This window comes from Urocampus carinirostris, chromosome 3 (genome assembly GCF_059441175.1).
Source record: "Urocampus carinirostris isolate Australia breed hairy pipefish chromosome 3, RoL_Ucar_1.0, whole genome shotgun sequence".
Taxonomy (NCBI): Eukaryota; Metazoa; Chordata; class Actinopteri; order Syngnathiformes; family Syngnathidae; genus Urocampus; species Urocampus carinirostris.
In genome coordinates, this window is record NC_142351.1 from 3714613 (window position 1) to 3777112 (window position 62500).

The 62500-nt window shown below is 43.2% G+C and overlaps 1 protein-coding gene across 2 annotated transcripts; it reads right to left on the minus strand.

The window, feature by feature from the left end:
- Positions 1-9652: 9652 nt before the first annotated feature.
- On the minus strand, positions 9653-52414 carry LOC148368371 (sodium- and chloride-dependent GABA transporter 2-like). Of its 2 annotated transcripts, XM_088330398.1 has the most exons (15): positions 52334-52414; positions 45860-46102; positions 43867-44001; positions 38046-38186; positions 37875-37965; positions 35438-35570; positions 30802-30936; positions 29448-29551; positions 24360-24484; positions 20454-20566; positions 19130-19267; positions 17415-17517; positions 11193-11293; positions 10952-11122; positions 9653-10863 (listed from the first exon to the last, which is right to left on the minus strand). In XM_088330398.1, exons 2-15 carry the CDS (start codon positions 46080-46082, stop codon positions 10729-10731), a joined length of 1848 nt encoding a protein of 615 aa, XP_088186524.1. In that variant the 5' UTR covers positions 46083-46102; positions 52334-52414; the 3' UTR covers positions 9653-10728. The 2 variants fall into 2 exon arrangements, with proteins under 2 accessions (XP_088186524.1, XP_088186525.1); XM_088330399.1 differs by lacking the exons at positions 37875-37965; positions 38046-38186; positions 52334-52414 and having other exon boundaries at positions 45860-46091.
- Between the last annotated feature and the right edge of the window lie 10086 nt (positions 52415-62500).

Sequence of the window (62500 nt, forward strand, 5' to 3'; positions counted from 1 at the left end):
TACATGAGGGCAAGGAAAACCTCAAAACCTCAAGTCAAGTCTTGTTTATTTGTGACGCCCTTAATCACAAAGAGTCTCAAAGGGCTGCATAGACCACAAATTATTGCAAACCACAGACTATTATGACACCATCCCCTGATCTAAAACCTACATGAGGGCAAGGAAAAACTCAAAAACCTCAACATGTTTATGTATGTGGCCCTTAATCACAAAGAGTCTCAAAGGGCTGCACAGACCACAACTTATTGCAAACCACAGACTATTATGACAATATCCCCTGATCTAAAACCTACATGAGGGCAAGGAAAAACTCAAAAACCTCAACATGTTTATTTGTGACGCCCTTAATCACAAAGAGTCCCAAAGGGATGCAGAGATCAAAGACTATTGCAAACCATAGACTATTATGGCACCATACCCTGAAGAAAGAAATCCAAAGAGAAATAGAAAGACAGAATGAGAGAAAAGAGAAAAGAAAGCGCAAAGGGTATGAAGAGAGAAAGAGAAAAGAGAGAAAAGGGAAAAAGGAAGCAAAAGAGGTTAAAAGACACAGAGAGCGAAAGAGACAAAGAGCAACAAAGGAAGAGAAAAAAAGAGACACAGAGAGTGAAAGAGACAGAGACAGAGTGGGAGAAAAGGGGTGGAAAAGAAAGAGAAGAGAGAGAGAGAGAGAGAGAGAGAGAGAGAGAGAGAGAGAGAGAGATAAACAAACACAGTGTCTTTGTTCAAGGCACCTGGCTTCTGCAACATCAAGTTGTTATATTTCAACCTGCAGCTTGTTTTTCTCCTGCGCTTCTCCGAGTGATGTCTCGCGGGCCGGATTCAATCCCTTAGCAGGCCTGAATTGGCCCGCGGGACCCTGTTTGACACTTGCGTTCTAGATTAAGTCCAGGGCCTCAAATTATCACCCTGGGGCCGCAATCGGCCCTCGGGCCTCAAGGTTGAGACCCCTGATCTAAACGTATTCGACTGATTAAACCAATACGGTGACTGACTCTCTCTCTGTCTCTCTCTCTCTCTCTCTCTTTCTTTCTCTCTCTCTCTCTCTCTCTTTCTCTCTCTCTCTCTTTCTTTCTCTCTCTCTCTTTCTCTCTTTCTCTCTCTCTCTCTCTTTCTCTCTCTCTCTCTCTCTCAGTTTTGATCACTTCAGATTTTTCAGTTCATATATTCTTGGTGGTTTGCTGTCCCGCCACAGTTGTAATGCCTTCTCAAGATCCAATCCATTATCATCCTCCTCATAGCGTCACCAGGTATATAATTGAGTCCATTTTGGCAGAAAAGTCCTTTTTCTGCGAGGAGTATTCTTTTGTTTATCTTTCGTCGAATCGTTGGCTTCAACACGCGTGTTTTCCTTGCCTCCGCGATCTTCCGAAGAATTTCTCCGCCGTTTTTTCGTGCCGGAATGATTGCCGTTGTAAACACTTTCTGTATTATGTTTCGACTTATTACCGACACTGAAGAAATGACCAATTTTTTGTTGATTTGTACCTAATACCAACTGTTTTTTACGGAGGCATACTTCTCTTTCACTCGACAACCACCAAAACAATGACGTCATTTTGAAGCAACAAGATCTCGTTTGGCAGCACGGCGGTACAGTGGTTAGCGCGTGTGCGGCACAGTTCTGAGGTCGTGGGAGCATCCTGCGTGGGTTCAAATCCAGCTACCGGCCTTCCTGTGCGGAGTTTGTATGTTCTCCCCGTGCTTGCGTGGGTTTCCTCCATACATCCCAAAAACATGCATTTCGGGTGAATTGGCCGGTTCGCATTGTCCCTAGGTGTGAATGAGCGAGTGAGTTGTCTGTCCCCGTGTGCCCTGTGATTGGCTGGCAACCAGTTCAGGGTGTCCCCTGCCCACTGCCTGGAGATGGCTGGGATGGGCTCCAGCACCCCGGCGACCCTACTGAGGATAAGCGGTACAGCTAATGGATGGATGGATGGAGATCTCGTTTGCCGAGATCGGCGCGAGACCAAAACAACAATGGCGGATCTGCCTGACGTAAAGTTTGGGGTGCGGTAAATCTTTGTTAAATAAAAAAAAAAGTAATCGGGTAATAATGAAAAAAAGTCCCAGGGACGCACGTTGACTTGAGACTATGCGTCCCCAGAAAAAATGACAATGAGCCGCAGCTGGCCCCACACGGGCGGGGCATATTGGGCACCATGGCAACCGTGACAACAAAATCATATGCAAACACGCAATAGCATACGCGAAAACACAAAACTGGACGTAAATACGCACAAAAACCTACATAAACACACACAAAAACATACATGGGACGCGGGCAAACCAGAACACTGGAACTATATATATATAGATGTCATGCAAAAACACGTCCTATTTACTCACGTTTTAGAATTTGGGAATCCCTTTAAGTTTTATTGCGTCCACCTGTGCTTGTCAACACCCCTCCTTTGTCACGTCTGGTCAGTTTCTTTGTATATTCATTTCCGTATTCCGTTCGGGCTTTACGGCTTAATTGTCCAGGTCACGTTTCCGTTCATGCGGTAGTTTGCATTTTTCTTACAGGTGTTTGTCTTCCCAGTCTTTTGTTTGAGTTCTATCGTAAACAACTTTTTGGGTCAATTTGTTGAGAGTGTTCCCTTTCACAAGAGACCAAGAAGAGCATTCGGGGACATGAAGGGTTTAACCGTTTAGGATAGTAACAATACTCGGATACTTTCCGATGTAAGACCCTTTCAATGTCTGCCGTCTTGCATATTAATAGAATAGAATAAGATAGAATATAACCTTATAGTCATTGTTACAACATGGGTTGAATATATTGTGACAACGGAATTGGACGTGGCACTCCAGGTCCACATTTTACAGTGAGGATAAAGAAAACAAAGAGATAAAGGAACAAAGAAGACAAGGTTGGGCAAACTACAGCCGGCGGGGCTGATACGGCCGTCCAGGTTTCTTAATCCGGACCGCTAAAGGAATGTTTTTGTCACGGTTGCCTTTTATTTAAGCTCAGTGCTCTCACTCTTCCTTTGTCAGTCCGTCAACAAACCTCTGCCCCGCAAGAAGTGGGTTTCGACTCGGTCCGGTATCCCGTTTGTGTATCCTGTCCGGTATCAATCTCGTCTGTTTCCATCCTGTTTTGATTTCGGTCTCCGGTGTTTGGTGTCTGGTATCATGCCCGTCATTCTCGTCCTGTCTGATATCTGTCTCCAGTCTCCTATATTTGTTATCAATCCTTTCAATCCTGTTCTGTCCGGGATCGACATCATCTGGTATTTCCTGTTGGTATTTCCTGTTCTGTAGTGTTCCGGTATATTGCATACTGTTTGATTTCGATATCCTGTTTCGATATCAATCCTGTTTGTCCTGTTGTTTAATTTCGGTTTCCAGTTTCGTTCCCGTCTAGTTTTTCCTGTTTAATTTCGATATCCTGTTTTGATATCAATCTTGTCGTCCCGTTGTTTGATTTCAGTTTCCAGTTTCGTTCCCGTCTAGTTTGTCCTGTTTTATTTTGATATCCTGTTTTGATATCAACCCTGTCCATCCTGTTGTTCAATTTCGGTTTCCAGTTTCGTTCCCGTCTAGTTTGTCCTGTTTGATTTTGATATCCTGTTTTGATATCAATCCAGTCTGTCCCGTTGTTTAATTTCGGTTTCCAGTGTCGTTCCCGTCTAGTTTGTCTTGTTTAATTTCGATATCCTGTTTTGATATTTATCCTGTCTGTCCTGTCTGTCCTGTTGTCTAATATCAGTTTCCAGTTTCGTTCCCGTCTAGTTTGTCCTGTTCACTTTCAATATCCTGTTTTGATATCTTTCCTGTCTGTCCTGTTGTTGAATATCGGTTTCCAGTTTCGTTCTTGTCTAGTTTGTCCTGATATTAATCCTGTCGGTCCCCTTGTTTAATTTCGGTTTCCAGTTTCGTTCCCGTCTAGTTTGTCCTGTTTATTTTCCTTATCCTGTTTTGATATCAAGCCTGTCTGTCCAGTTGTTTAATTTCGGTTTCCAGTGTCGTTCCCGTCTAGTTTGTCCTGTTTGATTTTGATATCCTGTTTTGATATCAATCCAGTCTGTCCCGTTGTTTAATTTCGGTTTCCAGTGTCGTTCCCGTCTAGTTTGTCTTGTTTAATTTCGATATCCTGTTTTGATATTTATCCTGTCTGTCCTGTTGTCTAATATCAGTTTCCAGTTTTTTTCCCGTCTAGTTTGTCCTGTTCACTTTAAATATCCTGTTTTGATATCTCTCCTGTCTGTCCTGTTGTTGAATATCGGTTTCCAGTTTCGTTCTTGTCTAGTTTGTCCTGATATTAATCCTGTCGGTCCCCTTGTTTAATTTCGGTTTCCAGTTTCCTTCCCGTCTAGTTTGCCCTGTTTAATTTCAACATCATTTTTGATAACAATCCTGTCTGTCCCGTTGTTTAATTTTGGTTTCCAGTTTCGTTCCCATCTAGTTTGTCCTGTTCACTTTCTATATCCTGTTTTGATATCAATCCTGTCTGTCCCGTTGTTTAATTTCGGTTTCCAGTTTCGTTCTCGTCTAGTTTGTCCTATTTTTTTTCTATATCCTGTTTCGGTATCAATCCTGTCTGTCCCGTCCTGTTCGGTATCGACCCCATCCGTCCGATATCTACTCGAACCGTTGGTATCGATCTCGTCTGCTTTCGGCTTCTTGTCATTCCACGCCAAACCGCTGCCTAACGTGCATGACTCCCCATTTCCCGTAAAATATAAGGCTTGTGTGAGACACCTTACGCGATTGGGTCCTGATCCTGTTCCGGTTCATGACAGTTTTAAAGGGATATATTCGCTGCAGGTAATTAGCTTTGTGTATAGTGTTTGATCAGGTGGGCGAGCGGGCCTGCGCGATTGGCTAGAATCCCCTCCTTCGAATATCTCACATGTTCGTTAATCCCTATCATCCGAGATGGAAACCTATGCCAAAGCAACCGTACTTAACGCGATTCCGTCCCTATCGCCTCGCACGTGCACCCCCCGCTTGGAACATCGACCGAAACGAGAACAGAGGACCTCCACGTGCCCGACCACGTGCCTGGCGCTCGCTGGGAACGAGAAAAGAGAGAATCCAATAGGGCTCATCGACGAGCCCATCCTTTTACGTAACCGCCGAGCCGCGGTCGGAACCGTTTATCCACCCGACCTTCCCCGGAACGGGGCTTTCCGATATACTGCTCTCCGGATCGCCGACTCTAATTATGGATTTGCTTAAGTAAGTAAATGTAGATGTAAATGGTTTGCATTTCTATAGCGCTTTTCAAGTCAAGGAAGACCTCCCAAAGCGCTTCACAATGTGCTTCACACTTACCCATTCACACACACACTCATACCAATAGGGAGTCAGCCTCCAAATGTTTTGAGGATAATCAAGATGCTAAATGGTAAATAGTCTGCATTTCTATAGCGCTTTTCAAGTCAATGAAGAACTCCCAAAGCGCTTTACAATGTGCTTCACACTTACCCATTCACACACACACTCACACACCAATAGCGGCCGTCAGTCATGCAAGGTGCCTACCTGCTTATCGGGGGCATTAGGGATTCAGTGTCTTGCCCAAGGACACTTCGACATACAACACAGAGGAGCCGGGAATCGAACCTGCAACATCTTGAGTCTTGCCGACCACAAAGTGCTAACCGTTACATGCTAACGAGTCATGCTAACGGCTAAATGCTAACAGCTGGATGCTAACGAGTCATGCTAACGGCCACATCCCAACATGTCATGCTAACAGATACATGAAACGAGTTATGCTAACCGCTACATGCAAACGAGTTATGCTAACGGCTACATGCTAACGGCTACATGCTAACAGCTACATGCTGACGGCTACATGCTAATAGCTAGATGCAATCGAGTCTTGCTAACCGCTAAGTGCTAACAGTTACATGCTAACGGCTGCATGCTAACGAGTCATGCTAATGGCTCCATGTCATGCTAATGGATACGTGAAACGAGTTTTGCTAACCGCTATATGCAAACGAGTTATGCTAACGACTACATGCTAACGGCTACATGCTAACAGCTACATCCTAACGGTTACATGCAGTGTCTTGCCCAAGGACACTACGACACACAACACAGAGGAGCCGGGAATCGAACCTGCAACCTCTTGGTCCCATGCAAACGAGTCTTGCCAACAACTAAGTGCTAACCGATACATGCTAACGAGTCATGCTAACCGCTAAATGCTAACAGCTGGATGCTAACGAGTCATGCTAACGGCCACATCCGAAAATGTCATGCTAACGGATACTTGAAATGAGTTATGCTAACCGCTATATGCAAACGAGTTATGCTAACGGCTACATGCTAACTGCTACATACTAACGGCTACATGCAAAGGTGTCGTGCTATTGAGTTATAAGTGTGAATGTAAATGTAAATGGTCTGCATTTTTATAGCGCTTTTCAAGTCAATGAAAACCTCCCGAAGCGGTTTACAATGTGCTTCACACTTACCCATTCACACACACACTCACACACCAATCGCGGCCATGCACCCATGCAAGGCACTGACCTTCTTATTGGGGGCATTATTTGTAAGCATGAAGCAGTTAGCATTTAGCCTTTAGCATGAAGCGTTAACATGTAGCCGTTAGCATAATTTTCCAGGAAGTAGCTGTCAGCATAATTTGTTAATTTTGAACTGTTAGCAAGTAGCTATTAGCATATTTTTTAAGAAAGTAGCAGTTAGCATGTAGCCGTTAGCAGCCATGCAGCCATGCAAGGCGCCAACCTGCTTATCGGGGGCATTAGGGATTCAGTGTCTTGCCCAAAGACACTTCGACATATAACACGAAGGCGGGAATCAAACCTGCGACTTCTTGATCCCAAGACGTTATACTGACGGCTACATGCTAATAGCTACATGCAAACGAGTCTTGCCGACCACAAAGTGCTAACCGTTACATGCTAACGAGTCATGCTAACGGCTAAATGCTAACAGCTGGATGCTAACGAGTCATGCTAACGGCCACATCCCAACATGTCATGCTAACAGATACATGAAACGAGTTATGCTAACCGCTACATGCAAACGAGTTATGCTAACGGCTACATGCTAACGGCTACATGCTAACAGCTACATGCTAACGGCTACATGCTAACGGCTACATCCTAACAACTACATGCAAATGTGTTGTGCTAACGAGTTATAAATGTGAATGTAAATCGTCTGCATTTTTATGGCGCTTTTCAAGTCCAATGAAGACCTCCCAAAGCGCTTTACAATGTGCTTCACACTTACCCACTCACACACACTAACACACCGATAGCAGCGTCAGCCACACAAGGCAACAAAGTCATGACAATCCTCGCGAGACGAAGTTTCAAATCAGTTTTAATTCCAAACTACCGTCCTCCCACTCAGCATCCACCTGCTACTCCACTTGACCAGCTCAAGTCATGTCACAAATGTAAATTTTATAGTTCTTATACATGAATATTTATTTACATTGTTATTTAATCTCATATATGACACATAAGAAGTATTTACTTCATACTGTTTTGATGTTCGTCATTTTCATAGTCGATTGAGGATTCGAGTGAGGTCGGGCTAAATAGGGTTTTTCACAAAAACCTTCCAGTGTTTGATATTTGTCCACTAGATGTCGCTGTCATGTGTAGTGCAACCAAAAAGGGAGACCACAAAAGGTAAAAACACCATTTTTACTCAGCCTTTCTCAAAGAAAGACAAAAAGAAGGGAGAAAGGTTTTCTTTTAAAAGAAGGGATAAAAATAGGGAATTACTGATGTGACTCAGATATGCCCGTGGGTTCTGATTGGCTCCCTGTCACTATTTGAACCCAGTCCTGTCAATCCCCTGTTGTCAGTCCGTCTGCGAACCTCTGTTTATACAAGGCAAGCCTTTTTCGACCCTGACTCCCACCTGTCCCGTTTTTGCTTCCGTTCGTCTCCGGCTACGACCTGTTTTGCTCCTGACCATGTCTGTTCTCCCGTCCCGGCTTACGACCTCTTTTGGTCCCCGACGACGTCTACTCTCCTGTCCCGGCTATCGACCCGTTTTTCCGTCCTTGACACCGCCATCGCTCGTTACGGAAGATCCACTTCTGTGTTCGGATCCCAGTTCGAATCCGAGAGCGACTTCCCTCCCGCGTCCAGCGAACACCGGATCGTGGGCGGAGCCTTTCTTCTTTCTTTCATTAAAACTTGTTACGCTATTGGGTCCTGTTTCTGTTCTGGTCTTGACAAAGGAAAAGAGGAGAAAAAAGAAAATGGGAATGAAAAGAAAAGTAGGGAAAAAGAAAACAAAAGAATGAAAATGGAGAAAAAGAAAGAAAAATGAAGGAAGGGAAAGAATTAAAGAGAAAAAAATAATACTCTTTCTTTTCTTTTCCTATTTCTCTTGAGTTCCACTTTTTGTATTATCTGTTTTTTTTCTTTTATTTTATTGTTTTTCTTTTTTTTACTGCTGTTTTCCTTTTTTCTTTTTGTCTTGTTTCTATTTTTCTCCTCTTTTCCTTGAGTTTTAGTTTTTGTCTCCTTTCTTTTTTCTGTTTTCCTGTTTTCTTTTGTCCATTTTTTAATTTTCTTTTTTAATTTCTTTTTTCTTTTCTTTTATTATCCTTTTTTCTTTTCTTTCACTTTTGTTTTCCTTTTTCCCTTGAGTTTAACTTTATGTTTACCTTTTCAGTTTTTAATTTCTCTTTTTTTAATTTTGATTTTCCTTTTCCTTCAGTTTTACTTCCTGTCTAATTTCTTTATTTTCAGTTATATCTTTTCTTTTTTGTCCTTTTAAATGTATTTCTTTTTTTACATCTCTTTTCTTCAAAAGTAGTTCACTGCATTTTGCCCACTTTGAGTCTCCCTATTTTGTTTTCTTCCGTTGTGCTTTCTGCACTCGTTTTTGGTGGCACAACAGAATACAGCGACATCTAGTGGCAAATTAAAACACGCTGTCCACTTTCATATTAAGGCGGGTCCTTGAGCTATGATCTTGCCAGCAGCGAGTTTGAGACCCTTGATTTAGAGGTAAGATCCGGGCCTAAAATATTCAGCTCAACCCGACCCTGCCCGAGGATAAAAAAGCCTGACCTGGCCTGAGCCAGAAAAAATTAACTTGGGGACCGTGCCTATAATGAACAAATTTACAAATTTTATCAAGAGGAGAATGATTTTTGCTGAATAATAATCAGATAAAATACATGAACAACCATATAATTTTTTTTATACTGATATACCTCCCCTGCAAAACTTAAATAAATTGACTAATTACAAAATAATTTGGTGCATAATTTTTTCACAATGCCGATAATATTGTCAGGAACAGAACGGAAACAGGACCTAGTTGCGTTACGTTTCTCACAAGTTTTATTAAAGGAAAGAGGAAGGGCTGCGCCCACGATCCGGTGTTCGCTAGGCGCGGGAAGTCGCTCTGAACACGGAAGTGGATCTTCCGTGGCGAGCAATGGCGGTGTCGGGAACGGAAAAGCGGGTCAGTAGTAGTAGGAGAGCAAAAACGTGGTCTGGGTCGGAAGCAAGTCGTAAACCAGGAAAGGAGAGTAGACGTGGTCGGGGAGAAAAAGAGGTCGAAAGCCGGGACGGGGAAGTAGACGTGGTCGGGATAAAAAACGGGTCAGAACTGGGGGACACACAGAAGCAAAAAAACAGGGGGATTCAGGGTTGAAAAAGGCTTGCCTAGTTTTAACTGAGGTTCGCAGACGGACTGACAACAGGGGACAGATAGGAGTGGGCTTAAATAGGGACAGGGAGCCAATCAGAGTCCAAGGCAGTTGCCGCCAAAGGAGCAGGCACAGGTGATTAACATCGGCAATCATGACAAATTTATCATTAAAAAAAAATCTGAAGAGCCGTTTAAAGGCTCTTCTCAGTGAGTCGAGCCAAAAGAGCCGGTTTTCTAAATCGAGCTGTCCTCTTGGATGCGACGAGTAGGGTGCGGGTGACGTTTCACATGACAACCACCGGAGCAGGCATGTTGGCGTCATTTTCAATGACCTTTAAAAAAAATTTTATTGCGTGGTCTATGGAATCAGACTGCCAAGAAACAAACATTTTCCTAAACTCGAAAACACATTAAAATTCAAGCATTTTCAAGGAATTTAAGACCCGTACAACCCCGAAAGTTCCGAACCAGCTCCATCACGAACCAGGGCTAAGACCCTCAGTCTTGAATGATGTTCCCCGTGAATATAAGTTATTCATATGCTATAGAATAGAATTGTGTTTTAAGCCTAGATGGATTCCGTGGCGCCCGTACAGCTTAAGATTCCGTGGCGCCCGTACAACTTAAATAGGACCTAAAAGACGCACGCCTTGGTTTACTGATGAAAGCGGGTCAAACAGGCAAGTAGTTGGTTTGGAATATCAACCACCTGTTTAGGATTATCAAGTGACAGATCACTAAATCGGAAAAAATACCTGGACAGCCACCATGTCGCGCATCTATAGATTTCAGACCTTTAATCCGTGATGTATTAACAGTGTCTTTAGAAACTTGTTCCCGTATGCGTTGAATCTTCTTATTAAGGAAGACCATAAAATCATGGGCTGAATGGGTAGAACTATCTGGGATAATCTGTTGCCTCGCTAGCGATGCTACATTGTCAAAAAGGATTTTGGGGTTATTCTTTTGTGCCGCAATCACCTTTGAAAAATCTATAGATTTCAGATCTGTAATAAGTGATGTATTAACATTGTCTTTAGAAATTTAGAATTTAAGACTTGTACAACCCTGAAAGTTCCAAACCAGCTCCATCACAAACCAGGGCTAAGACCCTCGGTCTCGAATGATGTCCCCCGTGAATTCCTTCAGCTTCTCGGTGAGGGGAAATGCTGGGCTGTAGGACGTCGAGATGTTGGCCTGTGGAGGCTTTACGGTGGGTTTGCATAGGCGCCGAAAACGCTAGACAAGGGTGAGACCAAAGCCCAGATGTCAAAAAGGCATCCATTTGGATTTGAGGAGCACGGGCTCCCGAAGAACCTGGTTCAACCTGCATGAAGGTTCCAGGTGTAACGGCCAGTGCATAGATGGCCCAGATCGGGAGCAGAGAAATCGAGGAGAAGGTCAGGAGCCAACCGAGCGCCGTCGCCCAAACCGGGGCTACCAGACCTTTCCCTAAGCTCAGAGGAGACCAACAGACCAAGGAGAACACGAAGGTAGCCTAGAAGTCATGTGAAGGTGGTCTTCACCAAAAAGTCTCATGGAATCGAGCATGCCTGAAGCTCACTTACGGTGCAGACGGCCGGCGTCAGGTATTTCCAGCACACCTTGAAGAGAAGAAGGGGTTGGTGGCCTGTCATGTCCTTGATGTTCGAACAAAAGGTATCAGCACCTTTTGTGCAAAAAAAAAAGAGAAAACATTTTTAGCAATCAAAATGGATGAGGATACAGGGTTCGTACGCCCGTGCTTGCTCATTTGGCGCCAACCGCCGCGGGTTCTGATTGGCTCCCTGTCACTGTTTGAACCCAGTCCTGTAAATCCCCTGTTGTCAGTCCGTCTGCGAACCTCAGTGTATACTAGGCAAGCCTTTTTCAACCCTGACTCCCACCTGTCCCGTTTTTGCTCCCTACTGTCTCCGGCTATGATAAGTTATGATCCTGACCATGTTTGCTCTCCCGTCCTGGCTTACGCCCCATTTTTAATCCCGACTACGTCTACTCTCCCGTCCCGGCTTACAACTCGTTTCTGACCCCGACCACGCTTTGCTCTCCCAGACCCAGCTACCGACCCGTTTTTCTGTCCCTGACACCGCCATCGCTCACTAGAGAAGATCCACTTCTGTGTTCGGAGCACAAGCCGAGTATCAGAGCGACTTGCTTCCCGCGTCCAGGGAACACTGGATTGTGGGCCCAAACCAAAACTTCTCGTTTGAATCACTGCATGTCACGGTTGCCATGGCGCCCATTTGGACCCGCCCGTGTGGTGCCAGCTGCGGCTCGTTGACAGATCCTATTCAAACCCAAACCTGTCACTCTCCTTTTGTCAGTCGGTCTGGAAACCTCCGTGTATACTAAGCAAGCCTTTTTCGACCCTAACATATCCCGCCCGATTCTGTTTCCTTTTAAAAGGGACCTAAAGAGTCCATATTCTCCAAACGGTTCAAAAACAGCATTTGATTGACTTTGGGTACTTAGTGAATTGGGATTTGAGGACAATTTGACAGGAACACTAAGGGGTTAAGAAACCTTGTGCCAAGATTTGCCAATTGCCATCACCTGTGCTCAGCCTTTCAGCCCCAGCTGCAATTTTGACTCTGGCTCCCGTTTTGATCCCGACCTGTTTCCTGTATCGATTCCCGATCCAAGCTTCGTTCTCCTGTCCCGGGTACCCGTAACCTGATTCTGTTTCCTGTATCGATCCCCGATCCAAGCTCCGTCCTCCTGTCCCGGCTACCTGTAACCTGATTCTGTTTCCTGTATCTATCCAAGCTCCGCTTTCCTGGCCCGGCTACCCATATCCCGCCCGATTCTGTTTCCTGTATCGATCTGGAATCCAAGCTCCGTTTTCCTGTCCCGGCCACCTATATCCCGCCCGATTCTGTTTCCTGTATCGATCCCCGATCCAAGCTTCGTTCTCCTGTCCCGGGTACCCGTAACCTGATTCTGTTTCCTGTATCAATCCCCGATCAAGGCTCGGTTCTCCTGTCCCGGCTACCCGTATCCTGATTCTGTTTCCTGTATCTATCCAAGCTCCGTTTTCCTGTCCCGGCTACCCATATCCCGCCCTATTCTGTTTCTGTATCGATCCCCGATCCAAGCTCTGTTCTCCTGTCACGGCTACCTGTATCCTGATTCTGTTTCCTGTATCTATCCAAGCTCCGTTTTCCTTGCCCGGCTACCCATATCCCGCTCGATTCTGTTTCCTGTATCGATCTTGAATCCAAGCTCCGTTTTCCTGTCCCGGCCACTTATATCCCGCCCGATTCTCTTTCCTGTATCGATCCCCGATCCAAGCTCCGTTCTCCTGTCCCGGGTACCCGTAACCTGATTCTGTTTCCTGTATCAATCCCCGATCAAGGCTCGGTTCTCCTATCCCGGCTACCCGTATCCTGATTCTGTTTCTTGTATCTATCCAAGCTCCATTTTCCTGTCCCGGCTACCCATATCCCGCCCTGTTCTGTTTCTGTATCGATCCCCGATCCAAGCTCTGTTCTCCTGTCACGGCTACCTGTATCCTGATTCTGTTTCCTGTATCTATCCAAGCTCCGTTTTCCTGGCCCGGCTACCCATATCCCGCTCGATTCTGTTTCCTGTATCGATCTTGAATCCAAGCTCCGTTTTCCTGTCCCGGCCACTTATATCCCGCCCGATTCTGTTTCCTGTATCGATCCCCGATCCAAGCTCCGTTCTCCTGTCCCGGGTACCCGTAACCTGATTCTGTTTCCTGTATCGATCCCCGATCCAAGCTCCGTCCTCCTGTCCCGGCTACCTGTATCCTGATTCTGTTTCCTGTATCTATCCAAGCTCCGTTTTCCTTGCCCGGCTACCCATATCCCGCTCGATTCTGTTTCCTGTATCGATCTTGAATCCAAGCTCCGTTTTCCTGTCCCGGCCACTTATATCCCGCCCGATTCTGTTTCCTGTATCGATCCCCGATCCAAGCTCCGTTCTCCTGTCCCGGGTACCCGTAACCTGATTCTGTTTCCTGTATCAATCCCCGATCAAGGCTCGGTTCTCCTATCCCGGCTACCCGTATCCTGATTCTGTTTCCTGTATCTATCCAAGCTCCGTTTTCCTGTCCCGGCTACCCATATCCCGCCCTGTTCTGTTTCTGTATCGATCCCCGATCCAAGCTCTGTTCTCCTGTCACGGCTACCTGTATCCTGATTCTGTTTCCTGTATCTATCCAAGCTCCGTTTTCCTGGCCCGGCTACCCATATCCCGCTCGATTCTGTTTCCTGTATCGATCTTGAATCCAAGCTCCGTTTTCCTGTCCCGGCCACTTATATCCCGCCCGATTCTGTTTCCTGTATCGATCCCCGATCCAAGCTCCGTTCTCCTGTCCCGGGTACCCGTAACCTGATTCTGTTTCCTGTATCGATCCCCGATCCAAGCTCCGTCCTCCTGTCCCGGCTACCTGTATCCTGATTCTGTTTCCTGTATCTATCCAAGCTCCGTTTTCCTGGCCCGGCTACCCATATCCCGCCCGATTCTGTTTCCTGTATCGATCCCCGATCCAAGCTCCGTTCTCCTGTCCCGGGTACCCGTAACCTGATTCTGTTTCCTGTATCAATCCCCGATCTAGGCTCCGTCCTCCTGTCCCGGCTACCCGTATCCTGATTCTGTTTCCTGTACCTATCCAAGCTCCGTTTTCCTGTCCCGGCTACCCATATCCCACCCGATTCTGTTTCTGTATTGATCCCCGATCCAAGCTCCGTTCTCCTGTCCCGGCTACTCGTATCCTGATTCTGTTTCCTGTATCTATCCAAGCTCTGTTTTCCTGTCCCGGCTACCCATATCCCGCCCGAATCTGTTTCTGTATCAATCCCCGATCTAAGCTCCGTTCTCCTGTCCCGGCTACCCGTATCCTGCTTCTGTTTCTCCCTACCATATATACTGGCATCCAATTTACTACTATAAAATAAAATATTGAAATCAGGGGTTCAGCTTAAATGCGCAGATTTGTGTGTCACCAGTAACGAATGGTAGCAAGCGTGTGGGGGCGTGGCTTATACAGGAACAAAATAACAACGGGAATTTACGGTAAACATGTGCTGAATTTAATATAGAGAGGCACTGCCAGACTACATCAAGTGAACTAGAATCCAACGTTGTGAGAAGGTGAAGCAACTGGAAGCTGTTTTAACAGCACAGCACCTTTTCATGAGACCCTCAAATGAAAACTCTACAAAGGCGAGCGATGAGGTGGCTAAGCACTGCAAACGTAGGGTGAATTTGTAAAGAGTATTGAAGGATGCTAGGCTGAATAGTTGGCCCTTGCCCATTTTCAGGTTACAAAATCTGGCCCCCGGGTTTTCTTCCAAGTTTGGAGACCCCCTGTAAAAACCATCACCTGCGAAGCGTTTCCTCTCTTTGTCGAAACAGGGTACACTCCCACACCCTTTTTGACTGAATGCTTCATTTCACCCAGTTGTTTTTAAAAGTGTTTCTTCCCGGGCCAAGTCTGCGTAGATATGTGGCCCCCCGGGGCCACCAGACTCGGAAGAGAGGAGGGGGGCCGATTGCAGGTCTGGAGGAGACACACAAGGCCTTGGCTGGCGGCCATTCTCCTTACAACAGAGGGTAAGCGGCGGCCATGTTCGGTCTACTGACTTTGAGTGGAATGCTGGTGGAGTGGAGCGCTTGAGTTTGTGAGTAATCTCATAATGTCATTCTGCTCCCTGCTCTCCAATGTTCCCCCTAAACTGCGTGTGTTCTGTTTTGTTCTATTGGAGTACTCAGAGTAATCTGATTCCAAAATAGACGTTTTAGATCAGGGGTCGGGAACCTATGGCCCGCGAGCCATGAATGGCTCTTTTCGTGAATACATATGGATCGGAGATAGCATTTAATTACAGCACGTTTCAGGACAGTGATCCAAAGTCGAGTGATACAAAGAAAAAGAGAGAGGGAGAGGGAAAAAAGAGAGAGTGAGAATGTGAGAAACAAAAGAGATAAAAAGAAATAGTGAGAGAGGGGGAAAGAAAGAGAGAGAAAAAAATCCAAAGGAATATAGAAAGAAAGAGAGGAGAGAAAGTAGAAAGAGAGGAGAGAAAGAAGGGGACAAAAAGAGAAGGGAAAAACAAGAGAGAAAGAGAGAAAAGGAAAAAAGGAAGAGAGAGCAAAATAAGGTAAAAAGACACAAAGAGAGAAAGAGACAGAGACTAATTAAAAAACAAATTACCGTAAATTCTGGACTATAAGCCGCTACTTTTTTCCCCAAATGTTCAGCCCTGCGGCTTATTCAGTGAAGCGGCTAATTTATGGAATTTTTCCAACGGCAACCAGCGGCGCTCGAGTACAAAAGGTAAAATTTAGACCGGTGGAATATATGCGCCGAGGAAGACTGCAATCTCTAAGTTTATGCATACATTGTCTGTAAAGGAAAGGTACGTTCCGAAAATGAGGAAGGCGCCCTTGATGGCGATAGTTATGAGACCGTGAATTTCACAATTACGGGATGCTTTCTTTTGAAAGACACGTTTGATGCATTGCGAGCGTGTTACTAGTAGCGTCTTGCTACCTGTCACAGTCACGCTTTGGGACGAAAGCTATATTATTATTATCAAAGCTTTGAAAACTCTCTCGGTGTACCGTCTTTCTTCCTAAATATGTGTAACCACGTATAATATATATTTGCAACTGTATATTTTTGTAATGTATTTATTTAAGAGATTTATTCTGTTATGTGTTCTACGGACGAATCAAAAAGAAGGGGCGGAGAAAACGCGGCCTGATGGGAAATGTGGTAAAGCTGAGTTACCGGTAGATCTGTCTGTTGTCGCAGCAAACAAAAATGAATATATTTTTCCCACCCTTAACTTTGGAAATATACATTTTGTTTCCTCGGATTACTTTCAACGACACGCCGACTTTAGAAGTCTGCATCATATTTTAATTACAGGTATCATTTGCTATATGTGATGTCAACTGTGATTCAGAATTTGTATACTGCCTATGAAGTTATGGAACTTACAGTGTAGCCCGGGTTAAACTAGCGACACTGCGCCCGCGGCTTATCCATGTGTGCAGCTTGTATGAGTACAAAAGCGCGAAATCACTCAAAAAGTGGTGGGTGCGGCTTATAGTCAGTAGTCAGGTGCGCTCTATAGTCCGGAATTTACGGTAAGTCAAAGTTACAGTGCATGAAGTATAATACACGGGCTCCCCTGACGCTGTGTTCTAAATGCAGTATTTGGAAGTCAAGGTCGAAGTAGAACGAAGTTGAGCAAAGTCAGTAGAGTTTTTCGAGAACCGGCTTCTTCGGCTCGGCTCACTAAAAAGAACCGGCTCAACAACCCAACAGCAGCATCCATCCATCCATTATCTGCACCGCTTCTCCTCAGTAGGGTCACGGGCGTGCTGGAGCCCATCCCAGCTATCTTCGGGCAGCGGGCAGGGGACACCCTGAACTAGTGACCAGCCAATCGCAGGGCACACAGGGACAACTCACTCGCTCAGGGACAATTTGGACCGGCCAATCAACCTAACATGCATGTTTTGTTCTAAAAGTGGTATTTGGAAGTCAAGGTCCAAGTAAAACGAAGTTGAGTGAAGTCAGTAGAGTTTTTCGAGAAGCGGCTTCTTCGGCTCGGCTCACTAAAGAGAACCGGCTCTTTCGAGTCCCAAACGGCTCTTCAGGTTGTTTTAGCTTCTTTAATCCCAACATGACCAAATATTATGTAAAATGATGCACAAAATGACTTAAAGGAAAGGGGGAATAGAACAAAAAGAATACTTTGATTCCCAAAAATTTGGAGGGAAAGATGGGATTCGGAAACGCCGTCTCCTACCGTAAATCCAGCCAATCGCAACAGACTGGAATATGGAGAGAAGCAGGAGGCTGGCTCCGCTGCAGGAGAAATGATCGTATATCTGGAAAACATACAGACCACCCTGCAGAAAGACACAAAAAAAGTGGAGTACTCAGAGTAATCTGATTCCAAAATAGACATTTTAGATCAGGGGTCGGGAACCTATGGCCCGGGAGCCGTGAATGGCTCTTTTCGTGAATACGTATGGAACGGAGATAACATGTAATCATAGCAGGTTTCTCAACAGTGATCCAAAGTCGAGTGATACAAACGTTCCGTTACCTACGAAAATTCGACTTACGCAAAAACAGTATTTTTTCGGCATGTCGAAAAATATCCGGACATTGCTTTAGGTTAGGTTGGGTATTGTGTTCCCCTCTCACTATTTAAACCCACTCCTTTCTGTCACCTGTTGTCAGTCCGTCTGCGAACCTCAGTGTACTCTAGGCAAGCTTTTTTCGACCCCGACTCCTGTTTTTGCTCCCGTCTGTTCGACCCATTTTTAGATCCTCATGTTTCTCCAAAGGTCTTGAGGATAATCAAGATGCTTTTTGACAAAAGTGAGACCACTCTGTGACAGCAGTGTTTTTTTTTGCCTAGGAGCTCTCTAATGGATGCCAATTTTGACCAATGTAGAGTCACAAAGACAGACTTTACCTGTGTCATGATTAGATGATTTTGGCGCCAACTGCCTCGGACTCTGATTGGCTCCCTGTCCCTATTTAAACCCACTCCTTTCTGCCACCTGTTGTCGGTCCGTCTGCGAACCTCAGTTTACTCTAGGCAAGCTTTTTTCGACCCCGACTCCAGTTTTTGCTCCCGTCTGTTCCCAGGCTTCGACCCATTTTTAGATCCTCATGTTTCTCCAAAAGTCTTGAGGATAATCAAGATGCTTTTTGACAAAAGTGAGACCACTCTGTGACCGCAGTGTTTTTTTGCCTAGGAGCTCTCTAATGGATTCCATTTTTGGCCAATGTTTTTCCGATAGTAGAGTCACAAAGACAGACTTTACCTGTGTCATGATTACTTGATTTTGGCGCCAACTGCCTCGGACTCTGATTGGCTCCCTGTCTCTATTTAAACCCACTCCTTTCTGTCACCTGTTGTCAGTCCGTCTGCGAACCTCAGTTTACTCTAGGCAAGCTTTTCGACATTGACTCACTCCTGTTTTGCTCCTGTCTGTTTCCGAGCTTCAACCGTTTTTTTTTAATCTTGACCATGTCTACCCTCCTCTCCTGGCTTCCAACTCCCTGCTGATCCCGACCACGTTTTTTTGCTTTCCTGTCCCGGCAACTGACCCGTTTTTTCCGTTCCCGACACCGCCATCGCTCTCCACGGAAGTTCCACTTCCGCGTTTGGAGCGACCTGCTTCCTGCGTCCATCAATCACATGATTGTGGGTGTAACCCTTTGTCTTTCTTCCAATAAAACGCAACACGAGTGGGTTCTGTCTCCGTTCTGGTCCTGACACATATGGGACACAGGCCCTGGCATTATTATTATTCAAGAGATTTAAAAAGACACAGAGTGAAATAATAAATGATGATAAATTAGCTTTGGTCTGGAGTTTGGTGGTTTTGTTGAATTTGGTTTTTAAATATAAGATGTGTCAAATCAAACGATTCGAGCTTTTTTGACTCTCTGGGTCAGAAATGTTCCCGACCCCCGTTTCAGGTGACGCAGAATTCAAGTTACCGGCGTCACCATGATAAGCCCGAGCGAGAAGCAAACCAAGCAGATAAAAAGCAGGAGCAGCTCTCTCCGGTAACCACGTCGGATCAGACGGGGGTACAAGTCGGTGACGGAAGTCATCAAAGCCTCCAGACTCACAAACTGCAACAAAGGAGAGAAGATTTAGGACCATTGTCGGGACACAACTCTGGGACAGCCTTGTCCTTTCAGGTAGACAAGAACTTGGAACATGTAGCATGCTGGTGACCAGTGTTCCCTGTAATTTTCCAGGGGTCTGAGCGTTGACACAAAGTCGGTGAGCAACGCTTGAAACAACAGTGAGCAACAGCAATCCCAAGTGTGGCAACTAAGTCATTATCAAACATGTCCAAAACTTGACATCAAGTTACATTTAGCTGAGTTTCCGGCAAAGCAAAATTATTTTTCTCTTTTGAATGAATTGACTCATGTATGATTGCAAAGGCTGCAGGCTAACAAACGTCGTTTGTTTTTACGATTCTTTCACAAGATTTCCATTTCTTTTTATTTCCTGATATATTTTGTCGCATAATATTAACATTTTTGGGGGCTTATTTAGTCAGTTGCAAGATACAGAACTGTACTTAATCACATTTTGTAGTGGAAGTACAATGTTGGCAACAAAATTCACTTGATACAATTCGAAATTATTTGAATGCAACACAAAAATTTTCTTCTTTTTTCCGTGTTGTTTTCTACTTTTTTTTAAAAGTCTCATTGTGGTTTTTTTTTCCCGAGCTGTTACTTTTTTCTTTTTCTTCTCTATTTACTTTTTTTCCTACATTTCTTTCTTTTCTTTATTTCTGGCTTTTTTTTCTAAAAAAAAATTTCTCTCCCTTTTGTTTCTTTTTTTCTCAGCTTTTCATTACTTTTTCATTTTGGTATTTTTTTCTTTTTTGTTCTATTCCCCCCTTCCTTGAAGTCATTTTGTGCATCATTTTACATAATATTTGGTCATGTTGGGATGAAAGAATCGAAAACAACCCGAAGAGCCGTTTAGGACCCGAAAGAGTCGGTTCCTTTTAGTGAGCCGAGCAGAAGAAGCCGGTTCTCGAAAAACTCTACTGACTTTACTCAACTTTGTTCTACTTCGACTCGACTTCCAAATACCGCATTTAAAACACAGTGTCAGGGGAACCGTGTATTTTTACCATCATGCACTGTAACTTTGACTTAATTGGCTTCTTAATGAGCAATTTCAAGCCCTGATTTTTGTGCGCTGGCTAGATTTTCTTGTGCGCTGAGAATGTGCGAGCAGTGCGCAATTGCCCACGCGCGCAGCTTAGAGGGAACACTGCTGGTGACCCACCTGCGTGTCCAACCCCAGCATGATGATCATGAGGAAAAAGCAGACCGACCACAGTTGGGGAAGAGGCATCATGGCTACCGCTCTGGGGAAGGCAATGAAGGCCAGACCAGGTCCTGTGAGGACATGAATTGTCTTTATTGTCATTGATATCATTGTATTGTGTATTGTGTTCTGATGGATGTCAGGCGGCGAGGACAGATTAGGTTGCTGCCCCTCAGATCAAACTGGGAAGCTTGGAAACGCTAGTATTTTTACAAAGAAATTAATCAGTTCATTCGTACTCTGAGGACAGTCAGAAGAGCGAGAAAATATGGTGATCACCAGTGGGTGCTCCGTGGATTATTAGCGGTTTCGAGAAACGACTGAGGCGAAGCTGCAGGTCCGGGCTACTGAGGCTAGGCTACGTTAGCAACCCTCAAAATCATCCCCTGTGTGGCCTATATTTAAGCAGCACCAGATCCATTACCTGTTGAAACGGATGACCTGGAGCTACAACTTCTGGGAAACCTTTACATTTGGGACTCTACATTCAAATGTCGCAAGGACCTGGGTTAAATAGCGGACACCCGATGCTAGCACGAAGCTAGCCGGCTGCTCTTAAAATTGCTTTTAATTGCAATAAAACTGTTCATTCTGTCACGGTTGCCATGGCGCCCGATACAGGACCCAATCGCGTGACGATCTCACACAAGCCTTTATTTTACAGGAAATGGGGAGTCATGCACGTTAGGTAGCCAGTCTGGTGTGGAGAAACAGGAAGCCAGAGACCGACGAAGACAGACAGGGTTGATATCAAAACAGGATATCGAATATAAACAGGACAAACTAGACAGGAATGAAACTGGAAACCGAAATTAAACAACGGGACGGACAGGATTGATAACCTAAACAGGACAAACTAGACCGGAACGAAAATGGAAACCGAAAGTAAACAACAGGACAGACCGGATTGATATCAAAACAGGATATCAAAATCAAACAGGACAAACTAGACGGGAACGAAACTGGAAACCGAAATTGAACAACAGGATGGACAGGATTGATATCAAAACAGGATATTGAAATCAAACAGGACAAACTAGACGGGAAGGAAACTGGAAAACCAAAATTAAACAACGGGACATACAAGAATGATATCAAAACAGGATATCAAAATCAAACAGGACAAACTAGACGGGAACAAAACTGGAAACCGATATTAAACAACAGGACAGACAGGATTGATATCAAAACAGGATATCTAAATAAAACAGGACAAACTAGACGGGAACGAAACTGGAAACCGAAATTAGACAACGGGACAGACAGGATTGATATCAAAACAGGATATCGAAATAAAACAGGACAAACCAGACAGTTATGAAACTGGAAACCGAAATTAAACAACGGGACAGACAGGATTGATATCAAAACAGGATATCAAAATTAAACAGGACAAATTAGACTGGAAAGAAACTGGAAACCGAAATTGAACAACAGGATGGACAGGATTGATATCAAAACAGGATATTGAAATCAAACAGGACAAACTAGACGGGAAGGAAACTGGAAAACCAAAATTAAACAACGGGACATACAAGAATGATATCAAAACAGGATATCAAAATCAAACAGGACAAACTAGACGGGAACAAAACTGGAAACCGATATTAAACAACAGGACAGACAGGATTGATATCAAAACAGGATATCTAAATAAAACAGGACAAACTAGACGGGAACGAAACTGGAAACCGAAATTAGACAACGGGACAGACAGGATTGATATCAAAACAGGATATCGAAATAAAACAGGACAAACCAGACAGTTATGAAACTGGAAACCGAAATTAAACAACGGGACAGACAGGATTGATATCAAAACAGGATATCAAAATTAAACAGGACAAATTAGACTGGAAAGAAACTGGAAACCGAAAGTAAACAACCTGACTGACAGGTATAATAACAAAAAAGGATATCAAAATCCAACAGGACAAACTAGACGGGAATGAAACTGGAAACCGAAATTAAACAACGGGACAGACAGGAATGATATCAAAACAGGATATCAAAATAAAACAGGACAAACCAGACAGTTATGAAACTGGAAACCGAAATTAAACAACGGGACAGACAGGATGGATAACAAAAAAGGATATCAAAATCAAACAGGACAAACTAGACGGGAACGAAACTGGAAAACCGAAATTAAACAACGGGACAGACAGGATTGATATCAAAACAGGATATCAAAATCAAACAGGACAAACTAGACGGGAACGAAACTGGAAACCGAAATTGAACAACGGGATGGACAGGTATGATATCAAAACAGGATATCTAAATAAAACAGGACAAACTAGACGGGAACGAAACTGGAAACCGAAATCGAACAACAGGACGGACAGGATTGATATCAAAACAGGGTATTGAAATTAAACAGGGCAATCTTGATGGGAACGAAACTGGAAACCAATATTAAGCAACGGGACAGACAGGGTTGATATCAAAACAGGATATCAAAATCAAACAGGACAAGCTAGACAGGAACGAAACTGGAAACCGATATTGAACAACAGGATGGACAGGAAAGATATCAAAACAGGATATTAAAATAAAACAGGACAAACTAGACGGGAACGAAACTGGAAACAGAATTCAAACAACAGGATGGACAGGATTGATATCAAAACAGGATATTAAAATCAAACAGGACAGACTAGACGGGAACGAAACTGGAAATCCGAAATTAAACAACGGGACAGACAGGATTGATATCAAAACAGGATATCAAAATCAAACAGGACAAACTAGACAGGAACGAAACTGGAAACCGAAATTAAACAACGGGATGGACAGGTATGATATCAAAACAGGATATCTAAATAAAACAGGACAAACTAGACGGGAACGAAACTGGAAACCGAAATTAAACAACGGGACGGACAGGATTGATATCAAAACAGGTTATCGCAATTTAACAGGACAAACTAGACGGGAACAAAACTGGAAACTGACATTAAACAGGACAAAATAAACGGGAACAGTACCGGACAGGAAATGCCTACAGGAAACAGGACCGAGTCGAAACCCACCGCTTGCGGGGCAGAGGTTCGTTGACGGACTGACAAAGGAAGAGTGAGAGCACTGAGCTTAGAATAGACAGAAAGCCAATCTGTTAACAAGCTGCAGCTGGCGCCACACGGGCGGGGCCAATTGGGCCGTGACAAAAACATTCCTTTAGTGGGCTGGATTGTGGAAAGACCGGAAGCCAGAGACCGACGAGACCGATTCCAGATGCCCGAGTTGATATCGGACGGATGGGGTCGATACCGGACAGGAAGTGACAGACAGGATAGATAACGGATCAGGAAATCAAAAATTAACAGGAGAAACTAGACGGGAACGAAAACTGGTGAGAGTAATAAACAGGACAAAAACAGACGGAAAGTAAACTGGAACCCGAAATTAAACTGGACGACAATAAACGGGAACAATACCGGACCAGAGATATCACAGGAAAACAGGACCGAGTCAGAACCCACGTCTTGTGTGGCGGAGGTTTGTTTGACGGGCTGACAACCGAAGCAAGAGAGCGCTGAGCTTTATATAAACAGAAAGTCAATCTCTCAACGAGCCGGAACTGGAACCACACGGCCAATTGGGCACCGTGGCAACCGTGACACACACGGGCGGGGCCAATTGGGCACCATGGCAACCATGACAAAATCAAACATTTACAACTCTTTCAAAATGTCTAAAACACAGGCCAAAGTAAAACAAACAGACGCAAAGGTTTTAGGGCCGTAAACCTTTGGGAATGCTTTTAAAATACCTTTAGAAAATATAGAAAACAATGTTTGGTTTTTCAGATTGTAAAAATTAAAGGATCAGTGTACAAGTAATATTGGATGTGATTTTTACCTGACTGAGCCACGGTTGCGATGTCTACCTCTTGCTCCTGCGCCATAAAACCCAAGACCGAGAAAATGGCAAACCCCGCCAGGAAACTGGTGGAACTGTTCAAGAGGCACAGGAGATACGAGTCTCTGTTTGCGGAGAAAGACACAAAAAAAACGAAAAAATGACAAAAATGTCATATTTGGACACTCAAACGGCATTTGGCATCAGTCTGTAGGGAGTTAATGGCCTCGAGACTGAACTGAGGTCTTAAACTTTTACCAAAACTACAAGATTTGAGACTCTGAGTTTAAGATGAAACATGTCCATTTTGCTGAGTTTCCGGCAATGTAATTTTTTTTTCACTTTCGAATGAACTGACTCGTGCAGAAAGAGAAAAAGGAGTGTGAGAGAGAGAATGAGACAAAGCGAGAAAAAGAAATGAATAGAAAGAACGAGAGAGAGAGAAACAAAGACAAAGAAAGTGAGAGGAATAGGGAGAGAAATATAGTGAGGGAAAATAATTAAAGAGAAAGAGGAAGAAAAATGGAGGGAAAGAGAGAAATAGAGAGATAAAGCAAAAGGGAGAAAAGAAAGATGAGAGAAAGAATAAAAGAAAGGAAGAGACAGAGCGCAAGAGATTGAGAGAGAGATAAAGCGAGAGACAAAGAGAAAACAAAAGATAAGAGAGAAAGGAGATAGAGGGATAGAAAGGAAGAAAGAGAGCGAGAAAGAAAAGAGAGGAAAAAAGAGAGGCAAGAGAAAGAGAAAAAGGAGTGTGAGAGAGAGAACGAGACAAAGCGAGAAAAAGAAATGAATAGAAAGAACGAGAGAGAGAAACAAAGACAAAGAAAGTGAGAGGAATAGAGAGAGAAATATAGTGAGGGAAAATAATTAGAGAGAAAGAGGAAGAAAAATGGAGGGAAAGAGAGAAATACAGAGATAAAGCAAAAGGGAGAAAAGAAAGATGAGAGAAAGAATAAAAGAAAGGAAGAGACAGAGCGCAAGAGATTGAGAGAGAGATAAAGCGAGAGACAAAGAGAAAACAAAAGATAAGAGAGAAAGGAGATAGAGAGATAGAAAGGAAGAAAGAGAGCGAGAAAGAAAAGAGAGGAAAAAATAGAGGCAAGAGAAAGACAAAAAGGACTGTGAGAGAGAGAATGAGACAAAGCGAGAAAAAGACATGAATAGAAAGAACGAGAGAGAGAAACAAAGACAAAGAAAGTGAGAGGAATAGAGAGAGAAATATAGTGAGGGAAAATAATTAGAGAGAAAGAGGAAGAAAAATGGAGGGAAAGAGAGAAATAGAGAGATAAAGCAAAAGGGAGAAAAGAAAGATGAGAGAAAGAATAAAAGAAAGGAAGAGACAGAGCGCAAGAGATTGAGAGAGAGATAAAGCGAGAGATAAAGAGAAAACAAAAGATAAGAGAGAAAGGAGATAGAGGGATAGAAAGGAAGAAAGAGAGCGAGAAAGAAAAGAGAGGAAAAAAGAGAGGCAAGAGAAAGAGAAAAAGGAGTGTGAGAGAGAGAATGAGACAAAGCGAGAAAAAGAAATGAATAGAAAGAACGAGAGAGAGAAACAAAGACAAAGAAAGTGAGAGGAATAGAGAGAGAAATATAGTGAGGAAAAAAGAATTAGAGAAAAAGAGGAAGAACAATGGAGGGAAAGAGAGAAATAGAGAGATAAAGCAAAAGGGAGAAAAGAAAGATGAGAGAAAGAATAAAAGAAAGGAAGAGACAGAGCGCAAGAGATTGAGAGAGAGATAAAGCGAGAGACAAAGAGAATACAAAAGATAAGAGAGAAAGGAGATAGAGAGATAGAAAGGAAGAAAGAGAGCGAGAAAGAAAAGAGAGGAAAAAAGAGAGGCAAGAGAAAGAGAAAAAGGAGTGTGAGAGAGAGAATGAGACAAAGCGAGAAAAAGAAATGAATAGAAAGAACGAGAGAGAGAAACAAAGACAAAGAAAGTGAGAGGAATAGGGGGAGAAATAAAGTGAGGAAAAAATAATTAGAGAAAAAGAGGAAGAACAATGGAGGGAAAGAGAGAAAGAGAGAGAGAGAAAGCAAAAGGGAGAAAATAAAGATGAGAGAAAGAATAAAAGAAAGGAAGAGACAGAGCGCAAGAGATTGAGAGAGGGACAAAGCGAGAGACAAAGAGAAAAAAAACAAAAGATAAGAGAGAAAGGAGATAGAGAGATAGAAAGGAAAAAAGAGAGCGAGAGAGAAAGAAAAGAGAGGGGAAAAAAGAGAGACAAGAGAAAGAAAAATGAGTGTGAGAGAGAGAGAGAATGAGACAAAGCGAGAAAAAGAAATGAATAGAAAGAACGAGAGAGAGAAACAAAGACAAAGGAAGTGAGAAGAATAGAGAGAGAAATAAAGCGAGAGAAATAGAGTGAAAAGGAATTAAAGAGAAAGAGAAATAAATAAAAAAGAATAAGAGAAAGAAAAGAGAGAGAAACAGAGAAAGAAAAAGAGAGGAAAAGAAAGAATGAGAAAAGGGAAGAGAGAAAGCGAGAGCTCAATAGAGACAGAGAGAGAAGAGGAAAAAGGATAAAAAGGAGGGTGACAAAGTGTCAAGAACTGGAACAGGCTCAGGACCCAAACGCGTGACGTTTCTCACACAAGCCTTTGAGACTCTGAGTTTAAGATGAAACATGTCCAAAACTTGACATCAACTTACATTTTGCTGAGTTTCCGGCAAAGTAAATTTTTTTTCACTTTTGAATGAATTGACTAATGCAGGGGTGTCAAACTCGGGGGCCACACGATAGAACAAAGATTCTGTCGGGGGCCGCACTCGTAGATTAAAGAGAAAGAAAAAGAGGGATGGACAGAAAGAAAGAAAGAAAGAAAGAAAGATAGAAAGGAAGAAAAAAGGAAGAATGAAAGAAAAAAACGAATTGGTAGATTAAAGAGAAAGGAAAAGAGGGATAAAGAAATAAGAGGAAGAGGGAGGAAAAAGGAGAGAGGGCGGGACAAAGAAAGAAAAAGAGAGAGAGGGAGAGAGCGTGAGAAACAAAAGATCAAAAGTCGTGAGAGAGTGGGAAAAGAAAGGGAGAGGAAGAAAAAAAACCAAAGAGAAATAGAAAGACAGAAGGGGAGAAAAGAGAAAAGAAAGCACGAATGCTAGGAAGAGAGAAAGAGAAAACAGAGAGAGAGAGAGAGAGAAAGAGAGAGAGAGAGACAGAGAGAGGGAGATAGAGAGTGGGAAAAGAAAGGGAGAGAGAGAGTGGGAAAAGAAAGGGAGAGGAAGAAAGAAATCCAAAGAGAAACAGAAAGACAGAAGGGGAGAAAAAAGAAAAGAAAGCACGAATGCTAGGAAGAGAGAAAGAGAAAACAGAGAGAGAGAGAGAGAGAGAGAGAGAGAGAGAGAGAGAGAGAGAGAGAGAGAGAGAGAGAGAGAGAGAGAGAGAGAGAGAGAGAGAGAGAGAGAGAGAGAACTACAAGTACAGTGTCTTTGTTCGAGGCACCTTTCTTTTGCAACATCAAGTGGACATATTTCAACCCGCAGCTTGTTTTCCTCTTGCGCTTCTCTGAGTGTTAAATCCCTTAGCGGACCTGATCAGGCCCACGGGCCGCCTGTTTGACACCACCACCTTTTCTCTTCCTTTTGTTTCTTTTTTTCCTCAGCTTTTCACTACTTTTTCATTTTGCTATTTTTTCCTTTTTTGTTCTATTCCCCCCTTCCTTTAAGTCATTGTGTGCATCATTTTACATAATACAGTAATCCCTCGGTTATCGCGGTTAATGGGGACCAAAACCACCCGCGAAAAGTGAAAATCTGCGAAGTAGCGACGCCCCTTCAAAAATGCTTAAAAAAAAATATAGGATAGAATAGAATAGAATATGCCTTTATTGTCATTGTTACAACATGGGAAATTGGATGACTCCAGTTCCACATTTACAGTGAGGATAAGGAAACAAAGAGATAAAGGAACAAAGAACTAACTGACTTTGTTGTAAGTAGGCTTTGTTTTCCTCCGGGGGGGGGGGGGGGGGGGGGGGGGGGGGGGGTGTTTGATGAAGGGGGTGAGGGTCAAACAGAGTTGCTGGATACAACAGGAATGTTCGATGTTTCATCTTACATTACACATTACAGATAGTCCAGTGTTTTTCCGAATTGCTCAGTCCACAATATATATTTTATTTTTTGAAATATTTTATTTTATCGTTATTTTTTTTTAGACCCGCGAAGCTCTGAAGCTGCGAACGTGGACCTGCGAAGTAGCGAGGTCCTACTGATTGACTTGGTGTAATTGGAAATGATTTGAATGCAACACAAACTTTTTCTTCTTTTTTCCTTTTTTTTCTCTCCTTTTTTTTTTAATTCCTTTAAAAAAACTCATTGTGTTTATTTTTTCCGAGCTGTTACTTTTTTCTTTTTGTTCTCTACTTACTTTTTTCCTTTGTTTCTTTCTTTTCTTTTTTTCCTTGTTTTCTGAATTTTTCCTTATTTTTTCTCTTTCATTTGTTTCTTTTTTTCTAAACTTTTCACTACTTTTTCATTTTGGTATTTTTTTCTTTTTTGGTTCTATTGCCCCCTTCCTTTAAGTCATTTTGTGCATCATTTTACATAATATTTGTTCATATAAGAATTAAAGAAGCAAAAACAACCCGAAGAGCCGTTTAGGACCCGAAAGAGCCGCTTCCTTTTAGTGAGCCGAGCCGAAGAAGCCGGTTCTCGAAAAACTCTACTGACTTTACTCGACTTTGTTCTACTTTGACATTAACTTCAAAATACTGCATTTAGAAAACAGCGTCAGGGGAACCCGTGTATTTGTACCTTCATGCACTGTAACTTCGACTTAATTCTCTTCTTAATTAGCAATTTCGAGCCCTGATTTTCGTGAAAGGCGATTTACTTTACAGAAATTTTTGATTTGATTTGAAGTTAGCTCGTCCTGCTGCGTTTTCTGTGCAAGACTGAACTGAGTGTGAAAACGGGTTAGCAAGGCTTTTCCCGAGGGTGTGGTTGTGTCCAAACGTGTGTTTTTGGACCATTCCATTCATTCCTTCTGGAAACCCTCTGACCAATAGCATCTACTATTTCACAGACGACGGCCTGAAAATCGGATTTGGGTGCCTGAGCGTGTTGGACTGTATAAAAGACTCACTTATAACAATCGTTGTTGTATTTGTTGTAGCTGCCGAGAGCCGTCAGGCTTCCCAAACAGATTCCGTAAGAGAAGAAGACCTGGGTACCTGCATCCATCCATACCTGTGAAGGACATGCTTTTGTTACCAAAGTTTACTATGAACTGGGTTGGCTAGGGTTACTTTAACTGGATTACTTTCGATGACTTTTGGATTACTCCAATACCGAATATGCTAATAAAAGACAAAAGAAAGGAATCAAATGACTCCATTTTGTGCAGGCTTGGAATACATGGAAGGGCAAAAATGATGTTGGCAAGCTGTTCATTTTGTTTCTGTGGCATTTGATGTTCGTTTTGCCAGAGATCAAAGAGATCAAAGCCAGGAGAGAAAGCTTACCACGTGTTGTGAGTCATCATTTGATTCATATTTACTTTCTTTTGTCTTTTACTAGCATATTTGCTATTGGAGTCACCCAAAAGTCATTGAAAGTAATCCAGTTCAAGTAACCCGACCCAACCCTGGTTGCATTTTATGTTAGTTTTGCCGGAGATCAAAGAGATCGAAGCCAGGTGAGAAAGCTTACCACGTGTTGTGAGTCATCATTTGATTGATACTTAGTTTCTTTTGTCTTTTATTAGCATATTTGGTTTTGGAGTCATTGGAAGTAATCAAGTTAAAGTAACCCGACCCAACCCTGCAATTTATGTTAGTTTTGCCTGAGATCAAAGAGATCAAAGCCAGGAGAGAAAGCTTACCCTGTGTTGTGAGTCATTATTCTATTCATATTTAGTTTCTTTTGTCTTTTATGAGCATATTTGGTATTGGAGAAATCCAAAAGTCATTGAAAGTAATCCAGTTCAAGTAACCCTACCCAACCCTGGTCGCATTTTATGTTCGTTTTGCTGGAGATCAAAGAGATCAAAGCCAGGAGAGAAAGCTTACCACGTGTTGTGAGTCATCATTTCATTCATATTTACTTTCTTTTGTCTTTTATGAGCATATTTGGTATCGGAGTAATCCAAAAGTCATTGAAAGTAATCCAGTTCAAGTAACCCTACTCAACCCTGGTTAGAAAACATATATGGAAACCCTGCTTGTACATCCGCTCATTTGGCACCAACCGCCGCAGTTTCTGATTGGCTCCCTGTCACTATTTGAACCCAGTCCTGTCAATCTCCTGTTGTCAGTCCGTCTGCAAACCTCCGTGTATACTAGGCAAGCCTTTTCGGCCCTGACTCATGATGGAGTTCATTTAGTTAAATACTTTAAGAAATTCAATCTGCCACCGTGTGCATTTGAAATGGAGGCCAAAAAGTGATACAAAAATAAAAAACCTAGTTCCCATTGGATTGTCTCGTCCTCTGACTTTACCTGCGGGTCCGCCAAGCGAGTGTGGTTGGGTTTAAGGTAGTAAACGATCCCCTGAGCTGCTCCGGGTAGAGTGACACCGCGCACCAGCAGCACAAAAAGCATCAAATAAGGAAAAGTGGCCGTGACATACACCACCTAGAAAGAAAACAGTGCAAAAGAAATGAGCAAAAATGATAAATGCCAGGAAATATTCAGCAAAAAAAGTACAGTGCTGTTCAAAATAATAACCAGAGTATCTCAGGTTTTCATACATTTTTATTGTTACATGCTAGCCAAAGGCAGGGTTGGGTAGGGTTACTTTAACTGGATTACTTTCAATGACTTTTGGATTACTCCAATAACAAATATGCTAATAAAAGACAAAAGAAAGTAAATATGAATCAAATGATGACTCACAACACGTGGTAAGCTTTCTCTCCTGGCTTTGATCTCTTTGATCTCCGGCAAAACGAACATCAAATGCGACCAAGGGTTGGGTAGGGTTACTTTAACTGGATTACTTTCAATGACTTTTGGATGACTCCAATAGCAAATATGCTAATAAAAGCCAAAGAAACTAAATATGAATCAAATGATGACTCACAACACGTGGTAAGCTTTCTCTCCTGGCTTTGATCTCTTTGATCTCCGGCAAAACGAACATCAAATGCGACCAGGGTTGGGTAGGGTTACTTGAACTGGATTACTTTCAATGACTTTTGGATGACTCCGATACCAAATATGCTAATAAAAGACAAAAGAAACTAATTATGAATAAAATGATGACTCACAACACGTGGTAAGCTTTCTCTCCTGGCTTTGATCTCTTTGATCTCCGGCAAAACGAACATAAAATGCGACCAGGGTTGGGTAGGGTTACTTTAACTGGATTACTTTCAATGACTTTTGGATTACTCCAATAGCAAATATGCTAATAAAAGACAAAAGAAACTAATTATGAATCAAATGATGACTCACAACACGTGGTAAGCTTTCTCTCCTGGCTTTGATCTCTTTGATCTCCGGCAAAACGAACATAAAATGCGACCAGGGTTGGGTAGGGTTACTTTAACTGGATTACTTTCAATGACTTTTGGATTACTCCAATAGCAAATATGCTAATAAAAGACAAAAGAAACTAATTATGAATCAAATGATGACTCACAACACGTGGTAAGCTTTCTCTCCTGGCTTTGATCTCTGGCAAAACGAACATAAAATGCGACAGAAACAAAATGAAAATAAACCCAAACATAATTTTTGCCCTTCCATGTAATCCGTTACTCCCCAAGCCTGCACGAAATTCAGTCATTTGATTCATATTGAGTTTCTTCTGTCTTTTATTAGCATATTTGGTATTGGAGTAATCCAAAAGTCATTGAAAGTAATCCAGTTCAAGTAACCCTACCCAAACCTGGCAATAGGTGGAGTATATTTTCAGAAATTTAACCAGATCCAGCATTTATAATATGCAATTTGGAAAATAGTTCAAAGGGGTGTGTTCAAAAAAATAGCAGTGTCTGCTGTTGACTGTACAACCTCAAAACAATGCTATATTTTTTAAAAGGGTAGGATTTAGAAATTCTAATATTTTGTTGCATGCAGTGTTCCCTCTAAGCTCACATTCTCAGCGCACAAGAAAATCTAGCCGGCGCACAAAAATCAGGGCTCCAAATTGCTCATTAAGAAGCCAATTAAGTCAAAGTTACAGTGCATGAAGATCAAAATACACGGGTTCCCCTGACATTGTGTCCTAAATGCGAATTTTGAAGTCGAGTCGAAGTAGAACGAAGTTGAGTAAAGTTAGTAGAGTTTGTCGAGAACCGGCTTCTTCAGCTCGGCTCACTAAAAGGAACCGGCTCTTTCGGGTCCTAAACGGCTCTTCGGGTTGTTTTTTCTTCTTTCATCCCAACATGACCAAATATTTTGTAAAATGATGCACAAAATGACTTATAGGAAGGGGGGAATAGAATAAAAAAAGTAGTGAAAAGCTGAGAAAAAAAGAAACAAAAGGAAGAGAAAAAAAGAGGGAAAAATTTAGAAAAAAAGCCAGAAAAAATAAAAATAAAGAAATGTAGGAAAAAAGTAAATAGACAACAAAAAGAAAAAAGTAACAAAAAAGTGCATGAAGGTTAAAATACACGGGTTCCCGTGACACTGTATTTTGAAGTCAATGTCGAACGAAGTTCAAAAGTAAAGTCAGTAGAGTTTTTCGAGAACCGGCTTCTTCGGCTCGGCTCACTAAAAGGAACCGGCTCTTTCGGGTCCTAAACGGCTCTTCGGGTTGTTTTTGCTTTTTTAATCCCAACTTAACCAAATATTATGTAACATGATGCACAAAATGACTTGAAGGAAGGGGGGAATAGAACAAAAAAGAAAAAAAATACCAAAATGAAAAAGTAGTGAAAAGCTGAGAAAAAAAGAAGGAAAAATTTAGAAAAAAGCCAGATAAAAAGAAAAGAAAGAAATGTAGGAAAAAAGTAAATAGAGGAAAAAAAAAGAAAAAAGTAACAGCTCGGAAAAAGTAAACACAATGAGATTTTTTTAAAGGAATTTTTAAAAAAGTAGAAAAAAACACTGAAAAAAAGAAAAAAAAGTTTGTGTTGCATTCAAATAATTTCCAATTCTATCAAGTGAATCTTGTTGCCAACATTGTACTTCCACTCAAAAATGATATTAAGTACAAATCTGTATCTTACAACCGACTGAATAAGCCCCCCAAAATGTTAATATTATGCGACAAAATATATCAGGAAAAAAAAGAAATGGAAATCTTGTGAAAGAATTGTAAAAACAAACGACGTTTGTGAGCCTGCAACCTTTGCAACCGTACATGAGTCAATTCATTCAAAAGTGAAAAATAATTTTGCATTGCCGGAAATACAGCAAAATGTGACTTGATGTCAAGTTTTGGACATGTTTGATAATTAATTATCTTGCCACACTTGGGATTATGGTTGCTCACTGTTGTTTCAAGCGTTGCTCACCCACTTTGTGTGAACGCTCAGACCCGTAAGGAAAATTACAGGGAACATCGGTTTCCAACTAAATGCGATTTCTATTCATCTCCTATATAAACGCCACAATTGTCTGGCATGCGCAGAAGAGGACATGTGACATCACACGCAATGCATTGTTTGCGGAAGCACTCATGGATGCCAACCCCGGAGCGTAGTGTGCTACAGTAGAATGAACAGAGTTGCACCTTTAAATATTATCTAAATCCAAAACCACTTTCCCCTCATTGAATGCGTTGGGTGTTTTTCGCTCCCCTGCAAAACCTGAGCGTGTGTCACAATCGTAGTCAGTTTAAGGTGTTCATTAATGAATATCTATTGGAACGATAAAAACAAAAAAGCGACCGTAGTCTATAAAATGAGTTTATTGAGAAAACAACAGCTGGCACAGTATAGGGCAGGGGTGTTAAACTCATTTTAACTCAGGGGCCACACCATAGTACAAACATTCTGTCAGGGGCCGGATAAAGAGATAAAGAAAGATAAGAGAAAGAGAGAGAGGTAGATAGTGTGAGAAACAAAGGATAAAAAGTTTTGAGAGAGGGGTAAAAGAAAGGGAGAGGAAGAAAAAATTCTAAAAAGAATTAGAAAAACAGAAGGAGAGAAAAGAGAAGGGAAAGTGCAAAGGGTATGAATAAAGGAAGTTAGAGCAAAGAGGTTAAAAGACAGAGAGAGAGAGACAGAGAGAGAGAGAAAAGGGGTGAGAGACAGAGATAGAGACAGAGAGAGAAAGGGGTGAGAGAGAGAGAGAGACAGAGAGAGAAAGAAAAGGTGTGAGAGAGAGAGAGTGAGAAAAAAGGGGTGAGAGACAGAGAGAGAGAGAAAAGAGGTGAGAGAGAGAGAAAAGAGGTGAGAGAGAGAGAAATGGGGTGAGAGAGAGAGAAAGAGAGAGAGAGAGAAAAAAAAGGGGTGAGAGAGAGAGAGAGAGAAAAGGGGTGAGAGAGTGAGAGAGTAAAAAGGGGTGAGAGAGAGAGAGAGAGAGAGAGAGAAAGAGAAAATTGGTGAGAGAGAGAGAAAGAGAAGAGGGGTGAGAGAGAGAGAGAGAGAGAGAGAGAGAGAGGGAGAGGGAGAGGGAGAGAGAGAGAGAGAGAGATATAAATACAAGTACAGTGTCTTTGTTCGAGGCACCTGGCTTTGGCAACATCAAGTTGACATATTTTTTACCATGTAAATTATAACTATAGCCTTATTCCCCTTGTTTTATAACATTATCTTCTCTGTTCCTTTATCTTCTTGCTCATACCCTCACTATGTGTAAAACTGGAGTGTCATGCCCAATTTCGTTGTCACAATATGTTAGCCCATTTGTAACAATGACAATAAAGGTATATTCTATTCTATTCTATTCTATTCTATTCTATTCTATTCTATATTTCCACCTGCAGCTTGTTTTTCTCTTGCGCTTCTCTGAGTGTTGTCTCGTGGGCCAGATTCAATCCCTTAGCGGGCCTGATCTGGCCCGCGGGCCGCCTGCTTGACACCTGTGATATAGGGCAACCGCACCCTGTCATGCGGTGCGCCCTGTGTAGTGTTAAAAACAAAAATAGAACCAGAGACTGCGCCTTTTTACATAGTACGTCCTATGTTCCTGAAAATACTCTACTTGTTGAAAAATCCAAGGGTTAGAAAGTTACAATTACCTTCCCGGTGGATTTAATTCCTTTCCACACGCAGAAGTAACAAACCAGCCAGACGACAGCAAGGCACAATGCGAGTTTCCAGCTGACTGGACCGAGATCGTTGAAGTTATCGGCCAAGTGTAGTACTTCTCGCCTAAAACGTACACAAAACAGGAAAAAAAACGTGTCATGAGCAATTAAAGCAGGGAATTGAAAATGGCTTCGATTCGGTTTGAACCGGCAATCGTCAAAACGAATTCAAATGTTATCTTTTTCCAATTTTGATTCATCTGAGTTCAGCCACGGAACATCATTAATTGTTGTACCGTGCTGTGGGAAATGATCTGATATGTGTGCCTGTGCGGTCTAGCGAATGCTATCTTTCATTTGGAGAAGCAATGGCGCCAACCGGTGGCGATCCGCGGGATTTCAGTCCGACGAAAGAATTGTGCCTTGGCTCAAAAATGCTCGAAATTGCTCATTAAGAAGCGAATTAAGTCAAAGTTACGGTGCATGAAGTTGAAAATACACGGGTTCCCCTGACGCTGTGTTCTAAATGCGGTGTTTTGAAGTCAAGGTCGAAGTAGAACGAAGTCGAGTAAAGTCAGTCGAGTTTTTCGAGAACCGGCTTTTTCGGCTCGGCTCACTAAAAGGAACCGGCTCTTTTGGGTCCTAAACGGCTCTTTAGGTTGTTTTTCCTTTTTTATCCCTATATGAACAAATATTCTGTAAAATGATGCACAAAATGACTTCAAGGAACAAAAAAGGAAAAAAAAATACCAAAATGAAAAAGTAGTGAAAAGCTGAGAAAAAAAAAGAAATAAAAGGAAGAGGAAAAATTCAGAAAAAAAGGAAAAAAAGAAAAGAAAGAAATAAAGGAAAAAAGTAAATAGAGAACAAAAAGAAAAAAGTAACAGCTAGGAAAAAATAAACACAATGAGATTTTTTAAAGGAATAAAAAAAATAGAAAAAAACAGGGAAAAAGAAGAAAAAGTTTGGGTTGCATTCAAGTAATTTCCAATTATACCAAGTCAATCTTGTTGCCAACATTGTACTTCCACTCAAAAAAGTGATTAAATACAGTTGTGTATCGTGCAATCGAGTAAATAAGCCCCCCAAAATGTTAGTATTGTGCGACAAAAAATACCAGGAAAAAAAAGAAATGGAAATCTTGTGAAAGATTTGTAAAAACCAACGACATTTGTGAGCCTGCAACCTTTGCAATCGTACATGAGTCAATTCATTCAAAAGTGAAAAATGATTTTAAATCATGTAACTTGATGTCAAGTTTTGGACATGTTTGATAATTAATTGTCTTGCCACACTTGGGATTGCTGATGCTCACTGTTGTTTCAAGCGTTGCTCACCGACTTTGTGTGAACGCTCAGACCCGTAAGGAAAAATACAGGGAACTCTGGTTAGCAGTGAAAGCAAGTAGCTTATGTAGCAATAGCAGTGTCATCTGTTTTTGTCTAATTATGCGACGGATATAAATAGGTGAAGGATTTTATACATTTTACTATAAAAGATTTTATATGTTTAAACACAAGTTACATTTATCGAGTGCAATGAAGATTTTCACTGATCCGAATGCGGAATGTTTTGGCTGGGGAATTTTGATAACAGGACTCCGACGGAGGGACGGAAGGCGATGTTTGGAGAACAAGGCCCTGATGACGTAGAAACGCTCTCCTGTTTTGAGTTTCTCCAGACATCCAGGCGAGGGAGTGGACCCCACGTGGGTTTTTTTTCCTGGCATATAAAGGATTTTATACGATTAACTACAAAGTACATGTATTCAGTTCAGTAAAGATATTCACGGACTGTGTTTTTACTCAAGGTACATAAGAAGGTTAGGCTTTGTGGAATGCATCCGACGTATTTCTGATAACAGAATTCCTGTGAGTGCTGACGGAGAAGGCCAGACGTAGAAGGGCAGACGTCGGGGCGCCGCTGTTATGCGAAGATTGTGGACCCCGGCCGACACACCCCTCATTCCCCTCGGAAGACCAATGAGATAAAGCTAATGTTAACTACAGATGATACATAGCACATAGCCAATGGGATGTCTTTTCTTTGTTTGTGAAATGTATAAATGATCCGGGGCAACTGGGAGGGGGACGTGGTCTCCTGTTGATTCACTTAGGTCTTCTGATAGGAACAATAAACATCCGCCCCTGTGTGATCATTCTGGTCATCTCATTAGCTGTACCGCTTATCCTTATTAGGGTCGCGGGGCCTTCTGGTCATTTCTCTCTCCAAAAACGAATGCGCATAATTGTTGGATGAATGTAGGTCGTGTTTGGTTAATGCAGTCAAATCACTTTTTATAACAATTTGGTAAACTAGATTTTTGATAGAAATTTCCCAACAATAGCCATAAAGTAGTAATTGAGGGTGGAATTCGTTCAGCCTACTGAAAGCGTCGGTGTGAAATGCACGGCCTGCCATTACTCACTCCCAAAACTCCATAATAGGGGATGTGGCGTTCTCAGGCAGACTGCTCCCATTGAAAATCTGGTTTTGATGGTCAAACATGAAACAGGCCTCTGCAGGGAAGCACACAGCAACACATTAAAGCGCAAAGATTGGACCGGGGCACTCATCAAAAACGGGTTTTCAGACTGACCGGTGTTCCAGGAGTTGTTACAGTGTGACCAGGGCAACTCGGCCTGAAAACTGTTGGACAGATAGAGGACAGCCCAGGCTAATATGATAACGTAGTACACGCATCCATGCAGGATCATCACCTGGCTAGCGTAGCCTAGACCTGCAGATAGACAACAAACAGCGCAGCTTAGTGGCCGATTCAAATAATAATAATAAAAAAATACAAATAGATGATTGCAAAAGTTTAAATAAATAGGTTCACGGTGTTCGATTTTTTTGTTCGAATGAGTTATCTGACTCCATTAACCAAACACAACCTTCATTCTCTCACAATGCGCGCTCGTTTCTTGATGGAAAAATGAATTTCTTAAATCATTTAACTAAGTGGACTCCATCGAATTAGCCGAATTAGTGTCGCTCGAGTCTCCGTCAAGCCTCCTCTCTCGATCTTCTGCCTCCTCCTCGGCCCAGGTTTTTTCCCCGCAAGCTGGTGTGCCGGCTCCTCCCATGGGCGTGCCAATGAAAATCCCCACGTGGCACTACCATCTCAGAGAAGAGCGTCCCGATGTCTGAAAAACTCATTACAGCAGAGCGCTTATCAAAACAACTTCTCCAAACAATGCCTGCCGTTCTGCGTCAGAGTCCTGTTATGAAATGATCTGCATTTATATAGCGCTTTTCAAGTTAATAACTTCCCAAAGCGCTTTACAATGTGCTCCACATTTCCCAATAGCGGCCTTGCAGCCATGTAAGGAGCTAGCCTGCTGATTGGGGGTATTAGGGGTTCAGTGTCTTACCCAAGGACACTTCGACATGTAACACGGACGAGCCGGGATTCGAACTGAGATCCCTTGATCCCAAGACGAGCGCTCTACCTCCTGAGCTAATGCCGTTATCAAAATTTCCCAGCCAAAACATTTTCGAATTTGGAACGGCGTGACCTGATGTCCACTCAGTGAAAATCTTCATTGCACTCGATAAATGTAACTTGTATTTAATCGTATAAAATCCTTTGTAGTAAAATGTATAAAATCCTTCAACAGGAATTTTTCATTTTAAGATATTTGCTTCAGCTCAAAAAGCATGGGAGAACACCGATTTAAAGCCTCCTAGTGGTCACAAAAAAAACTTCATTTATTAACTCATTCAACGCCAGGGAAAAGTAGGTGCCAGCCGATTTTTGCCATTTTGACTTATTTCTGAAGGCCTACAGAAAATTTTGTCCTGTCGCTATAGCTGAAGATATAGGAGATGAACAGGAACTCTGAGATCTAATCAATCACTTGGATAAAGAATCAAGCCAGTATGGGAACCGGGAACGGAGAGTAGACGTGGTCGGGGACAAAAAAGGTCAAAAGCCAGGAAGGGAGAGTAGACGTGGTCAGGATCAAAAACGGGTCGAAGCCGGGGGACAGACAGGAGAAAAAAAACGGTGGGTATCAGGGTTGAAAAAGGCTTGCCTATTGTTAACTGAGGTTTGCAGACGGACTGACAAAAGGGGGCAGATAGGAAGGGGTTTAAATAGGGACAGAGAGCCAATCAGAGTCTGAGACAGTTGGCACCAAAGGAGCTGGCACAGGTGATATATATTGGTATTCATGACACAGAGAGTCAGAACCTGTCACCAAATTGCAAATATCTTGGAGCTTTCATTATCAGGAGAAGAGTCAGAACCATAAATCATGGCCAGGATAGCTCAAACCCGTCTGGAGGGACAAGAACATAGCATTGGATCCGACCAAGAACTTTTGCTAACTGTGCCAGAGAGAAGCATGAGTGGTATGGTCTCAAGGTCATCAGGACTGACCGGGAGAATTCTCCATGGAACAGTCCAAGAGGGCAGAAGAACTGGGCCCTCAACATCAAGGAATGGACTGGTGCCAACTTTGCCACGACCCAAAAATAGGCCAGGAACCGTCAACACTGGACAAAGACGTCCAGAGTTGCGTCTTCATTGGTGGCCCTTTTGGAGAGAACGTCATAGGCCGTCGCCCCAAAAAATACGCAGAGATTAGATATGGCGAAAAGGGAACGGGACACGTTCAAAAGTTCCAGAAGTTCAACATTAGCTTTTCATAGTGTTCTCAAATAAAGTTAAGATATCTCGTGAAGGTCGTCCGCCCCGGCAACGACGTCATCCCACACGGGCGGGGCCAATTGAGCACCGTGGCAACCGTGACACTTGATGTGTGGACAGGTTAGTTCAAAGCCATTATGGCCATCTAATGGTGATTTCTCATACTGAAATCTTTCCCAGAGGCTTGATACTTACTCATAAAGTGCGCCAAACCATTTTATGATTGTTTTTTACGTTTTGTGCACTCACGGACGATTGGCTTCTGAAAAAAATCATATTTTATGGCACCGAATGAGGTAAAGAATCCGTAAGTAAATAAATTAGCATTTGTTTTACATCACATAAACTTCAACTAAAGGGAGCTAGCATTTAAGTCTCCGTAGTTTGTTTTCTTCTTTTTGCTCTTTAGCATTCGTTTTTGGTTGCACGACACCATGCAGCAACATCTGGTGTTAAAATAACACCCTGTCAAAAGTAGAAATATGAAAATGCTACACAAATTATTTTGTAAAAACGTCACAATATTCTGAGAACAGGGAGCCTGATGTGCTTACCTTTGGCGCAGACGGAGTAGGGCGAGAGATGGGAGGGAGTGCTGGCACTTTTTGCATAGCTCCACCCATCCCTCCCACTCACCCAATCATCTCATCTCATCTCATTAGCTGCACCGCTTATCCTCAGTAGGGTCACGGGGGTGCTGGAGCCCATCCCAGCAATCATCAGGCAGTGGGCAGGGGACACCCTGAACTTACTTACTTACTTATTGCTCCAGCGAAGGTCGGGGGGTCCCGTCCCTGTGCGTTGAGCCGACCAGATGAACCAGGTTTTTCCAATGCTGGCGGTCTTGTGCCAGCTGTTCTGCATCCTCTACGGCAACTCCGTGTTGTTGGAGGTCGCCCGCAACGACGTCGAGCCATCGAGTGCGGGGTTTCCCTCGTGGTCGTCTCCAGCCTGCTGCCTTTGGGTCAAACTGGAGAATGGCTCGTGTCGGATGGTCTGGTGGTAGACGAAGGACATGGCCAAACCAGCGGGTGCGGCGTTGTGCGACCAAGGAAGATGCTTGGGGCTGGCACGTGCGGGCTCTGAGCTCTTTATTGGAGACTCGCTGGGGCCACCTGATGTTCTCGATGGTTCTGAGAGCCCTGCTATCAAAACCATCGATTCTTGTGGCCAGGGTGTCGTTCAGGGGCCATGTTTCTGAGCCATAAAGCAGGATAGGGAGTACGGCGAGGTTGTAAATGCGGAGCTTCGTCTTGCGTGCGATGGTCTGGTGCCGCCAGAGTGGTTTCCAGAGAGACTGCAGAGCAGATGCTGCCAGGGCTCTTCTGCGGAGAATCTCTGGTTTTAGGTCCTGTCTGTCACCATGGACCCCAGATATACAAAGCTCTTGACAGGCTCTACGATGTCGCTACCAATTTGGATGGGAGGTGGATCTGGTCCATCACCGACATACATGAACTTGGTTTTCGTCCAACTCACTTGCAGGCCAAGCCGCGCTGCCTCTTTGCTGTAAATGCCCAGAGCGTCTCTCCGCTGGCTGTAGGAAGTGCTGAGAATGATGGTGTCGTCAGCATACTCCAGGTCAGTCAGGTGGTAGTTGCCGAAAGACACTCCGGGGATGCGCTCACTAACCCTGAACATCAGATGGTCGATGATGCAATTAAAAAGGTCGGGAGCAGCCACACAGCCTTGGCGAACGCCGCTGGAGATAGCAAACCAGTCGGAGTCAATGCCGTTGATACGGACACAGCTCTCTGTGTTGCTGTAGAGCAGCTTGAACAGGGCTATGATCTTGGGTGGTGCTCTGAGAGCTTGGAGGATGTTCCACAGTGAAGAGTGGCAGACGGTGTCAAAGGCGGCCTTCAGATCAATGAATCCGATATATAGATGGCGATCTTTACGGAATTCACGGGTCTTTTCTATCAGCAAACGGACGGCAGAGATGTGGTCCGTTGTGGAGCGGTTGGGCATAAAGCCAGCCTGCTGGGGACGGCGGCAGCTTCTGATTGCTGGAAGGGCACGGCTGAGCAAGATCCTGGTAAAGACCTTGCCCGGGATGGAGAGTAAGGTTATGCCTCTGTGGTTTCCACAGACAAGCCTGTCGCCCTTGCATTTCCAGAAGGGCAAGATGACTCCTCTGGTCCAGTCGGTGGGCAGCTGCTCCGATTCCCACACCTGGTTGAATAGGCGGGTTAGCCACTCCACCATGCCATCACCGCCGGCCTTGAGCATCTCGCCGGTAATGGCACAGATGCCGGGGGCTTTCTTGGTGTTCAGCTTCTTCAGAGCAGCTCTCACTTCCTCGGTTGTTACAGGGTCTGTGCAGCAGGTGTCGTTAGGAGGTGCTGTGCTCGCAGCCCCTAGGACACCCTGAACTGGTTGCCAGCCAATCGCAGGGCACACAGGGACAGACAACTCGCTCGCTCATTCACACCTGAAATGCATGTCTTTGGAATGTGGGAGGAAACCGGAGTGCCCGGAGGAAACCCACGCAAGCACGGGGAGAACATACAAACTCCGCACAGGAAGTCCGGTAGCTGGATTTGAACCCACACAGGAGGTTCCCAAGACCTTAGAACTGTGCCGCACATGCGCTAACCGCTGCGCCGCCGTGCTGCCCTCACCCAATCAAATAACTTCAAATTCTCTTCCGGTGTTTTGGGGTATTTACAGTTTGTTCCGTGGATTCATCAGAAAGTATCTGAACACTGAACACAGATTCTATGAAATGAAAATGAAATGATCTGCATTTCTATAGCGCTTTTCAAGTCAAGACTTCCCAAAGTGCCTTACAGTGTGCTTCACATTTCCCAATAGGGGCCGTGCAGCCATGTAAGCCGCTAACCTGCTTATTGGGGGTATTAGGGGTTCAGTGTCTTACCCAAGGACACTTCGACATGTAACACGGAGGAGCTGGGAATCGAACCTGCGATCTCTTGATCTCAAGACGAGCGCTCTACCTCCTGAGCCACTCAGGCCGGCTTTCGACCTTTTTTGTCCCCGACCACGTCTACTCTCCGTTCCCGGCTTACGACTCGCTTACGACCCCGACCACGTTTTTGCTCTCCTGACCCGTTTTTTCGTTCCCGACACCGCCATTGCTCACCACTGAAGTCCCACTTCCGCGTTCAGAGCGACTAGCTTCCTGCGTCCAGCAAGTGAGCTTTTATATATTCTTTAGCGTTGTACAGCCAAAACGAGTTTTTTTTGTGTGACACCTTGACTGTAAATTGTAGTAAAAACGTGCCCTATATATTCTGAAAAGTACTGCTTGTTAATTCCGCTTTGGTTTGGCTTTGCGTGTATGTGAACAGGATCAACGGCTCAAATTTTGAACTGGGCTCCGCGATCTTCGCATAACAGCAGCGCCCCGACGTCTGCCCTTCTACGTCTGGCCTTCTCCGTCAGCACTCACAGGAATTCTGTTATCAGAAATACGTCTGATGCATTCCACTCAGCCTAACCTTCTAATGTACCTTGAAGAAATGAGAAATTTGCATGCAATTCAATTTGTCTCGGAGCCATAAGGACTCATAGAAAGAGCCATATCTGGCTCGCGAGCCATAGGTTTTCGACCCCTGGTATATAGTATAATATACATGAAGGAATAGGTACAGTGACTAAAACGTCGGAATATGATGTCCAGGGATGAGACGCCGTTGTTCATATTGTAAAATGGTCTTGCGGGCCGGATATGATTACATGGCGGGCCGGAGGTGGCCCGCGGGCCGGGAGTTTGACACATGTGCTTTTGAGCATGTACCTCCAAATAACGGGCAGATGTTTCTCCAAGCGCTGACGCCACCCAGGCTCGTGTATTGGCCCAGCGAAGTCTCCAGGAGAAACAAGGGAACGCCACACAGCACCAGGAACAAAAGGTAAGGTACAAAGAAGACACCTGGACACAAACATAAGTTGTTATTGCAAAACCTGGTCAGTGCAAGAAAAAGCCAAAAACCACAAAGCCGGGACGGATAAGTGGAAATAAGCTTGTTTATAATATATCGTTCCTGCATTCGAGACCTTTTCATAGCCAAAGTCAGGGGTGTCAAACGGCGGCCTACGGGCCGGATTCGATCCCTTAGCGGGCATAAACCGGCCTCCTCAGAGAAGCGCAAGAGAAAAACGAGCTGCAGGTTGAAATATGTCCGCTTGATGTTGCCAAAGCCAGGTGCCTCGAACAAAGACACTGTACTTGTAGTTCTCTATCTCTCTCTATCTCTCTATCTCTTTTTACTTTCTTTTGCTCTCTCTTACTTTCAACTTCTCTCTTTATCCATTCCTCCCTCTCTTTTCTCCCCTTCTAAGTTTCTCTCTTTCAATTTTTCTTTGGATTTCTTTCTTTCCGGCTGTGATTTTTGGACTGTGGACTTTAATGAAGGACATTTAGTTTCAATCGCGGGACTCGAAGTCGGGTTTGGGTTCATTTTGTGTTTGTGTTACATGCTTAAATGTGGGCGCATGGGGCTTATATACAGGTGCGGCTTGTATAAGTACAAAAGCAGTTATCCTCCTAAAATGAGGTGGGTGCGGCTTATAATCAGGTGCGCTCTATAGTCCGGAATTTACGGTATGTATAATATGTATTTACAACTTTATACTTTGTAATGTATTTATTTTACACACTTATTCTGATATGTTTTGCACGGGTGAACGAAAAATGAGGGGCGGAACAAACACGGGGTGCCGAGTTTAAGTGGGGACCGCTAAAGGTGAGGGACGGACAAGGAAAGAAGAGGGGGTAAAAAGTTGGTTCAAGAAAAAGGAGTTGCGTGAATAAATGTGTTCATCTGATATATTTTTCCCACCCTTACCTTTGGAAATAAACACTTTTTTCCTTGGATTACTTTCAACGGGACCCGGACTCTGCAGGTCTGCATCAAACCTTAAGTACTGGTATCATTTTCCGTCCATTTTGCCGGCTGTGATTTTTGGACTGTGGACTTTAATGAAGGACATTTAGTCTCAATCGCGGGACTTGAAGTCAGGTTTGGGTTAATTTTGTGTTTTTGTTACACGCTTAAATGTGGGCGCATGCGGCTCATATACAGGTGCGGCTTGTATAAGTACAAAAGCAGTTATCCTCCTAAAATGAGGTGGGTGCGGCTTATAATCAGGTGCGCTCTATAGTCCGGAATTTACGGTATGTATAATATGTATTTACAACTTTATACTTTGTAATGTATTTATTTGTATTTATTTTACACACTTATCCTGATATGTTTTGCACGGGTGAACGAAAAATGAGGGGCGGAACAAACACGGGGTGCCGAGTTTAAGTGGGGACCGCTATAGGTGAGGGACAGACAAGGAAAGAAGAGGGGGTAAAAAGTTGGTTCAAGAAAAAGGAGTTGCGTGAGTAAATGTGTTCATCTGATATATTTTTCCCACCCTCACCTTTGGAAATAAACACTTTTTTCCTTGGATTACTTTCAACGGGACCCGGACTCTGCAGGTCTGCATCAAACCTTAAGTACCGGTATCATTTTCCGGCCATTTTGCCGGCTGTGATTTTTGGACTGGGGACTTTAATGAAGGACATTTAGTCTCAATCGCGGGACTTGAAGTCGGGTTTGGGTTAATTTTGTGTTTGTGTTACACGCTTAAATGTGGGCGCATGCGGCTTATATACAGGTGCGGCTTGTGTATGTACAAAATCGGTTTACCTCTTAAAATGTGGCGGGTGCGGCTTATAATCAGGTGCGGTCTATAGTCCGGAATTTACGGTATATGTTCCCTTGTTCCTTTCACTGTACCTCCTCCATTTTTGTAGCAAAGATATGGAAACCTCCACACGTTGCCCAGGCCAATGATCTGTCCCGCCACAGCCAGGAGGAACTCTGCCTTGCTGGCCCATTGTCCCCTGGCATGCAGGCTTTCAATTTTGTGGAGCTCCGTCTCTTTCTGGTTGGGGGTTGTTCCTTTTGCAATGTTATCCAGCAACGGTGCGCCTTGAGTCGGCAGTAATTCCGACGTCATGGTGGAAAAACATGCAACACCTATAAAGGTACAAAGCAAAGGTACAACAATTCTTTTTAAAAGGAGCCTATAATTCGTAGACGGGGACGGAAAAACGGGTCAGTAGCCGAGACAGTCGGGCAAAAACATGGTCGGGGTTGGAACGCGAGTTGTAAGCCAGGAGAGGAGAGTAGACGTGGTCGGGGACAAAAGAGGTCGAAAGCCGGGACGGAAGAGTAGACGTGGTCCGGATCAAAAAAAGGGTCGAAGCCGGGGGACAGACAGGAGCAAAAAACAGGTGGGAGTCAGGGTCGAAAAGGGCACAGAAAATGCACTGTTCCTTTAAAATCGCAAATGGCACCGAATTTGCAACAGGCCTAGGTTTTCTCCCAAACTCATGCTTGAGTCAACAGGGATTCGGACGTCATGGTGGAAAAACATGCAACACCTATAAAGGTACAAAGCAAAGGTACAACAATTCTTTTTAAAAGGAGCCTATAATTCGTAGACGGGGACGGAAAAACGGGTCAGTAGCCGAGACAGGCGAGCAAAAACATGGTCGGGGTTGGAACGCGAGTTGTAAGCCAGGAAAGGAGAGTAGACGTGGTCGGGGACAAAAGAGGTCGAAAGCCGGGACGGCAGAGTAGACGTGGTCCGGATCAAAAAAAGGGTCGAAGCCGGGGGACAGACAGGAGCAAAAAACAGGTGGGAGTCAGGGTCGAAAAGGGCAGAGAAAATGCACTGTTCCTTTGAAATCGCAAATGGCACCGAATTTGCAACAGGCCTAGATTTTCTCCCAAACTCATGCTTGAGTCGGCAGTGATTCGGACGTCATGGTGGAAAAACATGCAACACCTATAAAGGTACAAAGCAAAGGTACAACAATTCTTTTTAAAAGGAGCCTATAATTCGTAGACGGGACGGAAAACGGGTCAGTAGCCGAGACAGGCGAGCAAAAACATGGTCGGGGTTGGAACGCGAGTTGTAAGCCAGGAAAGGATGTCATGGTGGAAAAACATGCAACACCTATAAAGGTACAAAGCAAAGGTACAACAATTCTTTTTAAAAGGAGCCTATAATTCGTAGACGGGGACGGAAAAACGGGTCAGTAGCCGAGACAGGCGAGCAAAAACATGGTCAGGGTTGGAAGCGAGTTGTAAGCCAGTAGAGGAGAGTAGACGTGGTCGGGGACAAAAGAGGTCGAAAGCCGGGACGGAAGAGTAGACGTGGTCCGGATAAAAAAAAAAGGGTCGAAGCCGGGGGACAGACGGGAGCAAAAAACAGGTGGGAGTCAGGGTCGAAAAGGGCAGAGAAAATGCACTGTTCCTTTAAAATCGCAAATGGCACCGAATTTGCAACAGGCCTAGGTTTTCTCCCAAACTCATGCTTGAGTCGGCAGTGATTCGTATGTCATGGTGGAAAAACATGCAACACCTATAAAGGTACAAAGCAAAGGTACAACAATTCTTTTGAAAAGGAGCCTATAATTTGTGGACGGGGACGGAAAAACGGGTCAGTAGCCGAGACAGGCGAGCAAAAACATGGTCAGGGTTGGAAGCGAGTTGTAAGCCAGTAGAGGAGAGTAGACGTGGTCGGGGACAAAAGAGGTCGAAAGCCGGGACGGGAGAGTAGACGTGGTCCGGATCAAAAAAAGGGTCGAAGCCGGGGGACAGACAGGAGCAAAAAACAGGTGGGAGTCAGGGTCGAAAAGGGCAGAGAAAATGCACTGTTCCTTTAAAATCGCAAATGGCACCGAATTTGCAACAGGCCTAGATTTTCTCCCAAACTCATGCTTGAGTCGGCAGTGATTCGGACGTCATGGTGGAAAAACATGCAACACCTATAAAGGTACAAAGCAAAGGTACAACAATTCTTTTGAAAAGGAGCCTATAATTTGTGGACGGGGACGGAAAAACGGGTCAGTAGCCGAGACAGGCGAGCAAAAACATGGTCAGGGTTGGAAGCGAGTTGTAAGCCAGTAGAGGAGAGTAGACGTGGTCGGGGACAAAAGAGGTCGAAAGCCGGGACGGGAGAGTAGACGTGGTCCGGATCAAAAAAAGGGTCGAAGCCGGGGGACAGACAGGAGCAAAAAACAGGTGGGAGTCAGGGTCGAAAAGGGCAGAGAAAATGCACTGTTCCTTTAAAATCGCAAATGGCACCGAATTTGCAACAGGCCTAGATTTTCTCCCAAACTCATGCTTGAGTCGGCAGTGATTCGGACGTCATGGTGGAAAAACATGCAACACCTATAAAGGTACAAAGCAAAGGTACAACAATTCTTGTTAAAAGGAGCCTATAATTCGTAGACGGGACGGAAAACGGGTCAGTAGCCGAGACAGGCGAGCAAAAACATGGTCGGGGTTGGAACGCGAGTTGTAAGCCAGGAAAGGAGAGTAGACGTGGTCGGGGACAAAAGAGGTCGAAAGCCGGGACGGAAGAGTAGACGTGGTCCGGATCAAAAAAAGGGTCGAAGCCGGGGGACAGACAGGAGCAAAAAACAGGTGGGAGTCAGGGTCGAAAAGGGCAGAGAAAATGCACTGTTCCTTTAAAATCGCAAATGGCACCGAATTTGCAACAGGCCTAGATTTTCTCCCAAACTCATGCTTGAGTCGGCAGTGATTCGGACGTCATGGTGGAAAAACATGCAACACCTATAAAGGTACAAAGCAAAGGTACAACAATTCTTGTTAAAAGGAGCCTATAATTCGTAGACGGGACGGAAAAACGGGTCAGTAGCCGAGACAGGCGAGCAAAAACATGGTCGGGGTTGGAACGCGAGTTGTAAGCCAGGAAAGGAGAGTAGAAAGCCGGGACAGAAGAGTAGACGTGGTCCGGATCAAAAATAGGGTCGAAGCCGGGGGACAGACAGGAGCAAAAAACAGATGGGAGTCAGGGTTGAAAAGGGCACAGAAAATGCACTGTTCCTTTAAAATGGCAAATGGCACCAAATTTGCAACAAGCCTAGGTTTTTCCCCAAACTCGTGCAGCCCTCATCCATCTCTCCGAGTAAGTAAATTTTATTTACAAATAAATAAGTTGTGCCCTAGCAAACCATCGTGTTTCTGCAGTATACAAACAAGCATAGGAATAAATACTCCTTATTAGAGACAATTAAACTTGGGATTGTCCATTTATTGAACGATTGGTCTACACACCTGTCAAGCTGTACGTTTTTGCCGTACAAATTACGTTTATTATGCATTTTAAGACGTGTACTAAGACGTGTACGACGTACAAGAAAATCTGTACAGAAAAACGAAAATTTTTCAAGGATGAGTACCAGCCGGTATACACTGACTATCACCAAACGGCAAATCGATCGAGTCAAACGAGTTCGCCGCGGTAGCCTCTATCTTGGTATGGTTTTTATTGTTGCAAACGAAGCTGTCACGGTTGCCATGGTGCCCAGTTGGTCCGGCCCATGGACACCAGCTGAGACGCGTTGACTGATTGCACCTTGGGAGTACTCAAACGCGGTCCTTTGAGCGTCTGTGAAGACTCCTAACTCTGAGAAATGCCTAGTTTATGAATTTGCCTGCGTTTGATCTTGTTTTATTTTCGGCCTGATTTGTTTGATTTTTACCACTCTTTTGTTTGGATTTCAAACCACTTCCGCGACCATAAATCCCAGATCAAGTTTGCGCGCATTCCTCCTCTCCCTAATAAATTGTGAGTATGTTACGCTATTGGGTTCTCAATCATGTTTCCTGCCCGGGACTGTGACAAAAGCTAGCGGTTTGATGCTACTGTGCGCATGCGTCTGCCGCCTGGGGATTTCCCATCATGCATCATTCCGTGGTGGTTGTGTAGTGAAAGAAAGTCCGTCTCTTTTCAGGGAACCGGCTTTTTCGGCTCAACTCATTAAAGAGAGCCGGCTCTCAAATGGCTCACTTGCTTTGATGCATTATATTAGGAATGATTATGTTGTATAAAGAAGTTAAGAAAAAAACGAAGTATAAAAGGAGAAAATGAAAAAAGACAGATTTGTCGTTATCCCTGGAATCCGTATATTACCAAAAATAATCGAATGCAGAAAATGAGTTCATTATTTGAATAAGAAAATGTATTATTCTACTTCATTCTATTTGCATGTATTTTTTTCCTTCTAAGCGACTTCATTTTTGAACTTTTTTCTAATAAACCTCATTCATGTCGAGCAACTCAGGATCTCACAACAAAATGTTAATGTCACGAGGGAGACCGGACCAGAACGAAGGCAGGAGGGGAAAACTCAATTGCGTTGACGATCAAAACTTTTATTTAGCAAAATAAAAGTCGTCCAAAACTCAGGGACAAGACAGAACAAACAGGCTTTAACTAAAAACGTGCAAGCACAGGTTTCTTCCGACTCAAACGAATCAGGACAGAGCAAAACAGAACGGGAAATGCAGACAGAAAATGCAAAACAGAAAATGCAATGAGCCAGCACCCGCAAAACCCCAAACCCCCCTTAAGAAGCAAGCGCGCAAATTAGGCGATCTGCTTCAGCTGTTGCCCAGGGGGGCGGGGCCAGCCGGTTGCCACGGCGACCATGCTGGACACGACAGTTGATGAACAATATATATATGATATAAGGAAACACATGTTAAACTACATAAATAAACACGTTTGAAAAAAGATTTTTTTGTATTTTGTAAGGGAAAATACGACAATTTGTAAGGAAATGGAGCCCTGGAGCGCGACAGGTATCGGCAGGGTTGGGTAGGGTTACTTTAACTGGATTACTTTCAATGACTTTTGGATTACTCCAATACCAAATATGCTAATAAGGTCAGTAGCCAGGACAAGAGAGCAAAAATGTGGTCGGGGTCGGAATCAAGTCGAAAGCCAGGAGAGGAAAGTTGACGTGGTCAGGATCAAAAAACAGATCGAAGCTGGGGAACAGACGGGAGCAAAAACAGGTGGGAGTCAGGGTCAAAAGAGGCTTGCCTAGAATAAACTGAGGTTCGCAGCAGACTGACAAAAGGGGACAGATAGGAGTGGGTTTAAATAGGAACAGGGAGCCAATCATGACAATATATTATTTTTTTCGGTGTTTCATTTTCTGTTTTTGGTAAATAGTTGACATTTTAATTTCCAACCCGCCATTTTTATTTGGGTGCATGCTTCATAGTCAGGGTTGGGTAGGGTTACTTGAACTGGATTACTTTCAATGACTTTTGGATGACTCCAATATGAAACATGCTAATAAAAGACAAAAGAAACTAAATATGAATCAAATGATGACTCACAACACGCGGTAAGCTTTCTCTCCTGGCTTTGATCTCTTTCATCTCCGGCAAAACGAACATCAAATGCGACCAGGGTTGGGTAGGGTTTCTTTAACTGGATTACTTTCAATGACTTTTGGATTACTCCAATACCAAATATGCTCATAAAAGACAAAATAAACTAAATATGAATCAAATGATGACTCACAACACGGGGTAAGCTTTCTCTCCTGGCTTTGATCTCTTTGATCTCCGGCAAAACGAACATCAAATGCGACCAGGGTTGGGTAGGGTTACTTTAACTGGATTACTTTCAATGACTTTTGGATGACTCCAATATGAAACATGCTAATAAAAGACAAAAGAAACTAAATAGGAATCAAATGATGACTCACAACACGCGGTAAGCTTTCTCTCCTGGCTTTGATCTCTTTGATCTCCGGCAAAACGAACATCAAATGCGACCAGGGTTGGGTAGGGTTACTTTAACTGGATTACTTTCAATGACTTTTGGATGACTCCAATATGAAACATGCTAATAAAAGACAAAAGAAAGTAAATATGAATCAAATGATGACTCACAACACGTGGTAAGCTTTCTCTCCTGGCTTTGATCTCTTTGATCTCCGGCAAAACGAACATAAAATGCGACAGAAACAAAATGAAAATAAATCCAAACATCATTTTTGCCCTTCCATGTATTCCGTTACTCCCCAAGCCTGCACAAAATGGAGTTATTTTATTCCTATTTAGTTTCTTTTGTCTTTTATTCGCATATTTGATATTGGAGTAATCCAAAAGTCATTGAAAGTAATCAAGTTAAAGTAACCCTACCCAACCCTGGGTATCGGTCTATTTTAATATCAAACTATCATAAACTGATTACTTTCATTTGAAAATGAATGTTAAAACGTTTTTTATGTAAAACATCTCTTTATGGCTAAAAAAACTAAACAAAACGCACATGTAACAGGTGAGTCATATCATAAAGCACAAAATGGATACACTTTATTGCAAAACACAACGCCTGCAAGATACGAATTTTTCATGACTTTAACTTACCTTAGCGTGCAATGTGCAGCGTTTTCTATGAGAGTAGGTTCCCGGGTTCTCTGGTACCCTGGATCCCGGGTTCCCTGGCAAACGGACTCAAAGAGTTTGTTCCCGTGACGCGCGCACGCGGCCAGAGCGAAAATGACGTCACGGCCAACGCGGAAGTCCTGGAACGCTTGTTTACGCAATAATCACATTGATTTTGGAACGATTTGAGAGAGAATTGGGTTTGATTGATTATGTCTGGATGGATTTTATATTTAGAATGGAATAGAAATTTGTTCAAACCATTAATTGTTGTTAAAAATGTTGAAAAAATTGTTAAAATGTCATATTGTCAGATATAAGAAAAAGAAAAAAAAAAAAAAAGAAAAGGGACTGCTGAAAACATTGTTTTTTTTTTTCATTTTACTTAAAGCAGGGGTGTCAAACTCATTTTACCTCGGGGGCCACACGATAGAACAAACATTCTGTCGGGGGCCGGACTAGTAGATTAAAGAGAAACAAAAAGGGAGAAAGAAAAAGAGAGAAAGAAATAAGACAAAGTGAAAGGGAGAAAGAGAGAGAAGAGAGAGGGAGAGAGAATGTGAGAAACAAAACAGATATAAAGACAAATAGTGAGAGAGGGGGAAAGAAAGAGAGAGAAAGAATGATATCCAAAGATAAATAGAAAGAGAGAAAGAGGGAAGGACAGAAAAGAGAGGGAGAGAAAGAGAATGGGAGAAGGAGAGAAGGGGAAAGCAGGAGAGAGCAAAAGAGAGAAAAGGAAAAATGGAATAGAGAGCAAAAGAAGGTAAAAAGACACAGAGAGAGAAAGAGACAAAGAGAAACAAAGAAAAAGAGACACAGAAAGTGAAAGAGAGAGAGACACAGAGTGAGAGAAAAAGGGAGGAAAAGAGAGAGCGAGAGAGAGAGAGAGAGAGAGAAAGAGAGAGAATGTGAGAAACAAAAAAGATATAAAGACAAATAGTGAGAGAGGGGGAAAGAAAGAGAGAAAGAATGATATCCAAAGATAAATAGAAAGAGAGAAAGAGGGAAGGAGAGAAAAGAGAGGGAGAGAAAGAGAATGGGAGAAGGAGAGAAGGGGAAAGCAGGAGAGAGCAAAAGAGAGAAAAGGAAAAATGGAATAGAGAGCAAAAGAATGTAAAAAGACGCAGAGAGAGAAAGAGACAAAGAGAAACAAAGAAAAAGAGACACAGAAAGTGAAAGAGAGAGAGACACAGAGTGAGAGAAAAAGGGAGGAAAAGAGAGAGCGAGAGAGAGAGAGAGAAAGAAATAGATTCAAGTACACCGTCTTTGTGAGACGCACCTGGTTTTGGCAACATCAAGTGGACATATTTAGACCTGCAGCTCGTTTTTCTCTTTCGCTTCTCTGAGCGTTGTCTCACGGGCCGGATTCAATCCCTTAACGGGCCTGATCTGGCCCCCGGGCCACATGTTTGACACCCCTGACTTAAAGCATTCCTGTCGTATTTTCCCTTACAAAATACAAAATAATCTGACACCATATTTTATTTTATTTATGTAGTTTAACATGTTACATTGTACATTTTTCATTATATCATATATATTGTGAATGAACATTTTGTTGTGAGATACTGAGTTGCTCGACATTGCTTCAAAGCAAGTGAGCCGTTTGAGAGCCGGCTCCCTTGAACGAGTTGAGCCGAAAAAGCCGGTTCTCTAAAAAGAGACGGACTTCCTTTAACCACACAACTACCACATGAAATCCGATGTTGAATGATGCATGATGGGAAATCCCCAGGCGGCAGACGCATGCGCACAGTAGCATCAAACCGCTCGCTTCGCTTGCAACAAAAAAAAAACGATACCGAGATAGAGGCTTAGAGTTTAACAGGAGTCTTGCAGAAGTTTCACAGACGCTCTGACAACTAACGGCTCAAAGGACCGCGTTTAAGTACTCCCAAGGGCAATCAGGCAACGCGTCTCAGCTGGTGTCCATGGGAGGGGCCAATTGAGCGCCGCGGCAACCGCGACAGAACTCGGCGCCACCTGGCTGGGACCAACTGGGCACCACGGCAACCGTGACAGCTTCGTTTGCAACGAAACAAAACGATACCGAGATAGAGGCTACCGCGGCGAACTTGTTTGACCTGATCAATTTGCTGTTTGGTGATCGTCGGTGTATACCGGATGGTACCCATCATTGATAAATTTGCCTTTTTCTGTACAGATTTTCTTGTACGTCGTACACGTTTTAAAATTCATAATAAACGTACTTTGTACAGCAAAAACTATATATATGATATATGATGGGCAGCACGGCGGCGCAGTGGTTAGCGCTTGTGCGGCACAGTTCATGTCATGGGAACCTGTCATGGGTTCAAATCCAGCTCCAGACTTCCTGTGCGGAGTTTGTATGTTCTCCCCGTGCTTGCGTGGGTTTCCTCCGGGCACTCCGGTTTCAGGTGAATTGGCCGGTCCAAATTGTCCCTAGGTGTGAATGAGCGAATGAGTTGTCTGTCCCTGTGTGCCCTGCGATTGGCTGGCAACCAGTTCAGGGTGTCTCCTGCCCACTGCCCGAAGATGGCTGGGATGGGCTCCAGCCCCCCCGCGACCCTAATGAGGATAAGCGGTACGGCTAATGAGATGAGATGAGATGAGATGAGATGATATATGATGTAGTATTCAATACGATAACATTTCAATTCCAATGTTTTGCTAAAATGTTTTTTAATCAATCGAATGTTTGTTTCATGGCTATTTTTATTGATCAACTTTTCCTTTTCCTGAATTGAATTCTGGCACTCTTGGGCTACCGTAATAGTATACTCTTCCCGTAATACACCGGAGCCTCCTGTCACGGTTGCCATGGTGCCCAATTGGCGCCAGCTGCGGCTCGTTGACAGATTGGCTTCCCTTCTATTTAAGCTCAATACTCTCACTCGCCCTTTGTCAGTCCGGCAACGAACCTTTACACCCGCAAGACGTGGGTTTTGAAGCTATCCGGTTTCCTGTTTGTATATCCTGTCCTGTTTCGATCCCGTCTGTTTCATCCTGTTTTGATTTCAGTCTTCGGTCTCCAGTGTCTGGTATCATACCCCTCATTCTCGTCCTGTCAGATATCTGTCTCCAGTTTCCTAAATTTGTTATCAATCCTTTCAATCCCGTTCTATCCTGTATCGACATCATCTGTCCGGTATCGGCTCGTGTAACTGGTATCGATCTCGTTGGTCTCTTGCTTTCCGTCATCCCTCGCCAGAATTCTGTCTTTCTTCTTTCACCCAGCGATCGCAGAATCATTGGCATTTTGTGTTAACGTGCAAGACTCCCCATTTCCCGTAAAATAAAAGCTTGTGTGAGAAACGTCACGCATTTGGGTTCTCCTCCTGTTCCGGTTCATGACGCCTCCACTCGGCCACAATGCTGCAAGTGACAGGAGCCGAGAGACAAGGCAGCGGGGAGGGGGGAGGCGAGAGCGTTGCTAGGAATCAAATAGACTGAACCATTTCAAGGCAGTGGAGTATTTCAGACACTGCGTTGTTCACAGTTGTCGTTTGTTTTTACTTTTTAAAATATTTATAGGCTTAGGGTTAGGGTTAGGGTCAATGTTCCTTGTAATTTTCCTTACGGGTCTGAGCGTCCACACAAAGTCGGTGAGCAACGCTTGAAACAACAGTGAGCAACGGCAATCCCAAGTGTGGCAACTAAATCAGAATCAAACATGTTCAAAACTTGACATCAAGTTACGTTTTGCTGAGTTTCCGGCAATGCAAAAAAAAAATCACTTTTGAAAGAATTGACTCATGTATGATTGCAAAGGTTGCAGGCTCACAACCGTCGTTTGTTTTTACAAGAATTCTTTCACAAGATTTCCATTTCTTTTTATTTCCTGATCTATTTTGTCGCATAATATTAACATTTTGGGGGGCTTATTGAGTCGGTTGCAGGATACACAACTGTATTTAATTACATGTTTGAGCGGAAGTACAATGTTGGCAACAAGATTGACTTGATATAATTGGAAATGATTTGAATGCAACACAAAATTTCTTCCCCTTTTTCCCCTGTTTTTTTCTCCTTTTTTAAAAAAGTCCTTTTAAAAAAAATCTCATTGTGTTTATTTTTTCCTAGCTGTTACTTTTTTTCTTTTTGTTCTCTATTCACCTTTTTTCCTTTGTTTCTTTCTTTTCTTCTGGCTTTTTTTTCTGAAGTTTTCCTTCTTTTTTCTCTTCCTTTTGTTTCTTTTTTCTCAGCTTTTCAATACTTTTTCTTTTTTTTATTTATTTTTTTGTTCTTTTCCCCTTCCTTTAAGTCATTTTGTGCATCATTTTACATAATATTTGGTCATATAGGGATGAAAGAAGCAAAAACAACCTGAAGAGCCGTTTAGGACCCGAAAGAGCCGAGCTCCTTCTAGTGAGCCGAGCCGAAGAAGCCGGTTCTCGAAAAACTCTACTGACTTGACTCAACTTCAATCTACTTCGACTCGACTTCAAAATACCGCATTTAGGACACAACGTCAGGGGAACCCGTGTATTTTTACCTTCATGCACTGTAACTATGACTTAATTTGCTTCTTGATTGGGGGCGCAAGTGGCTCAGGAGGTAGAGCGCTCGTCTTGGGATGAAGGGATCCCAGTTCGAATCCTGGCTCGTCCGTGTTACATGTCGAAGTGTCCTTGGGTAAGACACTGAACCCCTAATACCCCCAATAAGCAGGTTAGCGTCTTACATGGCTGCAATACAAGGTCGCTATTGGGAAATGTGGAGCACATTGTAAAGCGCTTTGGGAAGTCATTGACTTGAAAAGCGCTATAGAAGTCTACCTAATTAGTTTAAGAAACCCCTTGAGGAAATAAACGGTTAAGGGTCAAGGCTAATTATTGCTCATAATAAACCTTAAATTCCTCAGCTACCTTTGTTCTCCGAACACAGGTTCACGTCCCACAAAACTTTGTTCCAGGGGGCTAATAAAACCCCCAACATTTGGATTCAGTTATCATTCTTTCAATGTGCCGATGGGAAACCCCTGCGAAGCACCTAACACAACCGCGGCTCACTTTTATGGGCCAAGTAATGAGTATTTGGTATCCGGTGACATCATAAAAGGTAGTGGACATTGGGCTTCGAAGTAGGACATCATCTGTGCTTGTAGTTTAACATACCTGATAGCAATGTTCCCTCTAATCGCGCACATTCTCAGCGCACAAGAAAATCTAGCCAGCGCACAAAAATCAGGGCTCCTAATTGCTAATTAAGAAGCGAATTGAGTCAAAGTTACAATGCATGAAGGTCAAAATACATGGGTTCCCCTGACGCTGTGTTCTAAATGCGGTATTTGGAAGTCAAGGTCAAAGTAGAACGAAGTTGAGTAAAGTTAGGAGAATTTTTCGAGAACCGGCTTCTTCGGCTCGGCTCACTAAAAAGAACCGGCTCTTTTGGGTCCCAAACGGCTCTTCAGGTTGTTTTTGCTTCTTTCATCCCTACACGACCAAATATAATGTAAAATTGTGCACAAAATGACTTAAAGGAAGGGGGGAATAGATAGATAGATAGATAGATAGATAGATAGATAGATAGATAGATAGATAGATAGATAGATAGATAGATAGATAGATAGATAGATAGATAGATAGATAGATAGATAGATAGATAGATAGATAGATAGATAGATAGATAGATAGATAGATGTCTAGATAGATGTCTAGATAGAAGACTAGATGTATAGATAGATGTCTAGATGTCTAGATGTCTAGATAGATAGATAGATAGATAGATAGATAGATAGATAGATAGATAGATAGATAGATAGATAGATAGATAGATGGATAGATAGATAGATAGATAGATAGATAGATAGATAGATAGATAGATAGATAGATAGATAGATAGATAGATAGATAGATAGATAGATAGATAGATAGATAGATAGATAGATAGATGGATAGATAGATAGATAGATAGATAGATAGATAGATAGATAGATAGATAGATAGATAGATAGATAGATAGATAGATAGATAGATAGATAGATAGATAGATAGATAGATAGATAGATAGATAGATAGATAGATGGATAGATAGATAGATGTCTAGATAGATAGATAGATGTCTAGATAGAAGACTAGATGTATAGATAGATGTCTAGATGTCTAGATAGATAGATAGATAGATAGATAGATAGATAGATAGATAGATGTCTAGATGTCTAGATAGATAGATAGATAGATAGATAGATAGATACAATACAATAATAAAGCAAAAAGAATACAATATACAAATACCCAATGTGACGTGCTAATACCCACTGTAGCGTGTTGTATAGAGAATTTAAATAGTGCTACATAAAATACACACTGCAATAAAAATACGGTAATATGCAATGTAGGAGGTGTGGCTTAATGTAGGCCGGGTGGAGTTAAAGAGCCTCATGGCATGAGGAAGAAAAGATCTCTTCAGTCTGTCCGTGGTACAAGACAGTGACAGCAGTCTGTCAAAAAAGAAAAAAATACCAAAATGAAAAAGGAGTGAAAAGCTGAGAAAAAAAGAAACAAAAGGAAGAAAAAAAAAAGAAGGAAAGTTTCAGAAAAAAGCCAGAAAAAAAAGAAAGAAACAAAGGGAAAAAAGTAAATAGAGAACAAAAAGAAAAAAGTAATAGCTAGGAAAAAATAAACACAATGAGATGTTTTTAAAGGAATTTTTAAAAAATGGAAAAAAACAGGGAAAAAGAAGAAAAAGTTTGTGTTGCATTCAAATCATTTTCAATGATACCAAGTGAATCTTGCTGCCAACATTGTACTTCCACTCAAAAATGTGATTAAATACAGTTGTGTATCGTGCAACCGACTCAATAAGACCCCAAAATATTAGTATGATGCGACAAAATATATCAGGAAAAAATAGAAATGGAAATCTTGTGAAAGAATTGTAAAAACAAATGACGTTTGTGAGCCTGCAACCTTTGCAATCGTACATGAGTCGATTCATTCAGAAGAGAAAAATAATTTTGCATTGCCGGAAACTTGAAGTCAAGTTTTGGACATGTTTGATATCGACTTAGTTGCCACACTTGGGATTGCCGTTGCTCACTGTTGTTTCGAGCGTTGCTCACCGACTTTGTGTCAACGCTCAGACCTGTGGAAAATGACAGGGAACATTGCCTGCAAGTCAAATAATCAGCAGGGCTGCTTGAGTCTGTTCTTGAAGTAAAACAATGACCAGGTATCTTAGCTTCCAGGCCAAAGTTTGCCCGCCCCGGAAATCGGACCTTGAACCTTAGCGCTTACAGTCCGATTGTTGTGGAGCTCACTAACCTCCGTCAAAATAGGATATGTTAACCTTCAACTATATTTTACTGATCGTAGTTGATGTTCTAACACACAGGTGTCAAAAAAGCGGCCCACGGGCCGGATCAGGCCCCCTCAGGATTTGATTCCAGCCCGTGAAACAACACTGAGAGAAGCAGAAGAGAAAAAGGAGCTGCAGTTTCACATGTGTCTACTTTATGTCACCCAAGCCAGGTGCCACTCGCAAAGCATTTGTAGTAGTATTTCTCCCTCTCTCTCCTCTTTTTCTTTCCTTTTTTCTTTCTTTCTTTGTTAGTTTGTTTCTTTCTTTCTTTCTTTGTTAGTTTCTTTCTTTCTTTGTTAGTTTCTTTCTTTCTTTCTTTCTTTCTTTCTTTCTCTTTATCTGTCTTCCTTTTTTTCTTTTTTTGTTTGTTTGTTTGTTTCTTTCTTTCTTTCTTTCTTTCTTTCACGAAAATAGTCAATAAAATGCTACCTAAACAACTTTGTCACTTTTTGTGTCTGGAACAGAAATTCAACAAATAAATACTATAAAATGGCTACCAAACTAAATATCCAATTTGGTGATATTTTTTGGTTACCTGTAGCAGCAAGATGGCAGACAAAATGTCATCACCCTATGACTTTTACAAAAAAAACAAATCACAAATCTATAGATGGTCACGTATTTGTGCCAATGATTTAAATCAATATTCTTTTTTGAATGAAAGGCATTTTCACGACTAGGAAGCAGTAAATCATACACACTGTCTCTTTAACTCCTGCTGATTATGTCATGAGCCGCTGCTGGCTTCCTGATTGGTTCCCCGTCCTACTTAAGCTCCGTCCTTTCACTCGCCTGTTGTCAGTCCATCAGCGAACCTCTGTCTCTGCAAGGCAAGCATTTTGACTTTGACTCCCGTTGGTCCCGCTTTTTGCACCCGTTTTTCCACCCGTATGTTCGTGATCTCCCCGTTTGTCTCCGGTTCCGACCTGTTTTTGATCCCGACCGCGTTTTGCTCTCCTGTCCCGGCTATCGAGCTGTTTTTTTCCGTCTTCGACAGCGAACCTCGTTTTCTACAAGGCAAGCATTTTGACTTTGACTCCCGTTGGTCCCGCTTTTTGCACCCGTTTTTTCACCCGTATGTTCGTGATCTCCCCGTTTGTCTCCGGTTACGACCCGTTTTTGATCCCGACCACGTTTTGCTCTCCTGTCCCGGCTTTCGAGCTGTTTTTTTCCGTCTTCGACAGCGAACCTCGTTTTCTACAAGGCAAGCATTTTGACTTTGACTCCCGTTGGTCCCGCTTTTAGCACCCGTTTTTCAACCCGTCTGTTCGTGATCTCCCCGTTTGTCTCCGGTTACGACCTGATTTTGATCCCGACTACGTTTTGCTCTCCTGTCCCGGCTATCCCCCTGTTTATTCCGTCTTTGACACCACGTTCTCCTGCGTTCCGATTCTGTGAGCGGCTTGCTTCCCACGTCCAGCAAGCACCAGCCTTTTCCTCTTTATCTCAATAAACTTGTGGTTAACGTTACGGATCTGGGTCCTAATTCCGTTCTGGTCATGACATGACCAGATTGAATTTTTTCTGCCTTATTGTTTACCTGTGATAAATGTATTTGTTTTTTAGTAGAGGTCGACTGATTATCGGGTTAGGGTTATCTGCATCAATATTTAAGAATTTGATGGTATCGGTATCAGCATATTTATTTATCCAACGGGCTGATATTCAGGCTCAGATACAGCTGAGCCTCCATCTCCCCCCCACCTGCCCTCTGTCTTGTCTCCAGTTATGACCCGTTTTTGATTCTGACCACCTTTTGCTCTCCCGTCCCGGCTTACAACCTGTTTTTGATCCCGACCACGTTTTGCTCTCCCGTCCCGGCTTCTTAAAGTATTTAACTAAGTGAATTCCATCAAATTTAGCCGAATTCTTGTCGAATGAGTCTAATTAGTCTTCTTCGAGCCTCCCTCTCACGATCGATCTCCCATCTCTTGTCTCTCTTGAAGTTCTTCTGCCCACGTCTTTTCACAAGCTGGTGTGTCCCCCCCCACCCCCCATGGGGCGGGCTGACTCCTCCTCTGGGCGTGCTGACTCCTCCCATGGGGCGGGCCAGATGCCAGCTTCACCACCTCCTCGCTGAAGGGCGCCGCCACGTCTAAAAAACTCACAACAACAAAGCTTATCAGAACAGCTTCTCCAAACAATGTCTGCTTTTCCTGCGTCACAGATGCTCCACCGTTGTTTTCTGTAAATATCCCTCTCTGTCTAGGCTGCATGGACCTAAAGCCTTCTCTGTGAAAAATCTTCATTGCATTCAATAAATGTAACTTGTATAAAATTGTATAAAATCCCTTATAGTCAGATACATAAAATATAAAATCCTTCAGGGCAGCACGGCGGGGCAGTGGTTAGCGCTTGTGCGGCACAGTTCATGTCATGGGAACCTCCTGCGTGGGTTCAAATCCAGCTCCAGACTTCCTGTGCGGAGTTTGTCTGTTCTCCCCGTGCTTGCGTGGGTTTCCTCCGGGCACTCCGGTTTCCTCCCACGTTCCAAAGACATGCATTTCAGGTGGATTGGCCGGTCCAAATTGTCCCTAGGTGTGAATGAGTGAGTGAATTGTCTGTCCCCGTGTGCCCTGCGATTGGCTGGCAACCAGTTCAGGGTGTCCCCTGCCCACTGCCCGGAGATGGCTGGGATGGGCTCCAGCCCCCCCGCGACCCTACTGAGGATAAGCGGTACGGCTAATGAGATGAGATGAGATAAAATCCTTCATTGCCCCTGTGTGCCGTGCGATTGGCTGGCAACCAGTTCAGGGTGTCCCCTGCCCACTGCCCGGAGATGGCTGGGATGGGCTCCAGCCCCCCCGCGACCCTACTGAGGATAAGCGGTACGGCTAATGAGATGAGATGAGATAAAATCCT

Excerpts from the sequence above, each read along its gene's own strand:
- LOC148368371 (XM_088330398.1), bottom strand. The coding sequence starts at position 46,082 with ATGACGTCGGAATTACTGCCGACTCAAGGCGCACCGTTGCTGGATAAC. Across the intron at positions 20,567-24,359 it reads CGCAACCGTGGCTCAGTCAG|GACCTGGTCTGGCCTTCATT; the intron begins GTAAAAATCACA and ends ATGTCCTCACAG. Across the intron at positions 19,268-20,453 it reads TGCTGGGGTTGGACACGCAG|TTTGTGAGTCTGGAGGCTTT; the intron begins GTGGGTCACCAG and ends CCTTTGTTGCAG.